The sequence below is a fragment of the Cherax quadricarinatus genome, chromosome 44 (assembly GCF_038502225.1).
Source record: "Cherax quadricarinatus isolate ZL_2023a chromosome 44, ASM3850222v1, whole genome shotgun sequence".
NCBI lineage: Eukaryota > Metazoa > Arthropoda > Malacostraca > Decapoda > Parastacidae > Cherax > Cherax quadricarinatus.
In genome coordinates this window covers 17196402-17268490 of record NC_091335.1, presented here as the reverse complement: position 1 = coordinate 17268490, position 72089 = coordinate 17196402, and the positions used below count along the sequence as shown (strand labels likewise).

Below are 72089 nucleotides of genomic sequence, written 5' to 3'. Positions count from 1 at the left end.
AAACCTGGCAGCCAAGATACAACACCTGATACCCAGGTGAAACACCCACATTGTGTGTGCCTTAGTCAACATCTATACACACACTGCAGCTCCTGCCTCGATGGCAGACAACCCTCTCATGTATCACATAAATCAAAGGTTCTTAACTTTTTTACAATTACAAATCCCCAATGGATTGCCCAATATACCCCCCATGCCCTCTTCGCCAGACTGTCGAAATCATCATCACTACCAGTCCTATTAGGTATCAGTATGACTTCAAGATGTCATTAGCTTGATTTTACTATACATATGGATAGCTAGGATCAGAAAAGCTGAAAGAAAATCATAGGGATTAAATCATTATTATTATTATTAAAGATTCGCCGGTATTCTCCCGGCCCGGGCCTTTTCCAAATGGTGGCCCGGCCTTGGCTCCCTCTTTAGGGAGTGTCTGAGACCTAAGTCTCCCATGGGAGGAGGCACAAGTACCTCCTCATCTTTGGGACCAACTGTCCCCAGGCCTAGCCACAAGCTAGGCCTCTCTGGTATGCCATCCCCGCCCCAAGGGGGCAAATGGGAATGACAGTCTTATGAGCTAAAGGCTCGGGCTCAGGCACCTACCCTACCCTAGAAGGGTTAGGCATGGTGTCGATCGATTAAATCATATTTATTTACAACTACAACTAGTGAGACTTTTGCTGTTGTTTTTGTACAATCGAAACATGGAATCAATGTACACTTATTAATAGTGTTAAAGGCATGTCAACTCACACATCGAGTCGATTTCTCCACTTTCATTTCAGGTTCAATAATGCAGAGATTCCTCTTTCACAGAAATAAATAGTTGTGAAGAGAACCAAAACTTACATTGCCCTCATCGCCAAGTTAAGGTAAACTGCGATTTGCTCACACCAAACCTCGCTGCCTCAGTCCTTATTAATAATGGTGATAGTTTATTCTAATCTAACAACAACTGTTTTTAAAATTGTTCAGAGATCGAGTCCCATACCCCATTATTTGGTTCTCATACCCCTAGGGGTATGGATACCCCTCCCGGTTAAGTACCCCCGATATAACTAGTATATAATACCGACAAGTTGATAAGACACCTGGAGAGTTTATCTGGAGAGAGTTCCGGGGGTCAACGCCCCCGCGGCCCGGTCTGTGACCAGGCCTCCTTAGGTCAGTGTCCCAGGATGCGACCCACACCAGTCGACTAACACCCAGGTACCCATTTTACTGATGGGGAACATAGACAACAGGTTGAAAGAAACACGTCCAATGTTTCTACTCTGGCTGGGAATCGAACCCAGACCCTCGCCGTGTGAAGCGAGAGCGTTAACCACCAGGCCAGGTTTAGTCTGCACTGCAGGCTTCATCAGTCGAATAGTGATGAATTGCACTCTAGGAGAGCTAAGCTTTAGTAGGAGACGAAGAAGGCGAAGCTGAGAGGTAGTTTGTGTAATCAATCATCACCTTTGGTGCTGAGAGACTTTATCTTGCACCAAGGGTAATGGATTGATTACATCAAACTACCTCTCCATTTCACCTTCGTCTCTCACCAAAGAGTATTCGACTGATGGAGCGGAACGGATTGCCTGCACATGTCACACCCTATCCTAGTATGAGCCAGTTCAGGAAGAGAGCTAAAATATACCAAATGAATGAAGTTACAGAAAGGGAGAAGAGTGATTTCTTGTAAAGCTAACATTTATATACCTATTATTGTAAGCTGATCCTCTCTTTAATGTTAATGTAAATAACTCAGGGTTTACTTTATTTCTAATGTATTTCCTTTGCTCAAACTGATTTTCACACAGTTGAGTTACTTAGCTTTTTAACTTTTAAGTTTATAATCATGATTGATTACTAATGTAAGTTACATCTAGGCTTTAAATACAAGGACCCCAATAAAAGTTAGTCGCTTTGACTTTTTTGAGTTACCCTAGATAATTGATATATGTTACTATGTATGATAATTGTACTTAAGTAGACTTGTACCTAAATAAACTTACTGGTTGACGAAACGTTTTTAATTATATACAATTACCCAGGTGTTGCACATCTTATCAGTATTAGATACTATTTTTTAATTATTATTATGTGAGCAAATTACCAGCATGAGGCTTACAGGGTATTACCTGAATTATTACAGGCAAGTAATTTCGGTGAGATAAGTGGGACTTAAGTTACAATAGGTCGCAGGACTGTAACTCTCTCGATACCCACTTCATCAACACACAAAAAGCTAGACCTGGCAGTAAATTAATAATTACAACATTAAAACTAGCTCTCTGGTAAATTAAAAGTGTGGACTGTACATAATTAGGCTTGCTGGGTACACAAGAAATTCGTATTACCAATTACCATTTAATTACTGTAGATGAATCACACCACAATACCTACCTGACACCTAGACCCTACATTGGCCAGTTAAAGATCTAAATGAAAGGACTAATGGCACACTTCCCTGTGAGTGATGGTCGTATAGCTATCTTCCCCCCCCAGTACCAACAATACCACCAGTCCGATAACATTCTTCTTTGCAAATATACAGGGTCTAAAGCCAGCAATAAACAACAAAATACCTTTCATCCGTGGACTGCTTGCAGAGGCAAAGGCAATGTTCGCGGCTTTCACTGAGACCCACATAAAGGATCACTTGGACAACGAAATATGGATCCCAGGTTACAACCTATACAGATGTGACAGAGTGAACAGGCAAAAGGGGGGGGTTGGCCTGTACATTGCAGAGTCACTTGTTTGCACAGAACTGCTTAATGCCTCAAATGACGTAGTGGAAGTTTTAGCAGTAAAGGTCGAGAACCAAAACCTAGTCATTGTGGTAGTCTACAAGCCTCCGGATGCAACATCCCAGCAATTCCAGGAACAGCTGTTAAAAATTGACCACTGTCTGGAAAATCTTCCAGCTCCTGCACCCAACATCTTGCTCCTGGGGGATTTCAACTTAAGGCACCTAAAATGGAGGAATATAGCAAATAATATTGTTGCAGTAATAACACCAGGAGGCAGCTCTGATGAAAACTCACACTCACACGAGCTTTTAAATCTCTGCACAAAATTCAATTTAAACCAGCAAATAATAGAGCCTACTAGACTGGAGAATACACTAGACCTCATCTTCACTAACAATGATGATCTGATAAGAAATGTCACCATATCAAAAACAATATACTCAGATCACAACATAATTGAGGTTCAGACATGTATGCGTGGAGCCTCAGACCGACAAAATGAGACTAGTCACGAGGGAGCATTCACCAAATTCAACTTCAATAACAAAAACATAAAGTGGGACCAAGTAAACCAAGTCCTAACCGATATAAGCTGGGAAGATATACTAAGCAACACAGACCCAAATTTATGCCTAGAACAGATTAACTCGGTGGCACTCGATGTATGCACAAGGCTTATTCCTCTAAGAAAAAGGAGGAGTAGATGTAAAATAGAAAGAGACAGGCGCTCCCTTTACAGGCGACGGAAAAGAATAACAGAGCGGCTAAAAGAGGTCAATATATCAGAAATGCGCAGGGAGACACTGGTCAGAGAAATAGCAAGCATCGAACTTAAGCTAAAAGAATCCTTTAGGAGTCAGGAATCGCGGGAAGAACTAAAAGCCATAAATGAAATCGAAAGAAACCCAAAGTATTTCTTCTCCTATGCCAAATCAAAATCGAGAACAACGTCCAGTATTGGGCCCCTACTTAAACAAGATGGGTCCTACACAGATGACAGCAAGGAAATGAGTGAGCTACTCAAGTCCCAATATGACTCAGTTTTTAGCAAGCCGCTAACCAGACTGAGAGTCGAAGATCAAAATGAATTTTTTATGAGAGAGCCACAAAATTTGATTAACACAAGCCTATCCGATGTTATCCTGACGCCAAATGACTTCGAACAGGCGATAAATGACATGCCCATGCACTCTGCCCCAGGGCCAGACTCATGGAACTCTGTGTTCATCAAGAACTGCAAGAAGCCCCTATCACGAGCCTTTTCCATCCTATGGAGAGGGAGCATGGACACGGGGGTCGTCCCTCAGTTACTAAAAACAACAGACATAGCCCCACTCCACAAAGGGGGCAGTAAAGCAACAGCAAAGAACTACAGACCAATAGCACTAACATCCCATATCATAAAAATCTTTGAAAGGGTCCTAAGAAGCAAGATCACCACCCATCTAGAAACCCATCAGTTACACAACCCAGGGCAACATGGGTTTAGAACAGGTCGCTCCTGTCTGTCTCAACTACTGGATCACTACGACAAGGTCCTAAATGCACTAGAAGACAAAAAGAATGCAGATGTAATATATACAGACTTTGCAAAAGCCTTCGACAAGTGTGACCATGGCGTAATAGCGCACAAAATGCGCGCTAAAGGAATAACAGGAAAAGTTGGTCGATGGATCTATAATTTCCTCACTAACAGAACACAGAGAGTAGTCGTCAACAGAGTAAAGTCCGAGGCAGCTACGGTGAAAAGCTCTGTTCCACAAGGCACAGTACTAGCTCCCATCTTGTTCCTCATCCTCATATCCGACATAGACAAGGATGTCAGCCACAGCACCGTGTCTTCCTTTGCAGATGACACCCGAATCTGCATGACAGTGTCTTCCATTGCAGACACTGCAAGGCTCCAGGCGGACATCAACCAAATCTTTCAGTGGGCTGCAGAAAACAATATGAAGTTCAACGATGAGAAATTTCAATTACTCAGATATGGTAAACATGAGGAAATTAAATCTTCATCAGAGTACAAAACAAATTCTGGCCACAAAATAGAGCGAAACACCAACGTCAAAGACCTGGGAGTGATTATGTCGGAGGATCTCACCTTCAAGGACCATAACATTGTATCAATCGCATCTGCTAGAAAAATGACAGGATGGATAATGAGAACCTTCAAAACTAGGGAGGCCAAGCCCATGATGACACTCTTCAGGTCACTTGTTCTATCTAGGCTGGAATATTGCTGCACTCTAACAGCACCTTTCAAGGCAGGTGAAATTGCCGACCTAGAAAATGTACAGAGAACTTTCACGGCGCGCATAACGGAGATAAAACACCTCAATTACTGGGAGCGCTTGAGGTTTCTAAACCTGTATTCCCTGGAACGCAGGAGGGAGAGATACATGATTATATACACCTGGAAAATCCTAGAGGGACTAGTACCGAACTTGCACACGAAAATCACTCACTACGAAAGCAAAAGACTTGGCAGACGATGCACCATCCCCCCAATGAAAAGCAGGGGTGTCACTAGCACGTTAAGAGACCATACAATAAGTGTCAGGGGACCGAGACTGTTCAACTGCCTCCCAGCACACATAAGGGGGATTACCAACAGACCCCTGGCAGTCTTCAAGCTGGCACTGGACAAGCACCTAAAGGCAGTTCCTGATCAGCCGGGCTGTGGCTCGTACGTTGGTTTGCGTGCAGCCAGCAGCAACAGCCTGGTTGATCAGGCGCTGATCCACCAGGAGGCCTGGTCACAGACCGGGCCGCGGGGGCGTTGACCCCCGAAACTCTCTCCAGGTAAACTCCAGGTATCCACACGTAATTCTTGAGGTCCCGCAAATTTCCTGTCCCAATTCTTCAGAAGGGGACATTAACACAGGTTCCTGTTACAAATTCAGGCTGGAAAGCCTCAGTTTGGCCACAAAGAGTTTAGTTTAATATGTTTATTATGCACCCCATACCCATCCTGTGGGCGGTAGTCAAAAGATTACAGAGGTACATAATTGGTCCAGGGACTGGACTCCAAAGTTTTGATAGCTGAGCAAGTTACAGAGGTAATGAACTCACAATTTACAAAGGTAATGAACTCACAATTTACAAAGGTAATGAACTCACAATTTACAAAGGTAATGAACTCCAGGTAAGTCTGGTCACAATCATGACAAGTTACAAAGGTATTTACAGATTACAGAGGTACGTAATGGGTCCAGGGACTGGGCCCCCAAAGTTTTGATAGCTGAACTAGGTACAAAGGTAATGAGCTCACAAGTTACAAAGGTAATGAATTCTGTAGAATGGTTACTTACGTTTATACTTTGGCTACAATCATGAACAAATTATAGAGTAATGAGCAATTCACACTTCCACACCCGGCCACAACTGTAATGAGTTATTGGTGCAAATATTGATTGTTGAGTCACACACACACACACACACACTCACACACACACACACACACACACACACACACACACACACACACACACACACACACACACACACACACTTAAGTTTAATATCTTTATGCACCCCATACCCATCCTGTGGGCTGTAGTCAAAAGATTACAAAGGTACATAATGGGTCCAGTGACTGGACCCCAAAGTTATGATAGCTGAACTAGTTACAAAGGTAATGAACTCCAGGTAGATCTGGTCACTAATCATGGCAAGTTACAGAGGTAATGAATCAGCTTCACTCCTATACATGGTTACAGTCATGAACAAATTACAAAGTAATGAACCACTGATACGTCCACACCTGGTCACAATTGTAATGAGTTATAAATACAAATATTAAGTGGATCATACACCCACACTAGCGCGCACGCGCACATACATACACGAGGGCGCACGCACGGACATGTGCACACGAGCGTACAAATATATGCATACACACAAGGACGCACACCCACACACACACACCCACACACACACACACCAACACCCACACACACACACCCTCACACACACCCACACACACACCCTCACACACACCCACACACACACACCCACACACACACACACACACCCACACACCCACACACCCACACACGCACACACACACCCACACACGCACACACACACACACACACACACACGCACACACACACACACACCCTCACACACACCCGCACACACACCCTCACACACCCACACACACGCACGCACACACACACACACACACACACACACACACACACACACACACACACACACACACAAACACACACACACCCTCACACACACCCTCACACACACACCACACACACACACACACACACACACACACACACACACACACACACACACACACACACACACACACACACACACACACACATGCACACATGTGGTAATGCTTTATTTACAGCTAGCAAAGTCAGGGTATTTCTCCAGAATGGTCTGCAATATACCACTGTGGATAAAATACTTAGCCATTTCTTGAACACTTCTGAGTGAGTTGTTTCTAAATTCATTAATTTTATCACACTCCAGTACATAATGACGCAATGTGTGACAATAGTCCATCTGGCAAAGTTTACATTTCGTTTGGTCTACATCTGGTGGTGGTGATTTAACCTGCCAAAGATACTTGTAACCCAGCCGGAGCCGGGCAGTAGTGACATCCAAGAGTCTGCTTATCTTGTTGGATGCACCATAGACATGTGGCTCCTCCTGCATGATGGAATGATGATAGATGGACTGACTTGTGTCAATCTCCCTAAGTCTTAAGTCAATAAAGTTCATTTGAAGTTCTTTTCGTATTATTGTTCTCAAACTGCTAAATGACAACCCAAGATTGTAATCTACACACACACACACACACACCCACACACCCACACACGCACACACACACCCACACACGCACACACACACACACACACACACGCACACACACACACACACCCTCACACACACCCGCACACACACCCTCACACACACCCACACACACGCACGCACACACACACACACACACACACACACACACACACACACACACACACACACACACACATACCTACACACCTACACACACACAACAGGCCTAGTGTCTAATCGACATGTGCCTAGGACAAAATGGTAACTAACACACACACACACACACACACACACACACACACACACAAACACACACACACCCTCACACACACCCTCACACACACCCACACACACACACACCCACACAGCTGTTCTACACCCCCAATTTCTCGAAAGGGTCAAATCAGCATCATATTTTATTACACAATTATTGTTTTATTAAAATTTATGCATGCTAAATTTAAGAAAAAACTAAATTTTCCACACTATTATTGTATTAATGTTTTTGAACGATAGAAGCTGTAAATTATTTATGTGGTTCCCCATGGCCTGATGGCTAACGCTCTCACTTCACACGGCGAGGCTACCTGGGTGTTAGTCGACTGGTGTGGGTCGCATCCTGGGACAAAACTGACCTAATTTGCCGGAAATACTCTGCATATCAAACGGCTTTCTATGTAGTAGTATGTCATTGATGTCAGCTAGGACTGTATACCTTGTACATGTACTTGCAGAATAAAGATATTATTATTATTATTATTATTATTATTATTATTATTATTATTTTTTTTTATTATTATTATTTTTATTTTTTTTATTATCACACTGGCCGATTCCCACCAAGGCAGAGTGGCCCGAAAAAGAAAAACTTTCACCATCATTCACTTCATCACTGTCTTGCCAGAAGGGTGCTTTACACTACAGTTTAAACTGCAACATTAACACCCCTCCTTCAGAGTGCAAGCACTGTACTTCCCATCTCCAGGACTCAAGTCCGGCCTGCCGGTTATTATTATTATTATTCACCCCAGACCCATCCATTATGTGGGTGATAGTCAAAAGATTAGACACTTAATGGTTCCAGGAGCTGGACCGCAAAGTTTTGATAGCTGAACAAGCTAGTGGTAATGAATTATTTATATGTTTATATCTTGCAACAATCATAGTGAGTTATTTGTGCAAACATGGATTAGGTTACACACAGAAAAAAAAAAAGTAGTAATGCGTTATTTACAATGAGCAAAGTCAGGGTATTTTTTCAGAATGGTTGGTAGTGTACCACTGTGGATAAAATAATTTGACATTTCTTGAACATTTCTGAGTGAGTTGTCTCTGAATTTATCAATTTCATCGAGCTTTTATCATCCTATGGAGAGGGAGCATGGACACGGGGGTCGTCCCACAGTTACTAAAAACAACAGACATAGCCCCACTCCACAAAGGGGGCAGTAAAGCAATAGCAAAGAACTACAGACCGATAGCACTAACATCCCATATCATAAAAATCTTTGAAAGGGTCCTAAGAAGCAAGATCACCACCCATCTAGAAACCCATAAATTACTCAACCCAGGGCAACATGGGTTTAGAACAGGTCGCTCCTGTCTGTCTCAACTATTGGATCACTATGACAAGGTCCTAGATGCACTAGAAGACAAAAAGAATGCAGATGAAATATATACAGACTTTGCAAAAGCCTTCGACAAGTGTGACCATGGCGTAATAGCGCACAAAATGCGTGCTAAAGGAATAACAGGAAAAGTCGGTCGATGGATCTATAATTTCCTCACTAACAGAACACAGAGAGCAGTAGTCAACAGAGTAAAGTCCGAGGCAGCTACGGTAAAAAGCTCTGTTCCACAAGGCACAGTACTCGTTCCCATCTTGTTCCTCATCCTCATATCTGACATAGACAAGGATGTCAGCCACAGCACCGTATCTTCCTTTGCAGATGACACCCGAATCTGCATGACAGTGTCTTTCATTGCAGACACTGCAAGGCTCCAGGCGGACATCAACCAAATCTTTCAATGGGCTGCAGAAAACAATATGAAGTTCAACGATGAGAAATTTCAATTACTCAGATATGGTAAACACGAGGAAATTAAATCTTCATCAGAGTACAAAACAAATTCTGGCCACAAAATAGAGCGAAACACCAACGTCAAAGACCTGGGAGTGATCATGTCGGAGGATCTCACCTTCAAGGACCATAACATTGTATCAATCGCATCTGCTAGAAAAATGACAGGATGGATAATGAGAACCTTCAAAACTAAGGGCGAGTATGAGCAGTGAGTCAAGGGCGAGTGAACAGTGAGTTAAGGGCGAGTATGAGCAGTGAGTTAAGTGCGAGTGTGAACAGTGAGTTAAGGGCGAGTATGAGCAGCGAGTTAAGGGCGAGTATGAGCAGTGAGTTAAGGGCGAGTATGAGCAGTGAGTTAAGGGCGAGTGTAAATAGTGAGTTAAGGGCGAGTATGAGCAGTGAGTTAAGGGCGAGTGTGAACATCAAAATGGTATACAATACCGACAGGTTGTTAGGTAAGACACATGTGCAACAGTTAGACAACTTTATTCCGAAACGTTTCGCCTACACAGTAGGCTTCTTCAGTCGAATACAGAAAGTAGGCAGGAACAGTAGAGATGTGAAGACGATGTAATCAGTCCATCACCCTTGTAGTCGTAGAATTTGAGGTTGTCAGTCCCTCGGCCTGGAGAAGTTCAGTTCCATAGTCAGGAACTATCTGAAGATCAAGCGACAGTGCGGAGACTTAAATACTGTCGGAAGGAGAGGTGCAGAGTAGTAGTAGTAGTAGCAGTAGCGAGAATGTAGCCACTGAGAGGTCATGTCCCTCTCAGATCCAACACTTCTCACTTGAAAAGCTTGTCCAAGGTGTTTTCAGATAGTTCCTGACTATGGAACTGAACTTCTCCAGGCCGAGGGACTGACAACCTCAAATTCTACGACTACAAGGGTGATGGACTGATTACATCGTCTTCACATCTCTACTGTTCCTGCCTACTTTCTGTATTCGACTGAAGAAGCCTACTGTGTAGGCGAAACGTTTCGGAATAAAGTTGTCTAACTGTTGCATATGTGTCTTACCTAACAACCTGTCGGTATTGTATACCATTTTGATGTTCATCTTGTCAGACACTGCAACACATGGCATCTTTGTACAGAAAACACCTTGGACAAGCTTTTCAAGTGAGAAGTGTTGGATCTGAGAGGGACATGACCTCTCAGTGGCTACATTCTCACTACTGCTACTACTACTACTACTCTGCACCTTAGGTTAGGTAAGGTTCGTCAGGAAACAGGACAAATGTTTCCTGACGCGGGTCTTAGTCAGATGATGACCCGCCTTTGGAGCTTTTGGTCATCTGACCGAGGCCTTCCGCTGGCTTACCGGTCCACCCCTTTAAAAATTATGGTCATTTATAACCAGTCTCTGCACCTCTCCTTCCGACAGTATTTAAGTCTCCGCACTGTCGCTTGATCTTCAGATAGTTCCTGACTATGGAACTGAACTTCTCCAGGCCGAGGGACTGACAACCTCAAATTCTACGACTACAAGGGTGATGGACTGATTACATCGTCTTCACATCTCTACTGTTCCTGCCTAGTTTCTGTATTCGACTGAAGAAGCCTACTGTGTAGGCGAAACGTTTCGGAATAAAGTTGTCTAACTGTTGCATATGTGTCTTACCTAACAAGGGCGAGTGTGTACAGTGAGTTAAGGGCGAGTATGAGCAGTGAATGAGTTAAGGGTGAATGCGAGCAATGAGTGAGTTGAGGGCGAGTACGAGCAGTGAATGAGTTAAGTGTGTGTGGTACAGCAGTGTAGGCAAGTTCAGAAAGAGTGAAAGTAGCGCTTAACGCTATGTTAAAGTCAGCGCTCACGCCACTACTGACGTCATATTTGTACACTCGACAGCTGATTCCCCGGGACTGTCCATGCCTACACTCGTTTTCTCAGTAAATGGGCTCGGGAATGCATTTATAAGTACGTAAGGTGGTGTGTGGGAAGTGGAGGAGGTGAGGAGTGGCTGATGAAACATGGGGAGAGGCAAGAACCGTAGAGGCCGCAGTAAGCCAGGGCAGGGCAAGTGCTCTCCCAAGCCTGACACGGTACCGGGGGTAGGCATTGGTCTCGATTGGTAGTAGGTACACTAATTGTCCTATGCATGTATTGCTGTGCTCAATGTACCTCTGCTAATTTGGCACAGATATATTCCCTCCCCACTCCCCCTGTGGAACTTTCATTTTTGTATACGTGGCACATCACCCTAGGTCTGAGTTTAAGCAGTCACTTTTTATACCATGTCACTAGGAAAATTGTACACTGAAGATCTTCAGATCTTGCTTTTCTCCTGTGGAACTTTGTTTCATCAAGTGGTATTTATAGTTTTTACACTTGGCCTAAGGTTATGCAAGCAAATTATGAACCTCGCTGCATTGGCTTATATAGTGCCACGTACTTAAATATTCCGATTTAATAATAGACTGTTCCTTGGCAGATTTCAGCTATTAACTATAGTTTAAACTGTGCTGTATTGTTGGTTTTACATTAGAGATGCAATTTTATTATGTAAGTGGTTAAAACTGTAGTCTAACCTAATGAAACCCATCTAACCTGACCTAAAATAATATATAACAACCTTACTCAGACATCGGTAGTTGTGTGTCTTTGTTTTGCATTTGGCCAGGCATGTAACATGGTGCGACTATTTATTGGCTCATGTGCTGTGTCATAAAAATAAAATTGCATTTGTATTATAAATATGAATTAATGCTCAAGTTCTGCCGAGTAATAGTCATAAAATATAGCCTCTGATTTTCTCTTGTTTGTTTCTATACTTTGATTATACTATATATGTTGGGTTACATTTCTGTTATACTTGTCCCTTGTCCCAGAAAAAAGTTTGCAGATAGCTTTTAAAAATTTAATAATTTATTTGAACATGTTGATGTATTATGTATCAAGCTTTATGGGGTGCATAAAATTAGTTAATTTCAGTGGTGATGCCACCACTATAGCTGTGGAGTGGATTTTGGTGGTATTGTCTCATTTGTTTCTTCAGGTCAGCCTTGTATAAAGCTATTACAGTACACAGATTATTTTTATTTATAGTTTTTTATAAAATATAGCTATACAAACTTTACATGTTATAATGATTTAAATAGGATATCCATAGAATTCCTCAAAATAATCTATTTTCATTGTTCTGTACCTCACTGAAACATGTCGATAATTTTTAACGCAATATTTGAAGACAGTAATGTATATAAAAAATAAAAATTTTTAGCTGCAGTACCTCATATGTCAGTGGCAGAGCATTTGGCTAACTCCCCACAAAGGTTCAGTCCCGTGCATGTACAGATATTCGACAAGTCGCCTAACACTTGCTATCCTTATTTACTGCCTCTCCTCACTTACCACATAGGTAAATGAATTCATCACTAAGGAAGGAGCATACTATAATGGTATTTGGTTTGTGTCAACCATCTTTGATGTTGTAATGTCACCTTTGCACCATTTATAACATTTTTAGTATATTGTTAAATGTTTATACAGTAGTGTACTGTATATTATAATAAACAGAATAGAGAAAATCTACTCTAATATACATTACTTAGGTATGCATACTGGTCAGAATCAGTCGTCAGTAAATGAGTACATACATCGCTAAGTGAGGAGAGGCTGTACTTAGCAGCAAATGAATACAGTGGACCCCCGGTTCGCGATATTAATCCGTTCCTGAGAGCTCATTGTAAACCAAAATTATCAGAAAACGACTCAATTTTCCCCATAAGAAATACAGTGGACCCCCGCTTAACGATCACCTCCCAATGCGACCAATTATGTAAGTGTATTTATGTAAGTGTGTTTGTACGTGTATGTTTGGGGGTCTGAAATGGACTAATCTACTTCACAATATTCCTTATGGGAACAAATTCAGTCAGTACTGGCACCTGAACATACTTCTGGAATGAAAAAATATCGTTAACCGGGGGTCCACTGTAATAGAAGTCAAATTAATCCGTGCAAGACACCCAAAAGTATGAAAAAAAAAACTTTTACCACATGAAATATTAAGTTTAATGCAATAGAATAATTACAATAACAACAATAACAATAGAATAATAACAATAGAATAATTGACACTTACCTTTAATGAAGATCTGGTGATGATTGATGGGATGGGAGAAGGGGGAGTGTGTTGAACCTATTGTTTAGAAGGGGAATCTCCCTCCATTAGGACTTGAGGTAGCTTTTCCTCCTGAGTAATGTAGGTCCTGCTTGGCAATTTCTTCCAAAACAGGCCTGTTTTGTCACAATTAAACACTTGTTCATGTTTCAATCCTTCAGCCTCTATGTACTCCTCGAATTCATGCACATATTTTTCAGCAGCTTTGTGGTCTTAACTGGCAGCCTCACCATGCCTAATCACACTATGTATGCCACTACGATTCTTAAATCTTTCAAACCAACCTTTGCTGGCCTTAAATTCACTCACATCACCACTAGTTGCAGGCAATTTCTGTACCAAATCGTCATGCAACTGCCTAGCCTTTTCACAAATGATCGCTTGAGAGATGCTATCTCCTGCTATCTGTTTTTCATTTATCCACACCAATAACAGTCTCTCAGCATTTTCTAACACTTGCGGTCGCTGTTTCGTAATCACAGTTGCACCTTTTGCAAGAACAGCTTCCTTGATTGCCCTTTTCCTGCTCACTATAGTAGAGATGGTTGATTGGGGTTTACTATACAACCTGACCAGCTCCGATACAAGCACTCCACTTTCATACTTTGCAATTATCTCATTCTTCATTTCAATAGTCATTAGCAACCTTGGTCTCAAAGGGTTGGCACTAGAAGCTTTCTTGGGGCCTATGGTGACTTATTTTGCAGAAACAAGCACCAAAAACAGTGAAAATATGGATAATATGGAATGTACCGAATGTATCCTTAGATGCACACACACTGGCTGGCTTGTAAACACTGGTACACACGGGGAAGTTCAGGCCACACGTGGACACGTCTCGTACGAATCGCATCGCATACCGGGTTTTGTAACGGGAACCGAGGCAAATTTTTGGCGATATAATGCATCGGTTACCGGATTTATCGGATACCGATAGCATCGTGAACCGGGGGTCCACTGTACTTAGACTTCAATAAATTGGTGTGAGTTGTATCTTAAGGGAGGATCTAAGGATCCTGAGTAAACCTGGGTTATCCTGGGTTAATGCAATTACGTATAGGTAGTACAGTGGACCCCCGCATAGCGACCTTAATCTGTGCAAGAGGGCTGGCTGTTATGCGAAATGTTCGGTATGCGAATGAATTTTCCCCATAAGAAATAATGGAAATCAAATTAATCCGTGCAAGACACCCAAAAGTATGAAAAAAAATTTTTTACCACATGAAATATACATTTTCCTACACACAAAGAGAAGGATACATGCACAATAGTAGAGTAGTACATGCACAATATATATTGTGCATGTACTACTCTACTAAATGAAGAATAAATGACACTTACCTTTATTGAAGATGCAGCAATGACTGATGAGACACTGTGTCCTGGGAGTGCCTTTTCCTCCTGAGTACTGTAGGTCCTGTTTGGTATTTTCTTCCAGAACAGGCCTTATCACACTGTGTATGCCACTACGATTCTTAAATCTCTCAAACCAACCTTTGCTGGCTCTAAATTCACCAATATGAGCACTAGTTCCAGGCATTTTCCCTGTTCACCTGGGTGTTAGTCGACTGGTGTGGGTTGCATCCTGGGAGACAAGATTAAGGACCCCAATGGAAATAAGTTAGACAGTCTTCGATGACACTGACTTTTTTGGGTTATCCTGGGTGGCAAATCCTCTGGGGTTAATTGTTTCTTGGTATTCTCAATAAGCCACACCAACAACGGTGGTACAGCAGCAGCAGCAGCTGACGGTGGTACAGCAGCAACAGACGATGCTACAGCAGCAACAGACGATGCTACAGCAGCAGCAGACGATGCTACAGCAGCAACTGACGATGTTACAGCAGCAGCAGACGATGCTACAGCAGCAGCAGCAGCTGACGGTGGTACAGCAGCAACAGACGATGCTACAGCAGCAGCAGACGATGCTACAGCAGCAGCAGCAGCTGACGGTGGTACAGCAGCAACAGACGATGCTACAGCAGCAACAGACGATGCTACAGCAGCAGCAGACGGTACTACAGCAGCAGCAGCAGCAGCAGCTGACGGTGGTACAGCAGCAGCAGCTGACAGTGCAGCAGCAGCTGACAGTGCAGCAGCAGCTGTACCACCAATAGTAGCGATGGTTGATTGGGGTTTATTATACAACCTGGCCAGCTCGGAGACACGCACTCCACTTTCATACTTATCAATGATCTTTTTCTTCATCTCCATAGTAATTCTCACCCTTATTGCTGTAGGGTTGGCACTAGAAGCTTTCTTGGGGCCCATGGTCACTTATTTTCCAGAAAAAATCACCAAAAACACTGTAATAATACGAAATGTTCTGATTGTATGCTTGGATGTTACCGCGGAGGCTGGCTGGTAAACAATGCCACCGGCAGAACATATGAGTGTGGCTCAGGCCGCACATTGGACGCGTCTCGGACGAAGGGCAGTGAGCGGGTTTTTGGGCAGTATGCGAGGCAAAATTTTTGCGATCAAAGCGTCCGGTATGCGGATTGTACGGTATGCGATGCGTCCGGTATGCGGGGGTCCACTGTACAGTGGACCCCCGAGTTTCGTGATTAATCCGTTCCAGAGAGCCTGCCGAAAGTCGAAATTGCCGAATGGCGAAACTATTTTCCCCTTAAGAAATAATGGAAATAAAATTAATCCGTTCCAGACACCCAAAAATATTAAAATAAAATATTTTTTTTCAAATTAAATAAAGATTTACATACTGAAAACAATGAGAAATCAAGTACATGCATATAAAAAATAATAACATTACACTTACCTTTACTGAAGACTTCTGGGTGGATGGAAGGCGGGAGGAGGGGATAGGAGGAAGGTGTACACTATTGTTTGGAAGGAGAATCTTCCATTAAGACTTCAGGTATGAAGTCCTTATCTGGGGGTTACTTCCCTTCTTTGTTTTTCAAAGACACTGGCACTGGGAACAACTTGAGTCACTGGAACCCTGTTGCACAAAATATCTGTCCAGAGAGTTCTGTTTCTGGCGTTTCTTTAAGATTTGTCTGAAGTGGGACACAACACTGTCATTGTACATGTTGCCAATACGGCCTACAACAGCTTTGTTAGGGTGAAGTTCATCTATAAATGTTTGCACTTCAGTCCACTTTGCACAAATTTCCTTAATCTTTGAAGAAGGCACCTTCCTCCATCTCTCTTCCTCCTCCTCCTCTGCAGCAGTTTCCTGAGCTGTGATCTCTTGCTGTTGCAGATGAAGCTCTTGCAGCTCTTCTGTGGTTAGCTCTTCCCTGTGGTCCTCCACCAACTCTTCCACATCCTCACCACTCACCTCCAACCCCAGAGACATCCCCAATGCCACAATAGATTCCACAACTGGCATAGGCTCCTTAGGGTCAGCCCCAAACCCTTCAAAATCCCTCTATTCTACACATTCTGGCCACAATTTTCTCCAAGCAGAGTTCAAAGTCCTGGAAGTCACTCCCTCCCAAGACTTACCTATAAGGTTTATGCAGTGGAGGATATTAAAGTGATCTTTCCAGAACTCTCTTAGGGTCAGTTCTGTGTCTGAGGTCACTTCAAAGCACTTTTGAAACACTGCTTTTGTGTAGAGTTTTTTGAAGTTTGAAATGACCTGCTGGTCCATGGTCTGGAGGAGAGGAGTTGTATTAGGGGGCAAGAACTTCACTGCGATGAAACTAAACTCCTCCACTATTTGCTCTTCCATGTCTGGAGGATGAGCAGGAGCATTGTCCATTACCAGGAGGCACTTGAGTGACAGTTTATTTTCCAGGAGGTATTTCTTCACACTGGGGCCAAACACTTCATTAAACCAGTCTAGGAAAATATCCCTTGTGACCCATGCCTTACTGTTAGCCTTCTACATCACACACAAATTACTCTTGGCGACATTGTTTTTCTTGAACACACTGGGATTTTCAGAGTGATACACCAGTAAAGGCTTCACTTTAAAATCCCCACTAGCATTACTACAAAACATGAGAGTAAGCCTATCCTTCATAGACTTGTCCTGGGAGTGCCATTTCCTCCTGCATGATGTAGGTCCTCTTTGGCATTTTCTTCCAAAAGAGGCCTGTTTTGTCACAATTAAACACTTGTTGGGTTTGAATTCTCCAGTGTCTATGCACTCCTTAAACTCCTGTACAAACTTCTCGGCTGCAGTTTTGTCAGAACTGGCAGCCTCACCATGCCTTATCACACTGTGAATGCCACTACGCTTTTTAAATCTCTCAAACCAACCTTTGATGGCCTTAAAATCACAAGCATCACCACTTGTTGCAGGCATTTTCTTTACGAGATCGTCATGCAACTGCCTTGCCTTTTCACATATTATCGACTGCGTAATTCTATCTCCTGCTAACTGTTTTTCGGTAATCCACACCAACAATAATCTCTCCACTTCTTCGAGGATTTGTGATCTCGTTTTTGTCAGCATATCTACCCCTTTTGCAACAACAGCACTCTTTATTTCCTTTCCTTTCGCCATGATCGAAGTGATGGTTGAATTGGATTTGCCATACATCCTGGCAAGCTCTGTAACACGTACTCCACTCTCATATTTTTCAGTGATTTCCTTCTTGAATACGATCGTGTTCCTCACTTTCTTTACCAAAGGGCTTGCACTAGCTTTCCTTGGGCCCATGGTGACTTATTTAGCAGTTGCAATCACAAAAAACAATGGATTATTACGTATGAACCCACGGGGTGATGGTCACGTGATGGTAAACAATGGCACACTGAGCGTGAATGGCGTGGGAGACTGGCTTTGTGTGCGCAGTGACGGGCGGACGGGTACTGGATGGTTGCCGAATCATGAGTCTAATCACGAACCGCAAGGCCAAATTTTGCCGAAAAAACTTGCCGAAAGTCGGATTTCACAAAAGTCAATGCCGCCGAAACTCGAGGGTCCACTGTATTATCTTTTTCATAACTGCTAAATTGTATTATAAATTATACAGTTTACTGGTAAACTTATAGGAGAAAAAGTCCCAAGTATGTTTTCTTTATTGACAGATTCTAAAATGTTTTCACTTACAACTCTCAAAATCTGTAAAAAGAGACTTGGCTCAAATCCTGTACGTAATAGAAATCCTAGCCACATGTGGAAAGAAATTCTGCACTCGACAGTTCACCCAGCGCATGTTTCCATTGCACATCTTATACAGTAATACAAAAAGTCATTCCCCTCCCATTGTACAGCTTCTGCAAAGTGCTGCTTTACTTGTACCTTTCAGAGGGGATTGCCTTGGCACAGGTGAAGGGCTCTTGATCTGAGGAATTGGAGCTACCCTTCCTTCCTTCCTCTGATCAAACCTAATTGCCTCCTTTTTCCAAGCACTTGATGACTTTTGTATTTTAGTGTTTTCCAGAGAATACGATACTGTAATTTTTTACTTTAGCCTTGATTGGTTTGGTGCTGCTTTGACATTGTAATTTTCCAGTTCTTGATGCGTGGCTGCATGCAGCATTTTTTGTAAAATAAAAGAATGTCCCTATAATAGAGAAGATATATAAAGAATGATGGTACAGTATAACATTATTAGCCAGTGCTTCCAGACACTCCAAGATGAGATCAATTCATGGTAGGCTGTTTGGGTGTGCACAGCATATTCAAAATGGATCTGTTCTTTTGTCAGGCGAGATTCCAGGAGAATTTAAAAATTAGTGCACTTTTTACATCTGTGTTAATGTAAAGATAGTAATCGGTTCAAATTTAAATTTTTGCCTCTGTGTATGGCTTCTTCTGTTTGGACTGCTATCTATTTTCTAGACTTGTTTCATTACAAGTCTCCTTTGGCAGGAAGGGTAACCATAGGTTTTCATATCAGTAGTGTTCATCCTATAGGAGAAAAGAAATAGCTGTAGGCTCAAACCTATGAGCTATGGCAAAAAAGCAAACATGGTCACTACCTGACTTACGGATGCATCTGTAAACTAGTTCAAGACAGTGTTTGCTTTGTTGTCAGAGTTCATAAGTTCAGACTTCTAGTATTTCACTAATTTAACACTTTTCACATGTATCCACGAACTGTGTGAAGACAGAAAAGAAATAGTTTTTGCTAGACAAGTCTACAAATTTTCATCAAGCCTTGTTCTACTTTGTTTGTTTTTTTTTGTTTGGAAAATTTTTGGTTATGTGCTAGTGTTAAAAATATTTGAGTAAGTGATAGTGCCACTCAGTATCATCCAGTCATGCATTATTTCTGAATTAGTTTTTTGTAAATTTTTTATGTGCTTGTGTTAAAAATAATTGAATAAGTGATAATACTGTTCAGTATCATCCAGACCCCTTATATTATCTCTGGTTCCTCCATATTATCTAAGATGTTTACAATTAACAGGTAGTGCAGGGGTCAGTGATTAGGTTCACTTATCTGTCTGTCTGTGTGTGTGTGTGTGTGTGTGTTTGTGTGTTAGCTGTCTACTGTGACAGCAGCTTCACGACTAGTGCTTGTCCAGTATTTACATATGATACAAGATTAATTCTGGCAGTTTTATTTATTAAGTTATTTTGTTCCCTAACACCATCTTTAAAGTCCATTCTTGCTTTAAAATTTGCGATGGATGAATTTGTCGTCTTTGGGTCCCGTTATTGTTTCAATGAATGAAGTGCTGCATTATAAAGTGTAAATAAGTAAAAACATAAGCAGTTATGTTGTGCTTTCTACACAGTGCTTTGTAATACGCTAGCAGCAAATATGTCCGTAGTGATAGACCTCGATTACATAGAGCACATTATCCGTCCCCAAGTGACTGGAATATATTCTGTAAGTACTATATGATTATGTAGAATCCTTGGTGATAACATCCTTAATACTGTTACCTGTTGCATGGTTTTTTATTTCTTGTAATTCTGTCTTCCCTGAATATATTAGATTCAGTATTATTCCATGGGGGCAATAATCTTGGTCTGTAAGTGGTAATAACAGTACAGGTTGACCATCACTAATCCAGTATCATTGGGACCTGTAGGGTGCCAGATTAGTGATTTTGCGGATTACAGAGTGGTTAGGTTAGAATACGCTTAACCCAACGGCGATGTTTATGCAGTGGTAATTTCATTCATTTTATGCCCTATTTTTGGCCCATTCCCTTGTTCCAGTCTATCAGACGCATAGCTATTTTGCTAGCATTCCTTCTGTCAACTGAGTACAAGAAACTGCCCATTTACCTATTTCAACTACCCAATAAAGTGGTCAGAAGTTGGTAATTTGGTCAATTTCACACAAATTTCAAGAGATGCTAGTTATAAAATATGGTCCAGAATAAACAGTGCAGACATTCCTGGCACTAAAATAAAATTTTCTGTGTTCATTAGTCACATCTCCAGGCCCCTCTTATATTACGCTTGCTTTCCATTTTGAATTTTTATTCACACACAAAATAGAAGATTTACTGTTATGCAAACTACTGCATTATTGTAATAACTGTATAAATACATGTAATGTCAACCTATTTGTGACTGCATGTTAGACCAGCCAGTTGGACACTTATTGGACAGTAACGTCATTTGTTTACTCTTGAACATTGGCAAAAATCTAACTTTTCCTCTACTTTGAGCTCAATTTCACGGTACTTTCCATTGTGAAACCAATCAAAATCATATCTATTTCTGTAATATATCTTCCATTCTATCAAATGAGACCAAAAATGTTGAGAATACAACCATAAAAACCACATGAAAATACACTGCAGTCTCTGTTGTACATTAAAGACAAGGTCACTATTTTTTTCTCATGCACTGCATGCTGCAGGATTTTTTTTTATATAGTGCACACATACCACACAGGCCTATTCTCTCATATGTAGGCTCAAATTTACTGGTCATAGCTGATCTGAGTGAGCTGAGCTCATGGTGACCAACAGTGGCTTGAAAGCCACCTTATCTTTTATGGACTATGTATGGTGTATGAGCTTTACATGACGAGAAGCATTTCTTTTATTTGTTGGAGCAATGGGTAGGGCTAAAAGTGAGCAGGTTATAGCAATAAATGGAGAAAAATAAACTGGAATGACTTATGCAGCAAGTAGCGCCACCAAATAGTGGCGACCCCAAAAATTTGAAATTATACTAGCTGAAATTAGTGCCGGATTACTGATGGAACCGGATTAGTGATGGCTGACCTGTACTGGGGAAATTATATAATGGTTATAATTTTGTGGTCATGGTCATTACCTGTAATTAAACAATAAGGATTCTTACTCTCCAAAAGAGCTTAATAATTTGTGTTACTGTACATAAAATTTCATGAGAGGCAATCAGCATTTGAAAATAAAAGCACATTCTAAAATTTTATGAATTGACTGATAAGTACCCACAAAACAAAAATATAGGTACAGTAATATGTATATTGAAATTCAGCCAGTAGTGAAAGCAATTACTGATGTAATGTATCTGAATGTAGTGATAATTTTTATCATGTGAGGGCTAAAATTCTCTTGCCATTCAATGAATCTTGTAAACTGAAGAGAGGGAATGGGGGAAAATGAGTGACAAATTTGCAGATACAGGTAGTTTGTTTATAATGAATGGCTTGCCATGAAAAAAAAATGTTAACCCTTTCAGGGTCCAAGGCCCAAATCTGGAGTCACGCACCAGTGTCCAAGAATTTTCAAAAAAAAAATTTGTTATTTTTTCTTATGAAATCGTAGAGAATCTTTTTGTGAAGGTAATAAAACAAAAAGTACGAAAATTGGTGGAAAATTGACGAAATTATGCTCTCGCGAATTTTGATGTGTCAGCGATATTTACGAATCGGCGATTTTGCCGACTTTGACTCCCATTTTAGGCCAATTACATTATTCCAATCAACCAAATTCTTAGCTATTTCACTAGTATTACTTCTATTCTATCGATTGAGCTTCAACACACCCAGAGAAGACACTGCCGAGAAGAGTAATTATCACCACGACACCAAAACCAAACGTGGTGTAATTATAGGCTTCTTCCTGCGTGCACTCAGAATCTGCAGCAACGAGTCCCTTGAGGAAGAATGCACTATAATTGAACAAATATTTTCTAAACTCCACTATCCTCGTCACTTCATCAGAGACTGCAGACGGCAGGCATTAAACATCTTCAACACACCCAGAGAAGACACTGCCGAGAAGAGATACATAGTCCTTCCCACCAACTCCATTACCAAACATGTTTCCAACATCTTTGCCAAAACATCATTCCAAGTATCTACCTCCACAACCACGACCATCAAGGACATCACCAGTAGTAGACAGGACAAGCCTCCATCCTCTGCAGGGGTATACATAATCCCTTGTAATGACTGCAACAAGTTATACGTGGGCGAAACATCAAGGGACCTCCAAACACGTATTTCAGAACACCGATACGCAAGCAGGTCTGACGACACAAGGAATGCCTGCGTACAACACCGTAATTCACACAACCACTTGATAAACTACAGAAACTCAAGACTTATCGCCACAGAAGACAACACTCAATACCGAAGAATCCTGGAATCATCACTTATTTCTATATCCGACAACTTCAACCAGAATAGTGGCTTCTATAACATAGCTGAACCACTTGCCAGGAAACTTCTTCATCGCTATCCCACATAAGAACACTGTAGAAGGTCTGCTCACAAACTTATCCAATCTCCTTTCCAAGCTACCCAAGTTTTTAGACTCTATAACCCCACTCGGTACATCATCAGATGCAGCATTCTTCACCTGACCTCAGCATTCTGAACCGGACTATAAATACTCGCGTTCCTTCCACCCCAGGTAGTTCTGTTTGTGACTTGAAAAAGCCCACTGTGTGGGCAAAACGTAATCAATAAAGGATCACATTATACTGCATTTGTGTTTATATTTCCAAATTTTGTTGTCATATGTACTTTTCACTATAAAAATTTACATTTGTTCCAGGGGAGATTATTTATTGCCTGAAAAATTCAGTGGAAAAGGAGGAGTTCACCACTGAATATGATGTGGGATATTATATAATAGGCACAAACATTCACAGCATAGATGAGATGGCTTGATAATCAGGGGTTTGGGTGTTAGTTTGAGGGGGAAAGGAAAGGGAAGGGAAGGATAAAATTTTCCTCTTTTAAGGTAATGCTCCAAATAGCCTTCATGTCACTGCTTTCCTAATCACTCTGGCTCTTAGAAACTAATTTGGGATGTAGAATTTGTTAACTAATATTATACAATACCTGTGAAAAATGCCATCCTTGGACCAGCAAGGAGCATGTTTTTGACACTCGTTAAGCCAAATCACATACATTTATTACACAAGTTTGTTCCCAAATGTCTTGCTGTCAAGGTGAATTCTTGTAAAGTGAATGCTTATGAATCAGGGACTCACTGTCTGTAGTTTATCCTGCTTAGGTTTTAAGAGGCCTGTTTACAAATGTCCCAGTAAAAAATTTTGAAAAAAATTGAAACACCCAGAAAAAGTGATTGTGGTGTAATTTTATTCCTCGGTCATTTTTGTACAAGTAAAAGAAAAATTCACTTGGTGTGAAGAATAACATAAAATTTATACTTTGCCTAGGGTGGAGTAACATCAAGCAAAGGCAACTTGTTCATACATTTCTGATATACAGTAATAACTTTTTAGGTACTGTTTATCATTTGGTGTTATTTACAAAATGATTTTCATTTTCTCTGTTTACACATATTCATGTTATTTATGCTTAAGATAAAGTTTTGAATTAAGTGTCATCTATATGGCTGGGGAAATGCTAAATAAAATTGTTTCTTAACATATGCTAGGCCAACATTAAAATGTAGTGTAATAGGTGTTCCTACCAAAAAATGTGTGAACAAGAGAGAAAAAGTTCAAATACTGTATGACCAATAGAACTAATTCCTTGAATAGTGCTAAGAAATAAGTTAAAAGAAAGTTTGAAAATAGTAAAACTGACCTCATTGGCTCATAGGAAGACTTAATGACCACATATAATTACATGAAAGGTTAGACTGGTGCCCAAATTGTTCTTCATACTGTTATCTCCTAATAATATATGTACTAACCTTGTTGTCAGGTAACATATGTTCCTGAGTCCTTATGTTCTTGTCAGCATAAACCAAAATTTGCACAAGTGAATGTTAAGAGCGGGAAAAATCATGCTAGATTGAACTACTGTGCCACTAATTGTGGGGCAAGCTTGCTAACCACTGAACTACACCAGAAATGAATACAGTGGAACCTCAATTAACGAGTTTAATCCGTTCTGTGACCTAGGGGGGATATGATCGAGGTGTATAAATGGAAAACAGGAATAAATAAAGGGGATGTAAATAGCGTGCTGAAAATTTCCAGCCAAGACAGGACTTGCAGAAATGGTTTCAAGTTGGAAAAATTCAGATTCAGGAAGGATATAGGAAAGCACTGGTTTGGTAATAGAGTTGTGGATGAGTGGAACAAACTCTCGAGTACAGTTATTGAGGCTAAAACGTTGTGTAGTTTCAAAAATAGGTTAGATAAATACATGAGTGGGTGTGGGTGGGCGAGAGTTGGACCTGGCTAGCTTGTGCTGCTGAGTCTGGTGCCATGCTCCTTCCTTGAGTGGAGGTGACCAGACTGGGTGGGTCATTAGGCTAATATGGGGGGTACATGGACCTGCTCCGCATGGGTCAGTAGGCCTGTTGCAGTGTTCCTTCTTTCTTATGTTCTTGTGTATATCAAATCAATTTTCCTCATTTAAATTATTGAAATGCCATTAATCCATTGCAGCAGAATTCCTGTTCTAATATCAACTCTACGGCTTATTTATCTATCACAATTCATCTAATATAACATAATAAACAATATAAATAACATAAACATGATATTTACTCTAGAATGAATAAAATGTCATTATATGGTGGGCGGTGGTGGCCATTGCCTTTCCCATTCTGACCAAGTTTCCTTTGCTTCCCCTTCAGAGGTCTTATTATAAGAGAAAATGGAGTTTATGAGGCTAACTGCACTATATCACTAGTTTCATAAGGAAAACACTGAAACAATGTATTTATAAATAAGAAATATTGTATAAAAACATAATAGAGAATGTAAAGAAATAAACTGGTTATATAAATTGTACATACACACTTGCCTTTTTTCTAACCATGGGTTCTAAGAAAGTAAGTGCAAGGGACAGTGCTGAGAAGAAAAAGATGTTGATGTTCATGGAATTAAAACATGAAATCATATAAACAAGCGGTGTGTGGGTTGAGGGGGAAGCAGAGGAAGCTCGCTTGTAACTCAAATATTGGCTCATAACTCAGAGCAAAAAATTGACTGAATGATGGCTTGTATCTCGAAAAACTCATATGTTGGGACACTCGTAAGTCAAGGTTCCATCGTATAAATAAAACTCAACACAACACACAAAAATTTTCTCCCAATTCACCAGGTTTGGAATGGCTCTCAATTGCTACCTAAATTTATGATTTACACATCTCCCAGTGTTAGCTCTTGCAACAGGTAGCATGTTTTATGTCCCTGTATTGTCAGTACATACTGTTATCTTTAATTATTTTATTTATGTCTGTTTTATATGTTTTTGTAAGAGTATAAATTGGGTATAAATATTAATCTGTATAATATTCTGTTTCCCCTTCACATTTAAAATTTAATGAGATTGTAATAGCATCTTTTCTACTTTTTTATATACTGTAATTTATTTTACAGTTTTTACTGTATTTTTCCCTTTTGTAGTACGTGTCTTATTAAAGTACAGTGGACCCCCGGTTAACGATATTTTTTCATTCCAGAAGTATGTTCAGGTGCCAGTACTGACCGAATTTGTTCCCATAAGGAATATTGTGAAGTAGATTAGTCCATTTCAGACACCCAAACATACACGTACAAATGCACTTACATAAATACACTTACATAATTGGTCGCATTGGGAGGTAATCGTTAAGCGGGGGTCCACTGTATTATAAAGTAAATTCTTTTTGTAAATCAAAAACATTTGTGCCATCTCATTTACAGGAAAAAAAGGCCTGTATTGATAGATTAGATGGATAAATAAAACTAACTTTTTTTTTTCAGTAGTTTTAACTAGATGTCAACTGCCATTTTGCAAGAGCTTGATTTGATGATCTAAATCAATCCTAGCATGGCTCTCCTGATTTTTACCTGTGGTCTTCGCAAGTCTTTGGTTGGGTAATTAAATTGATGTTGCTGCTGGCTGTGTTGCTTTCTGTTCCTTCATTGTTCACATGATTAGTGTTGGATGTGCACCTTGCATGCTCCTTTGTTCATTTATAGTGTAGCATACTTTGTATTCCAAATTAATACAGAATTTTGTAGTTTGTTTCTATTAGTTGATGTAGTTATTGAATTTCTGTATTTTGCTTGAGAGTTTACATTTATATTTTAATGTTAAAATTGATATTTTTTTTGAGAGAGAGAGAAAGAGAATTTAAATACTGTACTGTTGATTATAAGTTTTTTAGTTTTAATAAATAAAAAAATATTAATATTCTATGACTACCAATATTTTGCACTTTTCATTATTGAGACCATGTTCTCTCCCCAGACAAGAACAGAAATTCCTGAACCCAATCACCTATTAACCATGGGGGACACTTCAGCACAAAAGCGTTTTCAAAGGAAGGGCAGCAAACAGGCAAATGGATCAAGCATGATAAGCTCAGTTCCAACTTTAGAAGAAAAGTTGGCTGAAAAACAAGAGAGAGAAAAGATAGTATTATGGAGACGGCCAATACAAACTCTTAATTACTTTTCCCGGGAATGTGGAATTCTATCTGCCGAATATATGATTAAGTGAGTGGGCTGCTTCAGTTCATTTACTCTTGTACTTTTTAACTAATATATAGTAGCTTAATTTACTTCTTAGTACAAATTTGCTTATTCAATTTATCTGTGCTAGCAACTTTTTCATAATTAAAAATTAGTATCATATAATGCAGCAAAATTTTGTGAAGACTTAAAAATTTGACCAAATTGTGTGATTTAGTCAAATACAGTATAGACTTGCCAACTAAGTTCTGACTCAGTAGTGGTTCCCAAAGGCTACAGTTGCCATCTGTGTGTGTTGCATGCATTTGTTAAAGCTTTTGTTACACAGTCATTGTACACTTGATCATGGAGTTTTCCTATTAGTACAGTATCAGTAAAGTACTAAGCTTATGAAGAGCTTCATTGCAGTACATTGTAAAATTTACTTTTCAGACTGTGGAACAATAAGAAGAGTGTGTTATTAATAGCTATGCTTATAGGAGGTTATTATGCAGCTTACAAGACACCTGGTCCTCACCACCCAGTAAGTACTAGTCTCTGAGAGCAACATTCTAATTTGATAAGTCTTGCATATTAAGAATCTTGCCAAACAGAGAGGAGAGACATAAATTTTGTATGACTTTTTTTTTTTTTTCCTTCCATTAACATTTATGAATTATAATTATTTATTCCTGACAAGTCATTTACTGCACATCATTTATAAACTTACTTTGCCAAGATGTGATAGTTGTAGTATCCCACTGGTGGTATTTAACTCTGATATACCTCCTCTTATTTTTCTTTTAAGACGGAAAATCTCTATCTTTTGTAATATTTTATTTCTGTATATTTAGTATATTTTTATTTTTACTTTATAGTCCCTCTCCTACAAAGGCAAGGTGACCCGAAAAAGGAGATGCATTAACCATCACTCATTCAGTTGATGTCTTGCCAAAAGTGTGCTGACATCAAAATTCAGATGACCCTCTGACTGCAACATGCCCACCCCTTCCTCAGAGTGCAAGCACTGCCATTCTCACCTCTTGACTCAAATATGACTAACCAGTTCCCCCTGAACACTTTCATAGCTGTAACCTTGCTCACACTTCAGCAGCATATCAGGTATTAAAAGCTATATATCTGTACTTGCTCCAATTTAACATGCTCACAGAAGGCTGCTGGACACTTAAGCTCCTAGCACTCAGAACCACCTCTACCCCTCTTTCCAACCATTCCTGGGATAATGCCTACCTGTCCTTCCTTCTATCTCAGACTTTTATCACCTCTGTTATTCTATCCTCCATCCTCTAAATTCCTTAGCCAACTCATAAACCCCTCCTCATCCCTCGGAATTATACCTTTGACAATCTCCCACACTCTTCTATGCTCCAAATTCTCTACATAGTTACATAATATTTACACCATTCATTGCTCTGACGTGTCTCCACTGTCCGTAACCTCCTCACGCAATGTTTAAAGCCCATACCTCACACTTTTATAACTGTTGGTACCACTGTACTCTGGTTCTCCCTGTCTCCCTTAATTTTTTTTTTTATCTCCATAAATAAAATTTTTGGATGCTTAAACATACCAATTACCATTTTTTTCCCCTTTGTGTATTTCTGCTGTTCTCCTTGTCATTCATAGATCAATCTGCCAACATGTTCACCCCAAAGCATTTCACTACAATGTATATATATATATATACAGTATTTGTTTTCAGATTAGCTTCTCATAGGATCTCTTCCTGAAAGCTTTTTGAAATGTTTCAATTCAATTGTCGTATACATTTTTTTTCATGTATAATTTGTGACTTAATCATAGCTATATAATAGCATAATAGAATGGATGTTCAGAACTTTTCATCTTAAACTGAACAGTATGGTTGGTTAGTTTTTTTTTTTTTTTTTTTTTTTTTTTTTTTTTTTTTTTTTTTTTTTTCTTGCTTGCTTGCTTCCTCTAATGGCTTCTTTCACCATTTTTGGAACACGTTAGTAAGAGGGTCTACCTTATCAATTTTTTTTTTTTTATATTGATATATTGTAGTGTTGGTAGTGTAACAAACACTAGTCACAGGAAACAGAAACCCACTTGGGGACAAAATAAATGATGAAGAGGGCTTCAAAACCAATATATTCAGCCCTCTTTATTAGTTATTTTATTTGTATCTCCAAGTAAGTTCATCAGTTTCCATATTTGGCAGAATATTTACCATTTCTCATGCATGCATGCACGCGCACACATGCACACGCGCAGGCATGCACACACACACATATAGTACATACATATACATACATACATATACATACATATAGATACATACATATACATACATACATATACATACACGTTGTTGGATAGTACCGAGACTCTTGTTGAGCAAGCATTTCCCAGGTTAATATTTGAATAAGACACAATATATAGCTCATGGCATTTATTGGTAATCAACGGTGAGAGGTAGCATCCACATACAAGCTGCCTCACACTGTTCTTTCTCAATAAATTTGTAAATCACATAGTCTTATTGACATGTATGCATGTTGGCATATTTTACCATTGATCAACAACCCTTCCTGGCTGTTTATAGTGGCAGCTCCAGAAAAGATGTGGTCTCTAAAAACCAAAGTTGAAATAACTTTGTGGATTTTAATTGAAAAATGTAGGTGAGTGAACTCTTGTGAAGAATGAAGAGATTCGAAGGAGATGAAGAAAGAAAAATAATTTGTTTAGAGAGACTGAACAACTTAAGGGCTGGCTTGGGTGGTTAAATTTTAACTAGCAAATGGGAAAATAATGATGGATTTTATGTAAGATTTCTGAACAAATGGTGCACAAGCTTGTAATATAAATTCTTATTCACGCTTTTAATGGGCATGATCCATTATCAAGAGGCTAAAATTAAAACTAATGCTCAACATGCCATGCTGTGACTGCAACAGGTGCTTCAGTCATGGTACCAAATAGCAGTCTTGGTAAATGTGAAAAGACTTAAGTATTCAAATCAAGGAACAGATACACAAGTAGACTGGCAATTTAAGAAATGGAAAGGAATTCATTTGAGTATCTAAAGGCATCATAAGGTGATTGAGTAATATTATAAATGTTTGTGCCAGTCACAGGCAGTTTGTCTTTTATTCGCTTAATATTAAGTTTAAATGATTGGGGGAGGATGCAAGTGGTAATCCAGAAATGGCAGATAATCATAATGAAATTTTGTTGGACATAATTGAAGGAGACTGCACAACAGCAAGTTTTTAGTGTTGATGGAACTAGATTCTTTTGAAAGTGTATGCCAGCAAGAACCTTCATATCTGTTAAAAGAAAAGATTTTTTAAGGTTTGTAAAGGCTGCAAAGGACCATCTTATTCTTCTTGTGGGTGGCAATGCAGCTGGAGGGATTTTAAGCTTCATCCCATATTGATATACCATTCTGAAACACTAAGAGCAGGCTTCTCCTAAAGCCAGTCTCTCCCTTATCTTGTGTTCATGCCGGAAGGCTTGGGTAATCATGAATCTGTTTCTGTTTTATTACATACTGTACATATTTATGCTCTTCTGTTGAAATATATTGTACTGTGCTGTGCTGAACAAAACAATGTTCACAAGGCATTATTTCATCTTGAGTAACCTTTCCTACCTTGTCAAAGTAAAGATTTTTCCCTTGAACTCAGTGTTCTTGATTCAACCACTGGATTAAGGCTTAAAGCAGCGTGAAAAGATTAGCCCAACCCTTCAGAGAAATATATGAAGAGAAGCCAACATTTATGGAATTCGTGAGGTTGCATCATCAAGAATGTCTATTATAGCCTTAATTTTTAAAGGGGTGAACTGGTAAGCCAGTAGATGGCCTTGGTCAGATGACCGAAAGCTCCAGTGGCAGGTCATCAGATGACTAAGACCCATTTCAGGAAACACTTCCTGACGAATGTTACCTAACCTAACCTATGATGAACGTCATTGACGGTGTTTTTAACTTGTGGAGCAAAGTCACCTCTATCACATTGAATGGTATGTAAATAAGCTGACCAGAATGTATACTTGCCTTCAGTGGTTTCAACATAACATTTCCACATATTCAGAAGATCATCGTTAAGCTTGCTGAAGATGTTTGGTTTTAAGATATTGAGGAGGTTGATGAGGTGGTGTTATTGCAGGAGGCTGGAGAAATTCATAATGAGTTGGTGCTGCTACTGGGAGCTGTAATAGGGAGAAACAGGTGAGCTGTACAAACTTCCATAGAGGAATATTTCTCTGCAAGCCTGCAAGCTTGGTAAAGCCCTCTGTAAGACAAGTAACTCCTAAAGAGTCCTGCTCCTTCAGGTGTGTCCTCAAACACTTCCTCAGACGAAGAGGCTGATTATCCTGCCCCCTCTCCCACCCATCCATTAATACTAAAACTCGATTAACTTTTGCCGCCAAGTCATGACATACAGCGTGCTGATCTGTATTTGGTGGGCGTTAATATTGTATCTCTACATTATATACAATATTTTGTTTATTAAATATTAATTTTTATAAGTTGCCAGTTTGTAATGAACGTTTGTGCCAAATACTTCTCTTACACTTACGGTATTTTGATTTATTCATTGCACTCAAAATGGAACCTGGTGAGATCACTTTACTAGATTCATATAGATCCTGCTGTCAAATGGTTTTCTAGGAATGCAACCCTCATGTTAAGGAAAGTATGCCTGTAGTGAATTTTTAAACCTTGTATAACAATGTATGGTAAATATATTTAGATATAAATAATCAGTACTATACTGTAATCAGACCATGTAAAAATGTGAATTGGGAAGTAAAATGTGAAAATACATATAATATGAGCACATTTGTATTAGGTACTTTGCTAGAGGGATTTGCTATATGCTCTGCAGCACATCACCTTAATTTCTGCAAGTTAATAAACAAAAATAAGTTTGTACACTTGACTTTTTATTTCTTTAACAATGTCAATCATTCCTCACCAAAATATTGAATAGCAGTTGCATCAGAGGCATGTGTATATTGTACTTCCCACCTCCAGAACTAAGTCTTGTTAGCTAGTTTCCTTGAATCCCTTCATGAATGATACATTGCTCGTACTCCAAAAGCACGTTTAATTCCAAAAAACCACTTGCCTTTCCTGGAATCTAACCTGCTCAGATATTTCTGGTGGATGCCATGCTAGCTTTACCATGAAGAACCCTCTTTACCCTCCCTGCCTTTCATCCCTTCCTAGGATTTTCCCTACTCCTTCCATCCACTCTTATACTTTCCCATCTATTCTGCTCCATTCTGTCTAAATTACAAAACCATCTTTCTGACTCCTCTTCTATGCTCTGAATTGTACCTTTTATACCACCACACCATCTTCCATTTTCTAGGTTCCTAATTCTCTGCATAATATTCATCCCACACATTGATTTCAGACATGACATCTCACTGCCTTCACATACATTTGAAGATTATTCCTCACTCCCATATAAGTGTTGGTACCAATATGGAGCATTACCATTTTTCTTTTATCTCAACACTCTTCCAACTTTTTTTTTTTTTTTTTTTTTTTTTTTTTACCTTCGCCATTTTTGTGACTTGTCTTTTTTACACACACACACACACACACACACACACACACACACACACACACACACACACACACACACACACACACACACACACACACACACACACACACACACACACACACACACACACACACACACACACACACACACACACACACACACACACACACACACACACACACACACACACACACACACACACACACACACACACACACACACACACACACACACACACACACACACACACACACACACACACACACACACACACGTACGTACGTACGTGTATACGTACGTACGTTTAGTGACATTCCCTACAATCTGATGTTTAGTCTTTCCTTGCCTATCCTTTTTTTTCTTCCTATCACTTTGCTCTTATTTTATGCTCATTTTCAGGTTAGTTATTTTTCAGACACCTAAACTTCCCTGTCAGTTTTTGTAACTTTTCTAAAGTCTCTCCCAAAACCACTGAGAATGAGTGAAGCTGCCTTCCTTTCCTTCAAGCATGTATTAAACAATTACACCAACCACTTCAAAACTATATCACCATATTAATTTTATTTGGAAAACTTATTCTTAAAGATCAAAACTGCTAAAATGTATACTACATTTCTGCACAGTGGACTCTCGGTTATGTGACTTCATTCACCCAGACTCTTTGTTAACCCTTTGACTGTTTCAGGCCCCTCTCTGAAACTGTCATTCTATGTCGCCAAATATTCAAAAAAAAAAAATTATTTTTTCTTATGAAAATGTTAAGATTATTTTTGAGTGTTTTAGTCCAAAAAATAATTTTTTGCCATCGGTACTTACCAAGATATAGAGCCGTGAAGTTTGCAGAAAATGAGCTGCGTATGGCAACAGCGGCGACTGCCGCTCACCCGGTAAACTTTAGTTTACTTGTAATTGAAGGTTTTTTTGTTTTTTTTCACTATTTTATTTTTTCACATAATTTATGTGGCCCTCCCGCCTGTCAAAACAATGGGGTCGGATGCTGCTTCCCCTCCTCCATTCTATCTAATTATCTTTCTCCCTCATTCTATATCTTTCAATCTGTCTCTCTTTCTATCTGTCTGCCTATCTCTGTCTCACAGGTACACATAAATACAAGTATACATAGTGTAACATTACCTAAGATAACCCAAGAAATCCAGACAAAGTGCTATACTCTGCTTGAAGATGTGAGTAAACGTGATGACACAGTCTTGTGGCTCTCTCTGAGACAGAGAGCTAGATGGACAGACAGGGAGCTTGACAGACAGACAAATAGACAGACAGAAATGTTTGTGTACCAGCAAAAACAAAGGGAGGGCGATGGTCATGTAACATTTCCTTATCAGCTCTACCCTCGTTTACGCTCGTCAAAGTCAGCTCTTATCAGATGTTATCTCCCCTTATCTTGTCACTGTCATGGGGTGGACTTTTTTTTTTTCTTGCTTCAAGGGAACAATATTATTACATCTTCTTCCTCCTCCTCCTCCTCTTCTCCTCCTCCTCCTCCTCCTCTTCTCCTCCTCCTCTTCCTCCCCTCCTCCTCCTCTTCCTCCCCTCCTCCTCCTCCATTGCTTTTGGTCTCAAACTCCTCCAAATCATGAAATTGATCTTCATTGACACTTCCATCTGTGTTAGAGCATCACTTGGGAAGAGAAGAGTCCCAGATTTGCTGGGGAATCACATATTTCTTACCGCTAGACATGCTGAAAAAGGACAACTGAAATGGCATTCCCACAATGCACCACTGGCTCCCCGATTTTTTTTATATGGTGCACACTGACCATGGAGACCCATTCTCTCACAAGTGGGCCTACCAGCTTTCTCCTGCTTGATTTGAAGCTGCTAGAATTTATGGCAGTTTGGAGGGATATGTTGTGTATCTCTATACGTATATGCTTCTAAACTGTTATATTCTGAGCACCTCTGCAAAAGCAGTGATAATGTGTGAGTGTGGTGAAAGTGTTGAATGATGATGAAAGTATTTTCTTTTTGGGGATTTTTTTTCTTTTTTTTGGGTCACCCTGCCTCGGTGGGAGACGACCGACTTGTTGAAAAAAAAAAAAAAAATAAATAAATAAATGTCAGAAACATTGGCTCTTAAGACGTATTTATATGTCGGAAACAGTCAAAGGGTTAATTGAATAGTTTCTCCCTCAGATAATGATTCTTTCTTCATTTGGTTATTGTTTGAAGGGTGTGACAAAATTCCCAGCACTCACATAAGCAATATAAAGGAGGATATCAACTGAAATGAGACTAATTACTTTGTAGTTCAATTAAAAGCAACTAACTGGTATTACTGGTAATTTATTTTTTAGATATTGAAATCACACTACAGGTAAGCAGAAGATTGAATTTATTGTTTCCTTAGTGTTTATATCAGTGCAATTATTTTATGTACAGTATATAATTGTATAGTGTATTAATTATGTTCATGCTTATTCAGTTTGTAATTTTTCAGTCATTGCCATATTTTTAAGCTTTCTTCTTTATTTAAAAAAATGTTGATTGAAGTGATTAAAATTTTCTGAAGGTCAGGACATGGAGGGGAAACTTTAGTATTATCCAGAATATTTAATGCCTAGCACCACCACCTGGTTCATTGGGTTGATGATCGAGTGTCCACTGTATGTGTGTTTTTGTGAGCCTGCTGCACAATGAGTTATCTCCAATTTTGAGCATACTGTTGAGAGTGGGTTTAAATCCCCTGCCAATAACAATAATATAGTATGAGCAGAAGGAATATCTCATTGTTATGAATTTGATGAACACTATAAATTTTTAAACCCACACTGTAAAGTACCAATGACTTTGCCATGTTTTCTGAAGAAAATATCTGGAAAATATGTAACTGATCTATTATTTTTATATTTAATAAGCCTAATTGTGAATGACTTTTACCCCTTCCTTCCATGCAAGATATGTCAATGACATCATCATCATCATCATCATATATAGTAGATGTAGGTATGCTGTTACCCTTTATATTAAGTACAGTAGTATATCCAATCTCTTCAAGGGAAAATACCTTAATGCTATTGGAGGGCTCTTGACCCAGGGAATTGGAGCTACCCTTCCTTTGCTTGAATAAAACCTGATTACCTCCATTAGGGATGGAATGATGTAAAACTTTTTACTGATACTCAATTGCAGACCATCAAAATTAGCTGATACCCACCCATATTGATTCTTTGGCACACCCTACCTGCCATTGCCCATGTGCAGTGTGGCCCTTATGGGTTTTGTGCTTCCCAGTGAATATAATAATTTGTAATTGCAGTAACTTCCCTTTACATTATTAATGTGTATTGTCACCTGAGTTCACCTGTGATGTTGATATGAAGGTCGCTATGGTTGTCATCACCTATATGAGAGTCTAACTACAGGTGTAATGTACAGTATATTAATATCATGTGAAGTCATGTGGCAACTCGTGTAGCAATCAATTCATAAGATAAATTACATCTATAGGAGTGAATGTCTTTATGAAGGGCCCTGATCCAAGAAATTGGAGCTGGTCTCTCTTTTCAGATCAGGACTAATTACCTCCTGTTTCCCAGTTGCTGTATGATTTTTATGGGTTAAAAGCTTCCCTATGACTGTAATTGTAATATAGGAGTAATCAATAATAACCTCTTCCATGTATCTTGTGTATTGCTGAATGATTTGCCAAGTGACCTCCACACAAGTCTTGGTAATTTTTTCTGTTGAACACTTAATTTTAGTAAATAGTTTTCCCCTCTTAAGTTGAATTTTCTTTTAATATTTTATACATCTGGTCCTGAGGTGTTAATATTTTGTTTGTTTCACAGCTTTTGCAGAGTGTAGCCAAAGAGTGTTGGTGGTGTGCATGGTGGCTATGGCTAGGAATATTGTCATCAGTGGGCCTAGGAACAGGCCTCCACACATTTCTACTTTATCTGGGACCTCATATAGCCTCAGTCACCTTGGCTGCTTATTCCTGCAATTCTGTTGAATTTCCATCTCCACCATATCCTGATGAGTAAGTATTGTTAAATCAGTGGCACAGGCAAAGGGTTTTTATACTTTTGTGTGCTGTTATGTGAGCAAAATCTTAGAAGGGATTCAGGGAAATGGGTTAGCTGTGCTAGAGTTTTGAAGGTGGGAAGTACCATACAGTGCCTGCACTAAGGAGAGTGGGTCATGTTATGCTTCAGAGGATTATTTGAATTGTGATGTCCCTATTTCTGGCATGACAGATATTAAACAAGTGAAGAGTGTGTTTCTTTGGGTCACTCTTCATTGGTGGAAAATGGCCAGTGTGGTAGAAAAAAGAAGTCTGTTATGTTTTTTAACAACTGTGATATCAATAGGGGCTGAAAACTTATGCACTAGTACAGTATTTGACTTTTTTTTTTTTTGCATTATATAGTAGGATCTCCACTTACGACTTAATGCTCTTCTGAAAGTTAGAAGTGCAGTGCCTGCACTTAGAAGAGTTGGAGAGGTTACAGTAGGAGGGTAATCTTAATTGCTAACAGCACATTCTGGAAAGACAGTGAGTGTATGAGTGATGTTAAATGTGTCTTGGAGTGAGACAGCTGTTGAGGTGAAAAAAAAAATGTACATAATATGTTCATTTTATTTATGTATAGAGATTATTTGGTTCAAGAACTATAGAGTTAATACTTACAATTTTCTAAGGGTGTATAAATCTGGAGTGGAAGGAAGGTGGGGTAGGGGTTGTCCTTGGCAAGGTTAGAGGGAAGGGGTAAAGGATGTTTTGTGTGCGAGGGGCTTAGGGGCCACCATTCAGGGTCAAAGGTAGTCTTTGGGTTATGCTTTAGCAGTTGTTTACTAACATTACAACTGCTTGTAAAAATTGTGCCAGCAAACAGCCAATGTTCGTGTACCTTATATGCCAGAAAATACAGTATGTTCCATCTGCAGGGTGGACCGTATGGCTTCAGCTCACACTTACATATATGCATTATTATGTTTTTCGTGTTCATTGTGGAGAAAATAATGTTGTGCAATTTCATTTATAGTAATGCAACTTGACATTGTGTTGTTTCAGGGTTTCCGATGTACTAGTATGGCTTACGCACCAGGGTTATTGACGTACTAGTACACATAAATTCTAGCGCCTTCAAATCTAGCGAGAGAAAGCTGTTAGGCCTACATGTGAAAGAATGGGTCTATGTGGTCAGTGTGCACAGTATAAAAAAAAAATCCTGCAGCACACAGTGCGTAATGAGGGGAAAAAAATTTGTTTTGATTTTGATTGGTTTCACAATGAAAAGTAGCAGAAATGTTCGATTTTTGCCAAAGTTCAAAAGTAAACAAATCATGCCACGCGTCCAATACACATCAACTGGGGAGTCTAATATTCTTTCACAAGTGCGCTGATATTATTTATACCATTTCTACACTAATGCAGTAGTCTGCCTAACAGTAATTCTTCTATTTTTTGTGAGAATAAAAATTCAAAGCGGAAAGCAAAAGAAATGTAAGAGGGGTGTGGGGACATGACTAATGAACAGAGAAAATGTTATTTTAGTGCCAGGAATGTCTGTCTTGTTTATTCTGGACCCTATTTGGAAATTGGCATCTTTTGAAATTTGTGTGAAATTGGCAAAATTGCTAATTTCTGACCACTTTTTTGGATAGTTGAAATCTGTAAATGGGTGGTTTCTTGTACTCATTCGATAGAAAAAAATGGAGTTCTAGCGAAATAGTTATGATTTTTGTCGACTAGTACACTGGAATTGGCCGAAAATAGCTCAGTGGGCGAAATCGCCGATGCGTTAACATCGTCGAGGCTGCTAACTTCGCTAGAGCATAATCATATAAATTTTCCATCAAATTTCATACTTTTGGTGTCATTATGATCGGGAAAAGATTCTTTATCTTTTCATAAGAAAATATTTTTTTTTTTTTTTTCTGAAAAATTTTCGACCCTGAGAACAACTTTAGGAGAGGGCCTTTTGACCCTGAAAGGGCTAATCCTTTTGCTGTCACAGCCCCCAAAGTTAAAAGGTTTGACCTGTGATTTAAAAAAAATGATTCTTTCTGAAATGGTAGAAAACCTTTTTCTGAAGGTAATGACACCAGAAATATGATATTTTATGGAAAGCTTTCAAAATTATGCAGGCATAAAGTTAGTCTGGGCATAGTTTATGCATCAGTGATTTTGTTCTAATTTAAGCCAAGTCCATGGCTCATTCTGTCAGTTGAACACAGGAAACCACCTATTCAGCTATCGAAACTACACTATAAAGTGCACAGAAGTTGGTAATTTGGCCAGTTTTACACAAAACTGAACATTGTTTTTAAATTGGAGTTCGAAATAAAGCACTCTGCATTTAAACCACTATAGCAACTTATCCTCTGTTCATTAACCCTTTGAGGGTTTCGGCCGTACTAGTACGGCTTACAACCCAGGGTTTTTGACGTACTAGTACACCTAAATTCTAGCGCCCTCAAATCTAGTGGGAGAAAGCTGGTAGGCATACATATGAAAGAATGGGTCTATGTGGTCAGTGTGCACAGTATAAAAAAAATCCTGCAGCACACAGTACATAATGAGAAAAAAAGAAACTTTGACCGTGTTTTTGGAATAAAACAGCGACTGCACTGTATTTTCGTATGGTATTTATTGTTGTATTCTAGTTTTCTTGGTCTCATTTTATAGAATGGAAGACATATTACAGAAATTGAGATGATTTTGACTGGTTTTACAATGAAAAGTACCTTGAAATTGAGCTCAAAGTAGCAGAAATGTTCGATTTTTACCAAGGTTCAAAAGTAAACAAATCATGCCAAGCGTCCAATACACATCAACTGCTGAGTCTTATATTCTTTCACAAGTGCGCTGATATTATTTATACCATTTCTACACTAATGCAGCAGTCTGCATAACAGTAAATCTTCTATTTTTTGTAAGAATAAAAATTGAAAGTGGAAAGCCAAAGAAATATAAGAGGGGCCTGGGGATGTGACTAACGAACAGAGGAAATGTTATTTTAGCGCCAGGAATGTCTTTCTTGTTTATTCTGGACCCTATTTGGAAATTGGCATCTTTTGAAATTTGTGTGAAATTGGCAAAATTGCTAAATTCTAACCACTGTATTGGATAGTTGAAATCAGTAAATTGGTGGTTTCTTGTACTCATTCAATAGAAAAAATGGAGTACTAGTGAAATAGCTATGATTTTTGTCGACTAGTACACTGGAATTGGCCGAAAATAGGGCTCAAAGTGGGCAAAATCGCCGATGCGTAAACATCGTTGAGACCGCTAACTTCGCGAGAAAATAATTCCGTAAGTTTTCCATCAAATTTCATACTTTTGGTGTCATTATGATCGGGAAAAGATTCTCTATCTTTTCATAAGAAAAAATAATTTTTTTTTTTTAAATTTGGCTGACCCTGAGAACAAGTCTCGGAGAGGGCCTGTAGACCCTCAAAGGGTTAGTAACATCCCCAGGCCTCTCCTATATTACACTTGCCTTACATTTTAAATCCATCACAATTACGGTTTTACCCTATTACTCAGATTAATACAATATAACCAGGAATGATTGGTCATGATTTAGGGCATCATAGTAATTGAAGCAGACCTAATAAAAACCAATTAAACAGGCCAAGTAGGGGAAGCCGTATGCTTCCTCAAGAAGATCATCAAATATCTAATATTTCTGCTACTTTGAGCCCTATTTTAAGCTACTTCCAGTCCTGAAACTGACCAGAAACATCTCTGTTACAGTATTATGTATTCCATTCTATGAACTGATACCAAAAAACAGCCAATAAAATCATAAAAACCATCCTAGAAAATGCCTCAGTCACTAATTTAAACAAAACTCAAGGTCAGAGGTTTGCTTTTTCCATCAAGCACTGCATGGTGCAGAATTTTATTTTTTATACTGTGCATACCCACTGAACAAACTCATTCTCATGTCTAGGACAATATATGATGCTCATGGTAACAAAATAACAATAACAAAAAAAAAAAAGGCACAATACCGTGACTGGAACGATACACAAATAACCCGCACATAAAAGAGAGAAGCTTACGACGACGTTTCGGTCCAATTTGGACCATTTACAAAGTCACACTAACCAGAAGTGGAGCAGGACGGCTATATATAGGCAGGAAGAGGTGGTGGTGGTAGTAGTAGTAGCAGTACAAGAATGGTACAAGAATGCTCATGGTATATTTGAGGGTGCTGTGCTTAAAACGTAGGTCTGATGTGAGCGACACGTATAGAGGCAGTGAGAGGGTTAAAATGCAATTCAGAAAGTTCAACAAAAAAAAAATTTCATGGTGCATGAAAATTGTTAAAGAATTAAATAATGTTCAAAGTTTTGTTACTACATGCTGTGGTACTCAGCTCTACTTTTTCCACTTACAACACCATCACTTTCAGTTGAATTGGGAACGTATCTTGTAGAAATATAAATAGGCTGCTGAGAAGATTTAACCAAGAAAGACTCAAACAGTGGTTATATATTTTGGTTAGTAAGAAAAGTTTGTTTAAGACAAGGAAAGCAAGATTTAATGAGAAATATTTAGCAAGGGGAGCTTTTGCAAGCTTTTGTTGGATGATACTCTGCTGAAGAGTGATTTTCATTAAATCCTCTTGTTGAATATACTGTGCAAGAGCTTATCTACCGTATCAGTGAGTAAGGAAGAGTGTGGTTGCAACAGATTCTTGACATTGTTTGGTATACCGTATAATTTTCTATTGTATATTCCTCTGTAGGACTTATGTTCACTATTGAGTGAAACAGCTTAATTAGGGCTTGCCTAATTAAACTGACATCTTTTATACTTATTTCTCATCAATTTGCTTATGTCAAGATGAAAAAGTGCATACTAAAGTTAGATGATTTTGAAATGGAAGACCAAGCATAACTGTATGAAAGAAATGTTTAGAATTTGTACAAGTACAGTGGAACCCCGAGTTTCGGCTATAATTCGTTCCAAAAGGCTGTTCGAGTGCCGTTACCGAATAATGTAAATTATATTAGTTCATTTCAGACCCCCAAAAATACACTTACAATAATACACTCACATAATTGTTCATGTTGGGAGGTGGCCGAAACTTGGGGTACCACTGTATTCATCTAGCAGATAAAGGAGCCGAAGTGATGGCATGGCGATGAAAATTAAGATGATGGCCAGAAGAAGTGTTCAGATAATTTTGATTTCTTGCTTTTCTAGGAGGAATCAATTGATAAATGAGTTGAAAGCTCTATCTTGAAGTTCTAAATATCCTCATGTTGGCATTTCTAAAAGAAGAGAATTCTTCCTGGTAGGAACTTGAGTCCTATATATGTGGTTATTAATAATTCCACATTAATGTACATGTACAGGAGGGCCCTATTTGTATGGCTCTTAGAGTTTGCAACCTCATATAATAAGCAAAAATCGCCGACAGGTGGAAAAGAACATTTTTCATTATCAGGTGCACCTAAAAACGCCTGTTAACGTGTTTACACTGTCACATGTTAAGTGCTCAATACAGCTAGGCATAAAAAAAAGATAAAGTAAAATAAATAGTACACAGTACATACAATATTTGCCTTAAAATATGGTACCAGTTGGCCTTCCCTCATGTGACTATTGTATGAAAATGATGATAGCAACGGAAAAGTGGTAAAAGCACTGAACATAATGTACAGTGGCTCAGTTGAAAGCCAATAAAAATGTGGAATACTAAAAATGGGGAGCTGTATACACAGAGCCCTCTGTATGTGAAGCACTAAGTTTGTGTGGATCATTCAGTGTAAATAAAAGTGAAGGGTCGGTCTTCTGTTTACCATTTGCAAAAATTTTTGCTATATATTTAGTTGTCTTAATATGGGGAAGTAATGCATGGGATTCACAAAAGTAATGAGTATTTCAAGTTCATAATTTATTTTTAATCAGTGTTGCATTTTTTCTTTCTCAGCATAATGTGCCCAGAGGAAGAAGTGGCTGCGAAAGAAATGTCAATCTTCACTATTATGTCAAAAGTTCGACTGGAAGCGTTTATGTGGGGTGCTGGTACTGCTTTAGGTAAGATGGGCTTAAGGTAATTAAGGGCTACATTCAGGGGTGTGGGTGTGCATGAGTTTTTCTTAACGCTTTTAGAGTCCAGAGGCCAAATTTCAAAGTGCACACCAGTGTCCAAGAATTTTCAAAAAATAATTGTTATTTTTTCTTATGAAATGGTAGAGAATCTTTTCCTGAAGGTAATAGAACAAAAAGTACGAAATTTGATGGAAAATTGACGAAATTATGCTCGCAAATTTTGACGTGTCAGCGATATTGACGCATCGGCGATTTTGCCGAATTTGACTCCCATTTTAGGCCAATTACCTTATTCCAGTCGATCAAATTCTTAGCTATTTCACTAGTATTACTTCTATTCTATCGATTGAGCACAAGAAATCGCCAGCTCAGCTGTTTCAACTACAATACAAAGTGATTGGAAATTGGTAATTTGGCCAATTTAGTGCAAAGTTCAAAATATTCCAGTTTCAAAATAGGGTTCAGAATAAACAATGCAGGCATTCCTGGCACAAAACTAACATTTCCTCTGTTCATTAGTTATGTTTTCAGCCTTTACAAATGAATTCCATTTTCACTTTTAATTCACTTAAGGAATTTTTTTTTCAAACCAAAAAATAGAAGATTTACTGTCATGCAATATTGTAATAATTGTATAAATAATATCAGCACATTGTAAATGTATATTAGATCCACCAGCTGGCGTGTATTAGACGTGTGAAGTCATTTGTTTAATCTTGAACATCGGCAAAAATTCCACATTTCCGCTACTTTGAGCTCAGTTTCAAGCCATTTCCATTACTTAAACCAATCAAAATCATCTCTATTTCTATAATATATCTTCCATTTTATCAAATGAGACCAAGAAATTGCAAATACAACTATAAAAAACATACGAAAAAAACACTGCAAAATCAGTTTTAATCAAAAATTATGGTCTCAGTTTTTCTCTTGTTATGCACTGTGTGCTGCAGGATTTGTTTTATGTGGTGCACACATACCACATAGATGTATTCTCTCATATCTAGGTCCAAATTTACTGCTCACAGCTTATCAGAGTGAGCTGAGCTCATGGCGTTGATCTATGGTTTGGACCCTAAACGTATAGCAGTAGATCTACGGTTTGGACCCTCAACGTATAGCCGTAGATCTACGGCATGGACCCTCAAAGGGTTAAGGTTTCACTTTATTCATCAGTTATTGCTACACATACACTGACAAAAATGTTAAAAATCACAAAATATAAATGATAACTTATGATGTGTTTTTATCCTTAGGAGTGTGGACACCAACATAGTACTGTACAGGTTTTCCCTAGCTTTATGCCAATATTACTGTTGTGCAATTTCCTGTTTCTATATGTAATCCAGGATGTGATATATGGTAGCTGAATGCAATTGGTACAGTTCACAAAGCACTTTGAAGATTTTTATTGTGCCGAATTAAGTACAGTGGTACCCCGAGTTTTGTACAGCTCCCAACTTGAACATTTATGCAAGTGTATTATTGTAAGTGATTTTGTAAGTGTAATTTTGGGAGTCTGAAATGGAATAATGTAATTTACTGTATTCCTTATGGGAACAAATTTGTTCGGTAACGGCACTCGAACAGCCTTCTGGAATGAATTATGGACGAAACTGAGGTTAATGCAGCTGCAAAATGCCATTAATTCATTTATAGGAAAAGATGAGAGACCTGTGTGTATTTTACTTTCCAGTTACTGTTAAGCCATGAATATTTCCTAGGTAGTGTTAGACATACATTGTGATGAATATTTTTACAGATACAGTACTGCATATTTTGAGGGTTGGTCTGTATAAGTTTTATTTATGCCAGTGCAGGAGGTCACTAGAATGAAAATGAGTTGTATTCCTGGTTTATTAACTTAAAAACCAAGTTGTTTATTTATAAAAAATAGTACAGTGTGTGATTGTTTTATACATGCTCATACTGTGGATTGGCAGTTTTGTAATATTAATTTGCTCCTCTTTAGCCTGTTTGCAAATGTAGAAGGGTGCAACTTGGGACAAGCTGTAACCTCCTGTGTGGGAGAGATCAGGAAGGTACAGAACTGCGTTTTGAATAGGAATAATAAATTTTAAAAGTAAAAATCATAAATTTTTTTATTCAGTGGAAGAAAAACTTGTGCATTGAAACTATCACAGTCTGTAATATGAGAAGATGTCATCAGTCTTTAATACGAGAAATGCCAGCAAAATGAGTTGATAACTTGGTCCCATTGCTAGTTGTAAGGCCATCAAAATTAGACAATACCCAACAATGCCAATACAGCCTCTCCTCACTCGGCAACGTACTCGTTTACCAACGACTCAGACTTACGACGGGCTCTCTGACCAGTATTCATACCTAAATAATGTATATTAGAGCTGATTTCCTCAATTCTATTTATTACAATATACAGTACACTACTGTATAAACATTTAAAAATATACCAGAAATGTTATATATGGTGCAAAGGTGACTCGACTGAAGAAGCCTATTGTGTAGACGAAACGTTTCGAAATAAAGATACCTAACAGTTGCACATGTGTCTTACCTAACAACCTTTTGGTATTTTATACCATTTTAATATTCAATATCAAAGATGGTTGACACAAACCCACTACCATTATAGTATGCTCCTCACTTAGCGACTAATTTGTTTACCGATGTGATCTTAGGAATGGAAGTCCGTCGTTAAGTGAGGAGAGGCTGTACTCAGTTTTAGGTCAATACAGGTACCATCAAAATTAGCCGTTGTCCAATGATGTTGATACTTTGGCACACCCATTTGCTATCTTTGGGGTTGTTTAAATTACTTTCCTAAATTAAAGATGGCCAAGACCCTAGTAGGTTTAGCACTTTGTTTTGATTATAATAATAGAGATGGCCAAACACACCATTGGGCAGAAAGCTGTACTGCTTAAAATATTTAATAATGGTAGTATTTCTCAGTTTGTGGAGATTATTTTGTTAAAAAAATTAATGTAGTAATGTATGATTTGAAGAAGCAGAAAAATTAACTTTAATACTGTCTAGTAAAACTTAACAAAGTGTGTATTTATGGTTTAACTGAGAACACATCATTCTGACCAGAAGTTGAAGGAAAAGGCAAAAAAAGAGAAAAACTAAAGGTTTAAAGTGTGTGTATTCTTATGGGTGGCATAGCAAGTTTGAGGCATGCTACAGTATTTGCTTAAAACATTGAGTGTAAAACTTAATCTGCTGAAGCATATTTAAATGAATTTGGTACATAGCTTTGTCTTTGAAACTGATGCCGTATCTAACCTGTGGTACATATGAGGGAAGATTACATATAATAGAGGTGTGGTACAATATATGCTCAGTTGCTGAGAAAAGAAAATCTACACCTGAGATAAAAGAATCTAAAAAGATTAGCTATGATGATGAGTACCAGTGCTGCTTGCAGAAATAAGGGCAGATTACTTACGATAAAGAAAAAGTGCTTGCTTATGCCTCTTATAGGGTTTGCCAGTGAACAAGTATCCGGTTCATTGTTACACTAATAAACGCCAGTGGTGTACACCAAACCTTATGACTGACTAGCTAAAAATACTATTTTGATCCTCAGGCTAGAGTTCATTGCCAGAAGTCAGGCTTTTTAAAGACTCAGATGATTTTGCTTTAGTATGATAATTACTATGTTTATGCACCTTTTGAAAAATTACTTTTTGGCAATACTTTTTGCTACTTACATACCATCTTATTGCATGTCTCTGAATCCCACTCATCGATCAGTAAGTAATTAAGAAGTTGCACAATAAATAAAATAATGTGAATTTTAAAGAAACCGAATAATAAGAAAAATTTCAAGATGACATCTATCATCTAGTTGTAATTGTGATTAATTTCTTGCAAAATCAGTCTTGTGACTGGTGCTTTCAGACTACTACTTGAGCTATTGCTTTATAAGTTTTAAATTGCCATATGTTATTAAATGTTAAATTCTTATAAGGTCAGGATATCAAGGGCAAGTTTTTCACTAGGAGTGATGCTTGCAAGGCAAAATTTGTCCACAAGTGTAGTAGACAGACTACATTTAGAGCATATCTTTTTAGATTACATTTGATTAAGTTCCATTGTTTAGAACAAATTGTAGTCTTATAAGTCAAGGTTTTGCTCTGCATATAGTGTTGTTCTACCTTTAGAAGTGATAACAGGATAATGGATTTCTCTTTCAGAGAGGTCACATCTTTACTCAAGCCATATACATACCAAGTGTAAAGTGTTATATGCTATTCTGATCTAGATTAATTAACCAGCATATTCTGATTTGGCCCCATTAGCAAGAGATTAGAAGTTTTAATTTCTTAAAAAGAAGTTTAATACAGGCAGGCCCCTCTTTACAGCATTTTGCTAATGCAATGTTTTCATTTATACCAGTTCTTCATTTATTCAGACTTCCTACACTAAATATATTCACCACTCACTATACGCTAAGGACAAAAGTATTTTAAGATAAGTAATGTGTGTACTGTATATGCATTTTTTTTTTTAGGCCTAGTTCCATTGTTCAGTATATGATAGTTTAAAAATGTTATCAGGCCTTTATATGCATTTGAAAGTGAAGAAAGCTGTTTCACTCTACAGCAGTAGCCTGGAACCTAACCTGATATATAAGCAGGGCCCACCCATATGTTTTGCCGAAGATGAAGTTTCTGAAGGAGTATAGAAACAGTTCACAAATTTTTTGTAAGCCTTCATCTAGGTTCCTTTTATCAGGTGAGTTGCCTCCATATTTCATGGCCCGGGGAGCACGGCTCTCAGGTTATGATCCTGATGATGAGGAAATGGCAGAATTTGAAGAGCTTCAACGGTTAAAAGAAAGACCTGAAGATATGTCTTTTATTGACCGGGTGAAGCTTTCAGTGGAGAAGTTAGTCGAAAGAGTGGGATTCTTTGGTATCCTTGCATGTGCATCTGTAAGTAGTACAAATAGTATTTGATTTGAGATTGAATTTCAGTAAATTTGTTGTCATGAAGCTTATTAAGAGATTGAAAGAAATATATAGTATCAGAAGTTAGTAGAAAAATCTTAAAGCTCTGGATGTATGCAGAAAATTAAAGATACATAATAAGATGACAAGAATAAGAAAAAGTGATGGATTTAGGTAAATAAGTATACCCCAAGGGTATACATGTAAATGTTACTATTAAAATTCTCTTCTCTTGCAGATTCCAAACCCTCTCTTTGACCTTGCTGGCATCACATGTGGTCACTTTCTTGTTCCTTTCTGGACATTTTTTGGTGCCACTCTGATTGGGAAAGCCATCATAAAGATGCACATTCAGAAAATGTTTGTCATTATAGCATTTAACGAATCGTTGCTTGCCCGAGCTGTGGGATTGTTAGCATTTGTACCTGTAATAGGAAGCAAGTTGGAACAGCCGTTTAAATCCTTTCTCGAGAAACAAAAGAAGAAATTTCATAGAAAGCCTGGCACCAGTCCAGAAAGCCAGGTATGTATAGCTTTATTTTTGCTGTTCATAATTTATTATTTTCTGTCTCATATGTGCAAGATTTCAGGTACGTCTTGTTACTTCTACTTAGGTTGCACTACACTTACATGTACAAGCATATGTATACACACCCCTCTGGGTTTTCTTGTTTTCTTACTAGGTTTTGTTCTTGTTTATTTCCTTTTATCTCCATGTGTGTTGTAAGAGGTGACTAACATGCCAGGAGCAAGGAGCTAGTAACCCCTTCTCCTGTATACATTACTAAAGTTGAAAAGATAAACTTTCGCTTTTCTTTTGGGGTCACCCTGCTTCGGTAGGATATGCCAGTTTGTTGAAAGAAGAATAATTTATTATTATATGCATTGTCACAATAACTAGCACTTTTATGGTGATGAGTATTTGCTCTTGGATGCAGGAATAACTTGCTCTTCAGGGTGAAGAGAGCATGTTCTCAGGTAAATTTCTTAACATATTTGTGTGAAAATGTATTATCATTCTCCTAGGTAGTAGGTTGGTAGACAGCATCCGCCCAGGGAGGTACTACCGTCCTGCCAAGTGAGTGTAAAACGGAAGCCTGTAATTATTTTACATGATGGTAGGATTGCTGGTGTCCTTTTTTTCTGTCTCATAAACATGCAAGATTTCAGGTATGTCTTGCTACTTCCACTTACACTTAGGTCACACTACACATACATGTACAAACATATATATACACACCCATCTGGGTTTTCTCCTATTTTCTTTCTAGTTCTTGTTCTTGTTTATTTCGTCTTACCTCCATGAGGAAGTGGAACAGAATTCTTCCTCCGTAAGCCATGCATGTTGTAAGAGGCGACTAAAATGTCGGGAGCAAGGGGCTAGTAACCTCTTCTCCTGTATATATTACTAAATGTAAAAGGAGAAACTTTTGTTTTTCCTTTTGGGCCACCCCGCCTCGGTGGGATACGGCCGGTGTGTTGAAAGAAAGAAGAAAAAGGAGAAACTTTCGTTTTTCCTTTTGGACCACCCCGCCTCGGTGGGATACGGCCGGTGTGTTAAAAGAATTATCATTCTGTATTAAGGGAAGAAATAAACCAATTTTTCTGTCATTATATAGTGTAAGTGCTGCAGCTTTTCCATCTTGGTTCAGTATCAGTCCTAGAACAACGGATTTAGTAGTGTAATGGGGTAGTTGTCAGCCAATGGGGTCAGTCACAGAAGACAAACAGCAACATATAAAAATGCTTAGCAGGACTGGATAACTTTGCTATTATAATACATGTATTGCCTTTTCTTTTGTAACACCTGAAATTAATAGAATAACCTACTTAAGCTTTGCAAAATAATCTTTTCTTTCTAGAAACCGGCCATATCCCACTGAAGCAGGGTGGCCCAAAAAGAAAAACAAAAGTTTCTCTTTTTAACTTTAGTAATGTGTACAGGAGAAGGGGTTACTAGTCCCTTGCTCCGGCATTTTAGTCGCCTCTTACAACACGCATGGCCTATGGAGGAAGAATTCTGTTCCACTTCCCCATGGAGTTTGCACAGTAATGTATGACATATTTTGGAAGTTAAAGAACCTGTTTATTCTTGTGGGATCATTGAGACTGTTAGTGATAAAAGGTTGATAAATTAAAGTTGCGTTTGGAGGGAGGGGAAGAGGGAGTTTCATGATATGAACCCCTGACATCAGTAGAGTGCCAAAAGGAGCAGTGTCAGAGATGAGGATTGATTTTCTTATTTTAGATGATAATATGTGCTTCAGCTAATTATGCAAAATTTGCCAAAACTGAAATTTTTATTTTTCAATTTCAGGATGGAGTAAATATTATAGCCTGGATTTTTGAAAAATTTATTCTTCTGATGGTGGCATATTTCATCATTAGTATTATAAACTCCTTTGCTCAGAGTTACCACAAGAGAAAACATAAAATGGAAAGGGAGAATAAATTAGCGAAGGACTGAAAGGACTGTAGCATGTAGTTCGGATGATGCGACTCCAAGTGATTTATAAAAAATGTATAGCTTGGTGGAGAACGCTGGGTAAATATGTAATGATCAGGGGGTGAAAAATTTAAGTTCAAATAATTATTTAGTAAACCAGTACATTTTGCTTCGAGTATAAATGTTTTTACGTTTAGATATATTGTAGGAATAGCAAGCTGAATATTAGTTTACAAGACTACAGTAGATCCCCCACTTAATATATTAATGCCTTCCAGAAAGCTGTAAATCAGTTGGAGAGAGCCTGGAACCTATTTTCCCACAGACTCCTATGTTATAATTACAAATGTGTTTCCGAGTCATAATATTCCATATCTAGTTTTACTTGATTTCCTTGCTAAGAATAATTGCCCAGTAATTTGCTTTCTGTATTGTTCCTTTTTCCTTAGAAATAATGAAAACATTGTTTAAATAGTGTATGCACTATAACACAAAACATCTGAGAAAAAATTATCCACAATTCAGTCTTTGGCTGGCTGGTGTCCATTTCTTTTGACTTAGTGTATGACACTTAAATTGAAAACCAGCCATAGGATTTCATTCATAGTACAGTTAGCTCATTGGATTTCCTATGTCCAAATTTATTTTTTTCTGATAATTCTTTATTAGAAATATCAGTTTAGGTCAATTTTAGAATAAGATTTAAGTTGATAATGTTAAGAACAGGAAATGCAAGACGGTGAATGTAAACCATGTTGCAACAATGGTTGAACACCTGCAGCACCGATTTCCACTGTTGCCTCTCTGGTCCTTCATGATCATGAGTGTAAGTCTGTGTTTATAAGTCAGTAATTGGTTCCAAACTGCCACTGCCCTGAAAGCAGAACATTTTGAGTCAGAAATTTTAAATTGGGGATCTACTGTACAGGGTCAAAGTCATTAGCAGATAAGTGCAAATGCTGTCAGGGATTGAATCTTGGACCTGCATGTAGAAGTCGGGTACCATATGCTCCACCCTACTGATGCATCAGTTGTAGTACTGTACATACTTGTCTTTTGCTCAGATGTCTACAGTTTGAACCTCAGCAGGTCTAAGGGTTATATGCATTAGTCTATAATTTTAAAGAAATTGTAAAATTTGTTGTACGAATTTAAATAGTATATCAGGAAAGTAGTTACACAATGACCTAATGTCTTTATTAATGATGTCTTGTTTGTTGATAATGCTTTGATTTGTAATAAAAAAGGACAACCTCCACACAATTTCCAGAGTTTTCCACCAAATGCTTGTTATTGACATTCTTTTGTGTAACATGAGAAATGATTGTGAGTACTGTGTGAAGTTGGATAATGTACTATAAGTGTAACTAATGTGTTAGGCCTAACTAAGTTAAGTGAAATATTAGAAGACATTTTAACCCGTAAACGATCCAAACGTATATATACGTTTTTTCAACATTTGAAAGTATGTAAGAAAAGTAGATCTTCTTTTTTTTTTTTTTGTACATTTGAAAATGTGTAAAAAACTTTGATCTACTTTTTTTTGTTATATTTAAAAATATGTAAAAAAAAACGTAGATCTACTTTTGGAGCACTACACATGTGAACGTAGATCTGCTTGGACCGTTTACGGGTTAAATTGAGGATGAAGCCTCATATCTTATGGGAAGCCTCTGTTTAAAGAGTTGGTTCCTGTACTTTAATGTTTGATATTTGTTTTAGGATTGTTTTTAAAATGTGATGGGTGTAAAGTGTATATTATAGTGCATATGGGTTCAGAAATAGTCAAAATTTCGTATATGTGATAGTAAACACATTTGGAAGAAAACGGCAAAGTTATCCATAGCCTTTTTAGTGAAACTAATCTTGAAAATAAATATTTTCATGACCTCTTGATTGATCTCATAACACAGGATGAACAGAATCTGTATATGAAAACGAAATCGGCCATAGGATCAAATGCTACACAGGTGTGCTTTATTTTTAAAAAGCACATGACTAGTTAAGAGACTATATATCTTGTCTTGTAAATAGCCATGTAAAGTATAACAGTGAGACTTGTGAATATTTATACATTTTTTATATGCCAAAGAGAGCGGAAGTTTCAGCGTGTCACCAAGCATGTGTAGTCACACACACGCGTACGCACGCACGCACACGCACATGCACGCACACGCACACACGAGCGCGCGCACACGCACACACACACGCACACACATGCACACACATGCGCGCACACACACACACACATGTACACACAAGCACACATGCACACACACACATGCACACACACACACACACATGCACACACACACGCACACACACACACATGCACACACACACATGCACACACACATGCACACACATGCACACACACACACACATGCACACACACACACACACATGCACACACACACACACATGCACACACACACAAAATGCCATATTTAAAAGCAGCACTCTTGCACAGTGACACTTGATATTCATCTGTATCGGGTGTTAAATAAAAATATACTGTAACATGAGTTCAGCTTTGTTTAAAGCCACTGTCTTTCATGCTTAAATTGTGTGTCAGTTTACATGCAAAGAATATTAGCAAGATTGGATTGCTATCAAGATGTTAATAGGAAATTTGCTAATTCACCCTCCTAATTATCCTTTTTTATGAATTTTATAGTAAGTTATCATTTATGAGTGTTGCCTAGTTTGTAAGATTCTTACTGATTTATCCCTGAAGGGAGGTGCCTTGATGCCCATGAGGGGCCCTTGATCCAAGGAACTGGACTTGCCCTTCCCTTTCTTGGACCGAACCTGAATAACGCCCATTCCCTAGGTGCTCTTATGACCTCCTGTGGATTTACCATTCCCCTAACTAAAATAAATCTTTCTGATACATTTGTGATAGCTAAATAAATATTTCCAGTTGCTTTTACTTTCATGAAAAGATAAATAACCCTTACTGTTTGTGGTTCTTAACTTGTGCTATGAATTAGTTGATAGGGATGTTCATATTTACCTGTTCATTTATTAAGTTTTTGAGATAATCTTGGATTATGGCTTTAGTCTTGAAAAATGAAAAATTAGGCTTTCCTTGTATGAAGATAAACTAAGAGGCTTAAGGAATATTATAAAGAGTATTATTATTATTATAATCAAAAAGAAGCGCTAAGCCACAAGGTATAAAGAGTATGTTAAACTGTTTATGCAAAATATATTCTAGATATAACATTATTTCTGCTGGAAAGGTCTCTTGAGTAATAAAAAAGTCAATAAGGCAAGAACTTGTCTATCTTATTTTAAAATTCATGATTTTTTTTCCTGAGACTAAGAAGATAGCTACTCAGGATAAAATATTATCAAAGCTATAACTCAATGGAAAAAGTAATAAATTTAAAAACATTTTAGAAGTTTAGATTAATTCTTATAATTATAAAAGGGAAATTAGGAGAATGCATGTAGAGGAGTTGTGGTAGGTCTTAGAAAACTTTAAAAAGAGTACATATTTAAAAATGACTGATGAAGATGTATGGGTTTAAGATAAAAGGCCTTTATGAAAGGGGGCAAGAAAGAACAATGTTATTTTGAATACTTCAGTACTGCAATTTGAGGCAATTTTTTTTTTTTCAGTACCAGATGATTTGTTATAATTAGTATGGTTATTAATGCCAAGAAAGTTGCTTTTAATTAAAACTTTAATATGTACAAGAAAATTCTTATCCAGCATTTTTTCTTTTTTTTTAATAGTACGTACTATTACAACTCATGATTATAGTATTTACCATGTATACTTGAGTATAAGCCAATGGTGTGTATGGAGCAATCCCTGACTTTTGTTAAAAATTCTTTGTCATATACGTATCTCGTGTATAAATCTACCTTAATTTTTGAAGGACTTAAAAAATGGTCAAATTGTTCTGATGCGAAAAAAGTACTGAAAACAAAAACAGTTCTAACAACTTCACAGTATTTGTGACCAAAATAAAGGCAGCCCCAACACCTGATAAACATAAGAATAAAGGAGCATTGCAGTAACTATACTTGCTCATGCTATGCAGGTCTTGCTCACACCCAGCCATTATACTTAAGAAATATACATAAGAATAGAGGAATACTGCAGAAGGCCTAGTGACCCATGCTAGACAGGTCCTTCCCATAAAGGAGGTTCCTTGATGCTGGTAAGGGGCTCCTAATCCAAGGGATTAGACCTTGCCTGCCCTACCAGCCTCCCCTTTCTTCCCATCCTTGGCTCAAACATGAATGCTTCCCACTCTGCCAGGCACTATGACCCTTACAGGTTTAGTGACCCCATTAATATAATTAGGCATGTCCTATTCGCCCAAGCATTATGTAAGAATCGAGGTGCAATATAGCAAGGTTGGCCCTGCTCATAACCAGCATGTATTTATTTGGTAGTGATGTCAAAAAATTGTAGATTTATTGCCTACATTTCTAGTTGTCGGCACATTTAACGATGTCAGAGCATGTGCAGGTGGTTGACTGGCAGGGAAGGATGGGGGTGATGATTGGCTGTGGGGAAGATTGAGGAACAGGCGGGTGACACTTTACTCCTCTCTTAACCTAGTTCAGCTTACTGTACTCGCTCTCTCCCATAATAATTATTATAATCATTGGGGACTGCTAAACCCATAGGATTATACAGTGCACATGGGAGAGGGATGAAAGGTATTCAGGCTCAATTCAGGGAACTGGAGTGCAGATTTAATTCCCTAGATCAAGAGTCCCTCACCAGCATCAAGGACCCTCCCTTGAGGGGGGCTCTTCTATGCAATTACTTTCAGCACTTTTCTAAACCATAATAGACGAATGGTATTTGGGACCTGACGAGCTGTTGGGGTGTGAGCAGGGTAGTATTTAATGAAGGGATTCAGGGAAACCGGTTATTTTTATATAGCCGGACTTGAGTACTGGAAATGGGAAGTACAATGCCTGCACTTTAAAGGAGGGGTTGAGATATTGGCATTTGGAGGGATATGTTGTGTATCTTTATATGTATATGCTTCTAAACTGTTGTGTGCTGGGCACCTCTGCAAAAACAGTGGCTATGTATAAGTGAAGTGAAAGTGTTGAATGTTGATGAAAGTATTTTCTTTTTGGGGATTTTCTTTCTTTTTGGGTCACCCTGCCTCGGTGGGAGACGGCTGACTTGTTGAAAAAAAAAAATATATATATATATACATGTATATGTATATATATATGTATATATGTATGTATATATATATATGTAGTAGGTTGGTAGACAGCAACCACCCAGGGAGGTACTACTGTCCTGCCAAGTGAGTGTAAAACGAAAGCCTGTAATTGTTTTACATGATGGTAGGATTGCTGGTGTCTTTTGTCTGTCTCATAAATATGCAAGATTACAGGCATGTCTTGCTACTTCTACTTACACTTAGGTCACACTACACATACATGTACACGTTTATTTATACGCACTCATCTGAGTTTTCTTTGATTTTATCTTAATAGTTCTTGGTCTTATTACTTTTCCTTTTATATCCATGGGGAAGTGGAATAAGAGTCTTTCCTCCGTAAGCCATGCGTGTTGTAAAAGTCAACTAAAATGCCGGGAACAATGGGCTAGTAACCCCTTTTCCTGTAAAGATTACTAAAAAGAATAAGAAGAAGAAAATTGTCAAAGTGGGAAGTCTGAATGTGCATGGATGTTGTGCAAATGATAAGAAAGAGATGATTGTGGATGTTATGAATGAGAAGAAACTGGATGTCCTGGCTTTAAGTGAAACAAAGCTGAAGGGGGTGGGAGAGTTTCAATGGAGAGGAATAAATGGGATTAGGTCAGGGGTTTCAAATAGAGTTAGAGCTAAAGAAGGAGTAGCAATAATGTTGAAGGATAAGCTATGGCAGGAAAAGAGGGACTACAAATGTATAAATTCAAGGATTATGTGGAGTAAAATAAAGATTGGATGTGAAAAGTGGGTTATAGTAAGCATGTATGCACCTGGAGAAGAGAGAAGTGTAGAGGAGAGAGAGAGATTTTGGGAAATGTTGAGTGAATGCGTGGGGAGTTTTGAATTAAGTGTGAGAGTAACGGTGGTTGGGGATTTCAATGCTAAAGTGGGTAAAAATGTTATGGAGGGAGTATTAGGTAAATTTGGGGTGCCAGGGGTAAATGTAAATGGGGAGCCTTTAATTGAGCTATGTGTAGAAAGAAATTTGGTAATAAGTAATACATATTTTATGAAAAAGAGGATAAATAAATATACAAGGTATGATGTAGCACGTAATGAAAGTAGTTTGTTAGATTATGTATTGGTGGATAAAAGGTTGATGGGTAGGCTCCAGGATGTACATGTTTATAGAGGGGCAACTGATATATCGGATCATTATTTAGTTGTAGCTACAGTTAGAGTAAGAGGTAGATGGGAAAAGAGGAAGGTGGCAACAACAAGTAAGAGGGAGGTGAAAGTGTATAAACTAAGGGAGGAGGAAGTTCGGGTGAGATATAAGCGACTATTGGCAGAAAGGTGGGCTAGTGCAAAGATGAGTAGTGGGGGGGTTCAAGAGGGTTGGAATAGTTTTAAAAATGCAGTATTAGAATGTGGGGCAGAAGTTTGTGGTCATAGGAGGGTGGGGGCAGGAGGAAAGAGGAGTGATTGGTGGAATGAAGAAGTACAGGGTGTGATAAAAGAGAAAAAGGTAGCTTACGAGAGGTTTTTACAAAGCAGAAGTGTTATAAGAAGAGCAGAGTATATGGAGAGTAAAAGAAAGGTGAAGAGAGTGGTGAGAGAGTGCAAAAGGAGAGCAGATGAAAGAGTGGGAGAGGTACTGTCAAGAAATTTTAATGAAAATAAGAAAAATTTTTGGAGTGAGTTAAACAAGTTAAGAAAGCCTAGGGAAAGTATGGATTTGTCAGTTAAAAACAGAGTAGGGGAGTTAGTAGATGGGGAGAGGGAGGTATTAGGTAGATGAAGAGAATATTTTGAGGAACTTTTAAATGTTGAGGAAGAAAGGGAGGTGGTAATTTCATGCACTGGCCAGGGAGGTATACCATCTTTTAGGAGTGAAGAAGAGCAGAATGTAAGTGTGGTGGAGGTACATGAGGCATTACGTAGAATGAAAGGGGGTAAAGCAGCTGGAACTGATGGGATCATGACAGAAATGTTAAAAGCAGGGGGGGATATAGTGTTGGAGTGGTTGGTACTTTTGTTTAATAAATGTATGAAAGAGGGGAAGGTACCTAGGGATTGGCAGAGAGCATGTATAGTCCCTTTATATAAAGGGAAAGGGGACAAAAGAGATTGTAAAAATTATAGAGGAATAAGTTTACTGAGTATACCAGGAAAAGTATATGGTAGGGTTATAATTGAAAGAATTAGAGGTAAGACAGAATGTAGAATTGCGGATGAGCAAGGAGGCTTCAGAGTGGGTAGGGGATGTGTAGATCAAGTGTTTACATTGAAGCATATATGTGAACAGTATTTAGATAAAGGTAGGGAAGTTTTTATTGCATTTATGGATTTAGAAAAGGTATATGATAGAGTGGATAGAGGAGCAATGTGGCAGATGTTGCAAGTGTATGGAATAGGTGGTAAGTTACTAAATGCTGTGAAGAGCTTTTATGAGGATAGTGAGGCTCAGGTTAGGGTATGTAGAAGAGAGGGAGAATACTTCCCGGTAAAAGTAGGTCTTAGACAGGGATGTGTAATGTCACCATGGTTGTTTAATATATTTATAGATGGGGTTGTAAAAGAAGTAAATGGTAGGGTGTTCGGGAGAGGGGTGGGATTAAATTATGGGGAATCAAATTCAAAATGGGAATTGACACAGTTACTTTTTGCTGATGATACTGTGCTTATGGGAGATTCTAAAGAAAAATTGCAAAGGTTAGTGGATGAGTTTGAGAATGTGTGTAAAGGTTGAAAGTTGAAAGTGAACATAGAAAAGAGTAAGGTGATGAGGGTATCAAATGATTTAGATAAAGAAAAATTGGATATCAAATTGGGGAGGAGGAGTATGGAAGAAGTGAATGTTTTCAGATACTTGGGAGTTGAAGTGTCGGCGGATGGATTTATGAAGGATGAGGTTAATCATAGAATTGATGAGGGAAAAAAGGTGAGTGGTGCGTTGAGGTATATGTGGAGTCAAAAAACGTTATCTATGGAGGCAAAGAAGGGAATGTATAAAAGTATAGTAGTACCAACACTCTTATATGGATGTGAAGCTTGGGTGGTAAATGCAGCAGCAAGGAGACGGTTGGAGGCAGTGGAGATGTCCTGTCTAAGGGCAATGTGTGGTGTAAATATTATGCAGAAAATTTGGAGTGTGGAAATTAGGAGAAGGTGTGGAGTTAAAAAAAGCATTAGTCAGAGGGCAGAAGAGGGGTTGTTGAGGTGGTTTGGTCATTTAGAGAGAATGGATCAAAGTAGAATGACATGGAAAGCATATAAATCTATAGGGGAAGGAAAGAAGGGTAGGGGTCGTCCTTGAAAGGGTTGGAAAGAGGGGGTAAAGGAGGTTTTGTGGGCGAGGGGCTTGGACTTCCAGCAAGCGTGCATGAGCGTGTTAGATAGGAGTGAATGGAGACGAATGATACTTGGGACCTGACGATCTGTTGGAGTGTGAGCAGGGTAATATTTAGTGAAGGGATTCAGGGAAACCGGTTATTTTCATATAGCCGGACTTGAGTCCTGGAAATGGGAAGTACAATGCCTGCACTTTAAAGGAGGGGTTTGGGATATTGGCAGTTTGGAGGGATATGTTGTGTATCTTTATACGTATATGCTTCTAAGCTGTTGTATTCTGAGCACCTCTGCAAAAACAGTGATAATGTGTGAGTGTGGTGAAAGTGTTGAATGATGATGAAAGTATTTTCTTTTTGGGGATTTTCTTTCTTTTTTTGGGTCACCCTGCCTCAGTGGGAGACGGCCAACTTGTTGAAAGAAAAAAAAAAAATATATATATATATATATATATATATATATATATATATATATATATATATATATATATATATATATATATATATATATATATATATATATATATATATATATATATATATATATATATATATGTAAAAAACTGAACAATAACATTTGTTTACATTATCCTATGTAACCATGATTTGCATTTCATATGGATGCTGTGTGACCCCTTGTGGGTCTAGCACTCCCTAATAAATAGAATGAATGAATTTCTTATAAACTGAAGAGAGGTTAAACTTTGGTTAGCTTTTGTATTGAAACTAGGGGAGAGGATGTTTTTCCACTCAGTTGTGGATTTGCTATTATTATTAGAATCGTAACTTAAGTGCTAATTCCACAAGGTTCATTAAGTGCTGTAGGGCAGGATGTGCTTAAGATGAAATATGAAAAGATCAGAAACTAGCAAGTGTTAGGAGTATGGAAGAGGTAGATGTGAATTTGCTATTCTCTTCATTATTTGCAGTATGTTATGGATGTTTAGAGTAATAACTGCTGTATAGTCCTTGTGGCTTAGTGCTTCTTTTTGATTATAATAATAATAATAGAGTAATAACTTGAACCTAATCTAAAAAACTTAAGGGAGCTTAGAACTTGAAACAGTGCATGGCCTTGGTCTCCCTGGTGCCTGTCCATGGCTTCCTGCTGTGTTCAGCTGAAATGAAACCACCGGATATTATCAAATTTATTTGCATTAAATATTGAATGTGGTCAGTCTATAGCTTCCTGATGCACCAAAAAAAGTAGGAATCTAGTGTAACACTGCACTGTATCGTCCATGTGGGCTTAGTGCTTACTTTTGATTATAAAAGTCACAGGGCCTCAATATTTAAGGATTTTAACATTGATAGTATTACTGCTGACTTTCTTTTTTACTTTTAGAATGTGGTCCTAAACCCTTGACCTATACTCAGGTGTATAAGGAATATCTTTAATCTTGCAGTGCCAGTTTGAATTTAGTCAAATATTTTCCACTCTTACAGCAAATGACAAAAGCTTTGTTGTAGCAAGGGTGTTCTCAATAACATATAGATTACATAATTATTATTATTATTATTATTATTATTATTATCATCAAAACTAAGCACTAAATCCACCAGGGTATATAGAATACACTACAGTACTTAATAAAATGGGAGTATTGCTATGTATATATGATTTAGCGCTTGATTTTGATTATAATATTAATATGTACAGTGGACCCTCGGTTATCGGCTATTCTTGTTATCGGCCAACTCGGTGATCGGCCATTTTTTCGGCTTCCAGTCATCGGCCATTTCAGACGCATCCATCCGCTGGTTGGGGCCACTTGTGCGTCAGTTTGGCTGTGTCTCTCGGTGTGTGAGGAAGCTCCTGCTCATACATCCAAACCTTTTGCTTCTTTTTCATTGTTTTTTGTGGGTTTTTTGCAGTGTTACTACGAAATAAGTAACCATGGCTCCCAAGAAAGTTCCTGTAGTAAAGAAAGTGAGAAACACCATGGAATTTAAGCATGAAGTGATTAATAAATGAGAGTGGTATGTGGGTGCTGGAACTTGCCAGGATGTACGGGAAAAAAAAAATCAATAATTAGTACATCCATCCTGGCAAAGAAAGAACAAATCAAGGATGCTAATGTTGTGAAAGGAGTAACTTTTCTGATGAAACAAAGGTCACCAATAATGGAACAGATGGAAAAGTTATTATTATAGATTAAGGAAAAACAATTGGTGGGACACAGTGTTGTGGAATCTATTATTTGTGAGAAGGCAAAGCAGTTACATGAGGCTCTTGTACAGAAAACTCCTGGAACAAGTGCTGCTGGTAGTGAATTCAGGGCTAGCAAAGGCTGGTTTGAGAGATTTAAGAAGCGTAGTGGCATACACAGTGTTGTAAGGCATGGAGAGGCTGCAAGTTCTGATAAATGTGTGGCTGAAAAGTATGTAGCTGTATAGCCCTTGTGGCTTAGCGCTTCTTTTTGATTATAATTATAATGAAAAGTATGTACAGAAATTCAAGGACTATGTAAAGGCTGAAGGATTTGAACCCCAGCAAGTATTTAATTGTGACAAAACAGGCCTGTTTTGGAAGAAAATGCCAAACAGGACCTACATCATGCAGGAGGAAAAGGTACTGCCAGGACACAAGCCTATGAAAGACATGCTTACTCTTTTGTTGTGTGGTAATGCTAATGGGAATATTAAAGTGAAGCCTTTAGTGGTGTATCACTCAGAAAATCCCAGTGTTCAAGAAAAGCAATGTCATCAAGAATAGATTGTGATGTAGAAAGCTAATCCTAAGGCATGGGTCACAAGGCAAATTTTCAAAGGGTAGGTTAACGATGTGTTTGGCCCAAGTGTGAAAAAATACCTCCTGAAAAAAAAAATTGCCACTTAAGTGCCTCCTGGTACTGGACAATGCTCCTGCACATCCTCCAGACTTGGAAGACCAAGTGTTTAGGGACTTCAGTTTTATAAAAGTGAAGTTCTTGCCTCCTAACACCATTCCTCTCCTCCAGCCCATGGACCAGCAGGTCATTGCTAACTTCAAAAAACTCTACACCAAAGCAGTGTTTGTAAAGTGCTTTGAAGTGACCTCAGACACTAAGTTGACCCTAAGAGAGTCCTGGAGGAATCACTTCAATATCCTCAATTGCATAAGCTTTATAGGTAAGGCTTGGTAGGGAGTGACTTCCAGGACTTTGTGGCCAGGTTGTGTTCAAGAGAGGGATTTAAGGGTTTGAGGCTGACCCTGACCTTGTCGACCCTGTGGACTCTATGGTGGCACTGGGGAAGTCCCTGGGATTCAAATTCAAGTTTATTCTCTATAAAGATTACAATGTTGAATATACAGAATTTGGTTGTTGTGTGGTTTACATGTAGTAAAATAATGATTACAGAGTGTACCACTAGAACGCCTAGCATGGCTAGGCATTTCGGGCAGACTTAGTTTAATTCTTTATTTTAAAATATTACAAATTATTAGGTAAGTTGGTATTATGGCTAAGTGACTAAATACTAGTTTGTGAGTTTAGCAATGTGAATGCTTTTGTTTTGGCACAGTACATAGTTTCAGTATTGGAGTATCATAGGATTCATTATTTTAAGATTGAGATTAATATTTCTGTTTATGGTCAAATGGGTGAGTGAGTGTAAGTGTGAACCACCAGGTGGTATTCGTGTAGTTAGTTGATGGGGTGTATCAGGGAGATAAGATGTTTTCTAATGGTAGTTTTGAAGGTGATGAATGTGTCTGCAGTTCTAGAGTTCTCAGGTAGGGTGTTCCAGATTTTAGGGGGTTTGACATACATTGAATTTTTGTAAAGGTTTAGTCGGACACGGAATGTCGTAGAGATGTTTGTGTCCGGTGTTATGCCTGTGGGTTGGAGGCGAGTGGCGAGGATGTGGAAGAGTTGGTGGAGGACCACAAGGAAGAGCTAACCATTGAAGAGCTACAAGACCTTCACCCCTCAAGGAAGGTTCCTTGATGTTGGTGAGGGGCTCTTGATTTAGGGAATTGGATCTGTGCTCCAGTTCCCCAAATTAAGCCTGAATGCCTTCCACATCCCCCCCCCCCAGGCGCTGTATAATCCTCCGGGTTTAGCGCTTCCCCCTTGATTGTAATAATAATAATAATACAAGACCTTCAACTCGAATAGCAACAGACTGCAGCTGAGGAACTTGCTTCAGAGGAGGAGGAAGAGGGAGTGAAGGAGGTGTCTTCTTCAGAGATTAAAGAGGTGTGTGCAATGTGGACTAGGGTGCAAGCTTTTGTAGAGAAACACCACCCTGACCAAGCTGAAACAAGCCATATCTGCAACATGTTCAGTGACAAACCCTGTCCCATTTCAAGGAAATCTTAGAGATGCCAGAAACAGACCTCTATGGACAGATTTGTTGTGTGACAGGGGTCCAGTGACTCTCAAGCTGGTCCTAGTGGCATTAAAAGACAAAAGGGAAGTAACCCCCAGAGAAGGCTTTGCTACCTGAAGGAGAATTAGTGTGCATTACCTAGCAGAGTTTACTGCCAGAGGGGAATCATAGGCCTGTTTCCCGTGTGAAAAAAATAATAATAATTGAACGTTGTGTCAGAGGAAAGAAAGTCTCCCTGAAAGCATTGAGTATACATAGTGTATAGTGTATACTACAGTGGCTCCCTAGTATATTGATGATAAAGGCTAAAGTGTCATTTGAAAACAGGTGAATTTGTAAATGAAGTGATAAGCCTATAGAGGCCAGAAACTTACCACAGGTCAGCTGTTTTTAATAATCTTCCTGGCCTGCTAGTGTACTCGCATATAATCTAGTGATACCAGTGAATAGCAGAATACAGTGTTGTAGTAGCAACTAACCAGTATTATAATGGTACTTAGTGGAGTGGAGTGACTTTCATTAGTTTCATTTTCTTGAAATACGAGACGTTACTGTGAATTTCATATAACCTGTAGTTACCAGCGGTCGCAATATACACAACGAGAAGCAATTATTACTACAGAAAAAGCGTCCTTCCTCCAAAATTTGCACCAGTCAACTATAGTGATAATATAGCATTTATTGTGGTGGAGACGGAAAAACAAAAATAGAAAAGCCAGATACAGCGATTGATAAACAAAGAGGTCGACTGTACGTCATTGTAGGAGCTGCCAGATATCACCGGCTCTTCAACACGCAAGTTATACTTTTGTATCAGTCAAATCACATATTACTCGGGTAGATAATTTCCAGTAGATCCTTCATGTGTTAGCTCAAATCACCGACCAGTATGTTTTAAATAAGTGACCCACTGATCAGAGCAGATCGACTGGTCCGAACCCTTGACTGGTCCGAACCCTTGACTGGTCCGAACCCGGGACTGGTTTCAAACAGTTTCGTTGGACAATAAAGCAGACTGTAAACGGATGGGTTTGTAGGCGCCCTTATAAACACAAACATTAAAAATCAGGAACGTGACGGTAAGCTGTCCAATATACAAAAAGAGTTAGAAACAGAAATACAAATAGCTAGAGCTTCATTTAAGGTTATTAATATAATATTCAAGAGGTTGCTAGTAGACTTGCAGTAAATCAACCATTCAAATCATTATGAAGCTGTGTGTAGTCTGTGGTCAGTCAAACAAACGGGCTACCACATGGATAAATTGTCATTTTTGTGGAAATTGGTGTCACGCTCCTTGTGCAGATATCCCAGAACTAGCTACAAGCAGTATTAAAACAGAGAAGTGTTTTTGGGTATGCCCAAATGAGGAAAATCTGTGGACTAAAATCACAAGGGTATTAAAAGAGGATAACATCAAAGCTGCTTTCATAGAAAACCTGGAAGCTTTCTACAACAGATGGGAACATAAAAAGTCCGGGCTGAATGGTACTGCCCTTGATACTGGCCATGTAGTCACAAACTGTAAGGCTGGAGGTGATGTCCTGGTAGTCAGTAAATGTAGGGCTGATAGTGCTGTCCTGGGAGACAGTAATGGTGAAGCTGGAGGTGCTGTCCTGGGAGACAGTAATGGTGAAGCTGGAGATACTGTCCTGGGAGACAGTAATGGTGAAGCTGGAGGTGCTGTCCTGGGAGACAGAAATGGTGAAGCTGGAGATACTGTCCTGGTAGACAGTAATGGTGAAGCTGGAGATTTTGTCCAGGTAGTCGGGAATTATACGCAGGAAGGAATACATATAAATGACCTCATAGAGGACAGGAGCCATAGTAGGGAAACAAGTGTAGTCAAAGATAAGATAAAACCAATATTGCAAACCAGAAATACCGCAGGAAATAGCAAACAAGAGGACTCCAATAGCAATAGTGAGGATAAATTACCAAAAACAACTGGTGGGAGCTCCATTGTTGGTGCTAAGGAGGATAGGAATAAGACAGGGAAACATGCACCAACAGGGAATACAGTCACAGAAACCCAAGGCAAACGGAAACCAAGCCTGTGCACATACTATGCACTTGGTATCTGCTGGCATGGGAAATCTGGAAAAACAGATGGGACATGCAACTATGACCACCCTAGAAAATGTCATGCCCATATGACAACAGGAAAATGCAAACTCCCTTCCTGTAAGCTTTTTCACCCTGAAATGTGTACCTCTTCAGTACAGGAAAGACTGTGCTATAACTTAAATTGCCAGGCATACCATCTAAAGGGGACAAAAAGATACAAAACATCCAGGCCATGGGAAAACCTGGGTAGCCACAGCCACTCAAGAGGGAGAGGTTTTTTAGTGCCAGGAAGGAAAAAAAACTGGCAGGAAATGGCAGAAATCGTACACCAAATCCAGTCATTCCTGGAGTGGAACCACAGTCGATGGCCTCCACTCCAAACCAACAGATACAGATACTAATGCCGGAAAAAAAATCCCCCCCCAGTACCAACAATACCACCAGTCCGATAACATTCTTCTTTGCAAATATACAGGGTCTAAAGCCAGCAATAAACAACAAAATACCTTTCATCCGTGGACTGCTTGCAGAGGCAAAGGCAATGTTCGCGGCTTTCACTGAGACCCACATAAAGGATCACTTGGACAACGAAATATGGATCCCAGGTTACAACCTATACAGATGTGACAGAGTGAACAGGCAAAAGGGGGGGGTTGGCCTGTACATTGCAGAGTCACTTGTTTGCACAGAACTGCTTAATGCCTCAAATGACGTAGTGGAAGTTTTAGCAGTAAAGGTCGAGAACCAAAACCTAGTCATTGTGGTAGTCTACAAGCCTCCGGATGCAACATCCCAGCAATTCCAGGAACAGCTGTTAAAAATTGACCACTGTCTGGAAAATCTTCCAGCTCCTGCACCCAACATCTTGCTCCTGGGGGATTTCAACTTAAGGCACCTAAAATGGAGGAATATAGCAAATAATATTGTTGCAGTAATAACACCAGGAGGCAGCTCTGATGAAAACTCACACTCACACGAGCTTTTAAATCTCTGCACAAAATTCAATTTAAACCAGCAAATAATAGAGCCTACTAGACTGGAGAATACACTAGACCTCATCTTCACTAACAATGATGATCTGATAAGAAATGTCACCATATCAAAAACAATATACTCAGATCACAACATAATTGAGGTTCAGACATGTATGCGTGGAGCCTCAGACCGACAAAATGAGACTAGTCACGAGGGAGCATTCACCAAATTCAACTTCAATAACAAAAACATAAAGTGGGACCAAGTAAACCAAGTCCTAACCGATATAAGCTGGGAAGATATACTAAGCAACACAGACCCAAACTTATGCCTAGAACAGATTAACTCGGTGGCACTCGATGTATGCACAAGGCTTATTCCTCTAAGAAAAAGGAGGAGTAGATGTAAAATAGAAAGAGACAGGCGCTCCCTTTACAGGCGACGGAAAAGAATAACAGAGCGGCTAAAAGAGGTCAATATATCAGAAATGCGCAGGGAGACACTGGTCAGAGAAATAGCAAGCATCGAACTTAAGCTAAAAGAATCCTTTAGGAGTCAGGAATCGCGGGAAGAACTAAAAGCCATAAATGAAATCGAAAGAAACCCAAAGTATTTCTTCTCCTATGCCAAATCAAAATCGAGAACAACGTCCAGTATTGGGCCCCTACTTAAACAAGATGGGTCCTACACAGATGACAGCAAGGAAATGAGTGAGCTACTCAAGTCCCAATATGACTCAGTTTTTAGCAAGCCGCTAACCAGACTGAGAGTCGAAGATCAAAATGAATTTTTTATGAGAGAGCCACAAAATTTGATTAACACAAGCCTATCCGATGTTATCCTGACGCCAAATGACTTCGAACAGGCGATAAATGACATGCCCATGCACTCTGCCCCAGGGCCAGACTCATGGAACTCTGTGTTCATCAAGAACTGCAAGAAGCCCCTATCACGAGCCTTTTCCATCCTATGGAGAGGGAGCATGGACACGGGGGTCGTCCCTCAGTTACTAAAAACAACAGACATAGCCCCACTCCACAAAGGGGGCAGTAAAGCAACAGCAAAGAACTACAGACCAATAGCACTAACATCCCATATCATAAAAATCTTTGAAAGGGTCCTAAGAAGCAAGATCACCACCCATCTAGAAACCCATCAGTTACACAACCCAGGGCAACATGGGTTTAGAACAGGTCGCTCCTGTCTGTCTCAACTACTGGATCACTACGACAAGGTCCTAAATGCACTAGAAGACAAAAAGAACGCAGATGTAATATATACAGACTTTGCAAAAGCCTTCGACAAGTGTGACCATGGCGTAATAGCGCACAAAATGCGCGCTAAAGGAATAACAGGAAAAGTTGGTCGATGGATCTATAATTTCCTCACTAACAGAACACAGAGAGTAGTCGTCAACAGAGTAAAGTCCGAGGCAGCTACGGTGAAAAGCTCTGTTCCACAAGGCACAGTACTAGCTCCCATCTTGTTCCTCATCCTCATATCCGACATAGACAAGGATGTCAGCCACAGCACCGTGTCTTCCTTTGCAGATGACACCCGAATCTGCATGACAGTGTCTTCCATTGCAGACACTGCAAGGCTCCAGGCGGACATCAACCAAATCTTTCAGTGGGCTGCAGAAAACAATATGAAGTTCAACGATGAGAAATTTCAATTACTCAGATATGGTAAACATGAGGAAATTAAATCTTCATCAGAGTACAAAACAAATTCTGGCCACAAAATAGAGCGAAACACCAACGTCAAAGACCTGGGAGTGATTATGTCGGAGGATCTCACCTTCAAGGACCATAACATTGTATCAATCGCATCTGCTAGAAAAATGACAGGATGGATAATGAGAACCTTCAAAACTAGGGAGGCCAAGCCCATGATGACACTCTTCAGGTCACTTGTTCTATCTAGGCTGGAATATTGCTGCACTCTAACAGCACCTTTCAAGGCAGGTGAAATTGCCGACCTAGAAAATGTACAGAGAACTTTCACGGCGCGCATAACGGAGATAAAACACCTCAATTACTGGGAGCGCTTGAGGTTTCTAAACCTGTATTCCCTGGAACGCAGGAGGGAGAGATACATGATTATATACACCTGGAAAATCCTAGAGGGACTAGTACCGAACTTGCACACGAAAATCACTCACTACGAAAGCAAAAGACTTGGCAGACGATGCACCATCCCCCCAATGAAAAGCAGGGGTGTCACTAGCACGTTAAGAGACCATACAATAAGTGTCAGGGGACCGAGACTGTTCAACTGCCTCCCAGCACACATAAGGGGGATTACCAACAGACCCCTGGCAGTCTTCAAGCTGGCACTGGACAAGCACCTAAAGGCAGTTCCTGATCAGCCGGGCTGTGGCTCGTACGTTGGTTTGCGTGCAGCCAGCAGCAACAGCCTGGTTGATCAGGCGCTGATCCACCAGGAGGCCTGGTCACAGACCGGGCCGCGGGGGCGTTGACCCCCGAAACACTCTCCAGGTAAACTCCAGGTGGGTCCACTGTATACATGAATATAATAAAAATAATGACAGATTTTTGATGCCATACAAAGATGTGAACTTGTTTGCATCTACGAATGTAGTGAGTAGTCTCGTATTTGAGATTCATTAAATTGTATTTCTTGTGGGAGATGCGTTGATGTTGATGAGTGGGTCTTGATCCAAGGAACTGGACTTTTTCTCCTCTTCCTTGGAGTGAACCTTAATACCTTCTATTTCTTAAGTGCTATGTGACTACAAGTTTAGTCTTCCCACCCCGATTAAAATAATATAAATTGGTTTTACGTTGAGCTTTGATATATCTTAAAGGAATATGTACTGGTATATAGAACAAACACATTTGTTTTATATTAAAAACAGTATCTTTAGTACTAAAATGGTGCACTAGGATTAATAGTTGGCATAGTTCATGAAATAATAAAAACACTTTAATTGCATAGTATACGGATATTTGGAAAAGATTACTGATATTGAATCTTAAGGACCCTAATCCCAAATTTTTTTCACGAGGCCTGGTTTGAGACTGGAAGTTGGGGGAGGGGGATGATCCCAGGATCATTGACAGATATATGTATTTGGTTTATTGATGAATTTGTTTGTTTTTCAAGAAAATACAAATGAATCCTCTAAAGATGCTGGATATCACAAGATTAGGTGGATGCAATGTATTGCACAAGCAGATCTCATGATGTCAGGACTTGCTCTTTTATATGACTTTAGTTGTATCTGGGATTAATTATGTTTTGAATATTTTACCGAGTCTTGTTAATATGCTGTCATGTTATTTTGAAGCACTCTCCTAAGTATAATAAGGTACAAGTTTGGGTATGAAGACAATATATTTGCACAACAGGCTTCTACTCAGACTCAGTTTCACTCAAGTCATGGCTTGATAAAGCTCTACCCTGAACAGGAGTTCCCAGCACCAGGTTGTTCTTCATAATGTCTTCATTCTCATACTTTTTGACATTACACCTGTACATCCATGTATAACTTGATCCTTTATGTAAATGCTAAAGATTGACTGGAATATGAGTAGCTCTTAATCAGTCAATTTTAAGAGTAAAATTCTTTTTAAGAGATTTTTGATATGAAGATTTGGATATATGATTAATTAATGTGTTATGCCACTAATCACTAATACAAAAATAATTTCAAGTTTATCAGACCACCTCATAAATGTCTGACAGTGAAGTTGTGGTTATATGGTGACTTGTCAATAAAACATTTTATTACTGTGGATATTTAAACAAAATGATCTTTTCCACCGTCCACAAAAATATCTGCAACTACGAAATAGAAACTATTTACACCAGACTAGTGAATGTTGGGAGAAGTGTTTTCATGATAATTAAAGTAAGGTACAAACTAATTACTGCCCTTATTTCTTTCTCTGCAACCTTATACAATATTTCAAAGTGCATTTTTTATTATTTTTTACATTTTTCATACTTTGCAATATTTAACATATTAAGGCCAGTACTGACATACCATTAGTATAGTCTTGGTTGTGTACTTTATTCTTCTGAAATATAATGTCCTAGCTTTTTTAATCAGTCTTAAATACAGTGTTGTATATATTTAGAGTGAATGAATTGTGCTCATTTGTTGTCATTTTATTTCTGTCGTATTATTTATGCTTTGTAAAGCACAAATTTTCAGTCATTTTCTATTATGAAATGTGAGTAGGTAACGTAGGTTATATATTATCATTGGTACTGTTGGAACTTATTCGGTCCGAGAAGTCCCAACGGGAAAAAACACACCGTTCAGGCGATTTTTCCATAAACATTTTTAATCTCTATGCCCCAGCGAACCAGCTTCGACCTGATGCTTTACCAGATCGCATCAATAGTGAACCTACCATCATTCTTGGAGATTTTAATGCCAGACATAAGAATATTGGTGGGTCTATAACAAACACCAATGGAACTAAACTAGTGAGATTGCTAAATGAGCATGATAATGTTCGAATTGTGGGCACTACTGAGCCTACTCACATATATGGTGGCATACTAGATCTGTGTCTTGGATTTAATACATCATATACGATGCATGACTCTGTCATAGTTGATGATCTTCTATCTGATCACTTCCCAAGACTAACAACTGTCAATCTTGATCACATCTCCAGCAAGACTGTAGGCATACTATCGAAGATACGGTACTATGTTCCACAGTCAGCCCTCCTGGCCCTATATCACTCTCTTATTTACCCCTATCTCACCTATGGAATTTGTGCATGGGGCTCAACAACAATTAACCATCTCAGACCACTAATTACCCAACAAAAGGCTGCAGTTAGAATGATAACAAATTCTCACTACAGGCAGCACACTCCACCAATATTCAATACACTAAACCTACTCACCATACAAAACATCCATACTTATTACTGCACCTATTACATACATAGAACACTTAACTCTGATATTAACCCTCCCCTCAAACATCTCCTTGCCAACCTCAACAGAACACATGACCATAACACAAGGCACAGATCACTCTTTGATGTTCCTCGTGTCCATCTCACACTATGCAAAAACTCAATGCACATAAAAGGCCCTAAAATCTGGAATTCATTACCTGTAAATATAAAAGAAACACAACCTGTTTATAAATTCAAGTCTCTTCTCAAAGATTACTTACTCACCCAAAACCAAATAAATACTGAATAACTGAACATTATAAATTGTATATCTTAAATGTTTCTCACAATTATATCACATAAATGTTAAACCTAAAACCCAATCTAACTTTATTATTTTTTAAATACACTACCTAACAGAATCACTACCTAACTGAATGCAACCATATGACCTGTCTTTGTAATACTCACTTGTGCTTTATAGTTATCTGTTTACATTAATGTTTTATCACTGATTTCATCATTGCTTAGTAGCAGCGCTGTATAGTCCTTGTGGCTTAGCGCTTCTTTTTGATTATAATAATAATAATAATCATTGCTTAGTTAATCTTAAGTTAATTTTAAGCCAGCCCGTAATGCTATGCATAGTATAAGTGGCTTTGGCATACTGCTCTTATCTGTATTTTTTTTTGTACCTCTGTATGTGTGCACAAATTGGAAATAAATAAATAAATAAATAAATCAAGGACCTAAATACAGAAGGAGGAAACTTATTCTCAAACCAGAACACAGAGACAACTTTATTAACCACTTGGATCAATGGTATAAGAATTACGAGCCCATTGGCACACAAAAATTTAATGATGATTTAATTACCACTATTGAGAGTGTT

General features: G+C 38.7%; 1 protein-coding gene and 2 long non-coding RNA genes across 10 annotated transcripts; 1 reads left to right on the top strand and 2 right to left on the bottom strand.

Annotated features, from left to right (window-relative positions):
• Positions 1-11415: 11415 nt before the first annotated feature.
• LOC128697429 (vacuole membrane protein 1) lies at positions 11416-53856 on the top strand. Of its 8 annotated transcripts, none has more exons than XM_053789081.2 (9): positions 11425-11567; positions 20440-20534; positions 27267-27514; positions 27923-28013; positions 36846-37036; positions 42951-43057; positions 47795-47994; positions 48248-48532; positions 50327-53856. In XM_053789081.2, exons 1-9 carry the CDS (start codon positions 11519-11521, stop codon positions 50474-50476), a joined length of 1416 nt encoding a protein of 471 aa, XP_053645056.1. In that variant the 5' UTR covers positions 11425-11518; the 3' UTR covers positions 50477-53856. The 8 variants fall into 8 exon arrangements, with proteins under 8 accessions (XP_053645059.1, XP_053645056.1, XP_053645060.1 ...); XM_053789085.2 differs by lacking the exon at positions 20440-20534 and adding an exon at positions 26777-26890 and having other exon boundaries at positions 11449-11567; XM_053789086.2 differs by lacking the exon at positions 20440-20534 and adding an exon at positions 26780-26890 and having other exon boundaries at positions 11549-11567.
• Positions 53857-60089: 6233 nt separating this feature from the next.
• Positions 60090-64169, bottom strand: LOC138853971 (uncharacterized). The gene is made up of 2 exons (XR_011393155.1): positions 63641-64169; positions 60090-60868 (listed from the first exon to the last, which is right to left on the bottom strand). It is a non-coding gene; the product is annotated as an uncharacterized lncRNA (long non-coding RNA).
• LOC138853972 (uncharacterized) lies at positions 62709-63267 on the bottom strand. Its single transcript, XR_011393156.1, has 2 exons — positions 63038-63267; positions 62709-62854 (listed from the first exon to the last, which is right to left on the bottom strand). It is a non-coding gene; the product is annotated as an uncharacterized lncRNA (long non-coding RNA).
• Positions 64170-72089: the final 7920 nt, after the last annotated feature.

Bases quoted from the DNA above. Each gene is read 5' to 3' on its own strand.
- LOC128697429 (XM_053789081.2), top strand. From the start codon at position 11,519: ATGCCTACACTCGTTTTCTCAGTAAATGGGCTCGGGAATGCATTTATA. The intron at 43,058-47,794 runs GTAAGATGGGCT...TCCTTTTATCAG, and splicing joins GGGTGCTGGTACTGCTTTAG to GTGAGTTGCCTCCATATTTC. The intron at 48,533-50,326 runs GTATGTATAGCT...TTTCAATTTCAG, and splicing joins GCACCAGTCCAGAAAGCCAG to GATGGAGTAAATATTATAGC.